This window comes from Cryptomeria japonica, chromosome 9, assembly GCF_030272615.1.
Source record: "Cryptomeria japonica chromosome 9, Sugi_1.0, whole genome shotgun sequence".
Lineage (NCBI taxonomy): Eukaryota > Viridiplantae > Streptophyta > Pinopsida > Cupressales > Cupressaceae > Cryptomeria > Cryptomeria japonica.
Genome location: NC_081413.1, coordinates 236,899,992 through 236,972,080, shown reverse-complemented (window position 1 = coordinate 236,972,080; position 72,089 = coordinate 236,899,992). Strand labels below are relative to the sequence as shown.

General features: G+C 36.9%; 1 protein-coding gene across 2 annotated transcripts; it reads left to right on the top strand.

Moving 5' to 3' along the window:
* The first annotated feature begins 39,344 nt into the window (after positions 1-39,344).
* On the top strand, positions 39,345-71,468 carry LOC131049171 (uncharacterized). Of its 2 annotated transcripts, none has more exons than XM_057983204.2 (3): positions 39,345-39,745; positions 39,839-39,963; positions 71,015-71,468. In XM_057983204.2, exons 1-3 carry the CDS (start codon positions 39,478-39,480, stop codon positions 71,171-71,173), a joined length of 552 nt encoding a protein of 183 aa, XP_057839187.2. In that variant the 5' UTR covers positions 39,345-39,477; the 3' UTR covers positions 71,174-71,468. The 2 variants fall into 2 exon arrangements, with proteins under 2 accessions (XP_057839187.2, XP_057839186.2); XM_057983203.2 differs by having other exon boundaries at positions 39,351-39,745; positions 71,065-71,468.
* The last annotated feature ends 621 nt before the right edge of the window (positions 71,469-72,089 follow it).

Genomic DNA, 72,089 nt, shown 5'->3' with positions numbered 1-72,089 from the left:
TCCCACCTGGACGCGCTTGCGATGTCGGTTTGTGCACATGAGGAACATAATCAATTCTAGCCAATCTTGCAACTTTTCCTTGCAAGCAACTGACGGTTTTTTGAGCAAGCGAAAAAATACTACTAATTGAAAATGGATCCGAGTCATCAAAAACCGAGATAGGACATTGTAGAGGAGCCTCACATGACCCAACGAGATCAAACAAATCGATCGTATGTGTCGTGGATTGGAAGAAACAATCCATCAAATTTTGACAATTTTTTGGACTCAGGGCACTTGAGAGATCGCACCGGTAGGGTATGACTCTCGATGTTCTGGTTCTTTGGGATGCATGAAAAGCCCATGCCTAGTGTAAACCTACCCACCCGAACGTGCTCGCAACGTCGGTTTGTGCACACGAGGAACAGAATCAATTCTAGCCAATCTTGCAACTATTCCTTGCAAGCAATTGACGGTTTTTTGAGCAGGCAAAAAAATGCTACTAATTGAAAATGGCTTCAAGTCATCGAAAACTGAGATAGGCCATTGTAGAGAAGCCTCACGTGACCCCACGAGATCAAATAGATCAACTGTATGTGTCGTGGATTGGAAGAAACAGTCCGTCAAAATTTGACAATTTTTTGGACTTAGGGCACTTGAGAGATCGCACCGGTAGGGTATGACTCTCAATGTTTTGGTGCTTTGGGATGCATGACAGGGCCATGCATAGTGTAAACTTGCCCATTCGTATGCGCTCATGACATCGGTTTGTGCACACGAGGAATAGAATCAATTCTAGCCAATCTTGCAACTTTTCCTTGCAAGCAACTGACAGTTTTTTGAGCAGGAGAAAAAATGCTACTAATAGAAAATGGCTTCGAGTCCTCGAAAACCAAGATATGCCATTGTAGAGGAGCCTCACATGACCCCACGAGATCAAATAGATCGATCGTATGTGTCATGGATTGGAAGAAATAGTCCGTCAAATTTTGACAATTTTTTGGACTTAGGGCACTTGAGAGATCGCACCGGTAGGGTATGACTCTCGACGTTCTGGTGCTTTGGGATGCATGACAAGGCCATGCCTAGCGTAAACCTATCCACCCGGATGTTCTCGCGACGTCTGTTTGTGCACACGAGGAACATAATCAATTCTAGTCAATCTTGCAACTTTTCCTTGCAAGCAATTGACAATTTTTTGAGCAGGCGAAAAAATGCTACTAATTGAAAATGGCTTCGAGTCGTCGAAAACCAAGATAGGCCATTGTAGAGGAGACTCACATGACCCCATGGGATCAAACAGATCGACCGTATGTGTCGTGGATTGGAAGAAAAAGTCCGTCAAATTTTGACAATTTTTTGGACTCGGGGCACTTGAGAGATCGCACCGGTAGAGTATGACTCTCGACGTTCTAGTGCTTTGGGATGCACAACAAGGCCATGCCTAGCATAAACCTTTCCACTCGGACGCGCTCGCAACATCGGTTTGTACACATGAGAAACATAATCAATTCTAGCCAATCTTGCAACTTTTCCTTGCAAGCAACTGACGGTTTTTTTAGCAGGAGAAAAAATACTACTAATTGAGAATGGCTCTGAGTCTTCGAAAACTGAGATAGACCATTGTAGAGAAGCCTCACAGGACCACACGGGATCAATTAGATTGACCGTATGTGTTGTGGATTGGAAGAAACAGTCCGTGAAATTTTGATAATTTTTTGGTCTCAGGGCACTTGAGAGATCGCACCGGTAGAGTATGACTCTCAACGTTGTGGTGCTTTGGGATGCGTGACAGGGCCATGCCTAGCATAAACCTTCCCACCTGAACGTGCTCGTGATGTCAGTTTGTGCACACGAGGAACATAATCAATTCTAACCAATCTTGCAACTTTTCCTTGCAAGCAACTGACGGTTTTTTGAGCAGGCGAAAAAATGCTACAAATTGAAAATGGCTCCAAGTCGTCAAAAACCGAGATAGGCCATTGTAGAGGAGCCTCATGTGACCCCATGAGATCAAACAGATCGACCGTATGTGTCGTGGATTGGAAGAAACAATCCATCAAATTTTGACAATTTTTTTGACTCAGGGCACTTGAGAGATTGCACCGGTAGGGTATGACTCTCGATGTTAAGATCCTTTGGCATGCATGACAAGGCCATGCCAAGTGTAAACCTACCCACCTGGACACGCTCGCGACGTCGGTTTGTGCACACGAGGAACATAATCAATTCTAACCAATCTTGCAACTATTCCTTGCAAGCAACTGACAGTTTTTTGAGCAGGCAAAAAAATGCTACTAATTGAAAATGGCTTCGAGTCATCAAAAACTGAGATAGGCCATTGTAGAGAAGCCTCACGTGACCCCACGAGATCAAATAGATCAACTGTATGTGTCGTGGATTGGAAGAAACAGTCTGTCAAATTTTGACAATTTTTTGGACTTAGGGCACTTGAGAGATCGCACCGGTAGGGTATGACTCTCAATGTTTTGGTGCTTTGGGATGCATGATAGGGCCATGCATAGCATAAACTTGCCCACTCGGATGCGCTCGTGACATCAGTTTGTGCACACGAGGAACAGAATCAATTCTACCCAATCTTGCAACTTTTTCTTGCAAGCAACTGACAGTTTTTTGAGCAGGAGAAAAAATGCTACTAATTGAAAATGGCTTCGAGTCCTCAAAAACTGAGATATGCCATTGTAGAGGAGCCTCACATGACCCCACGGGATCAAATAGATCGATCGTATGTGTCATGGATTGGAAGAAACAGTCCGTCAAATTTTGACAATTTTTTGGACTCAGGGCACTTGAGAGATCGCACCGGTAGGGTATGACTCTCAACGTTCTGGTGCTTTGGGATGCATGACAAGGCCATGCCTAGCGTAAACCTACCCACCTAGACGTTCTTACGACATCTATTTGTGCACACGAGGAACATAATCAATTCTAGTCAATCTTGCAACTCTTCCTTGCAAGCAATTGACAGTTTTTTGAGCACGCGAAAAAATGCTACTAATTGAAATGGCTTCGAGTCGTCAAAAAATGAGATAGGCCATTGTAGAGGAGACTCACATGACCCCATGGAATCAAACAAATCGACCGTATGTGTCATGCATTGGAAGAAACAGTCCGTCAAATTTTGACAATTTTTTGGACTCGGGGCACTTGAGAGATCGCACTGGTAGAGTATGACTCTCGACGTTCTGGTGCTTTGGGATGCACAACAAGGCCATGCCTAGCATAAACCTTCCCACTCAGATGCGCTCACAACATCAGTTTGTGCACATGAGAAACAGAATCAATTCTAGCCAATCTTGCAACTTTTCCTTGCAAGCAACTAACGGTTTTTTGAGTAGGCGAAAAAATGCTACTAATTGAGAATGGCTCCGAGTCTTCGAAAACTGAGATAGACCATTGTAGAGGAGCCTCATGCGACCACATGGGATCAAATAGATTGACCGTATGTGTCGTGGATTGGAAGAAACAGTCTGTGAAATTTTGATAATTTTTTGGACTCAGGGCACTTGAGAGATCGCACCGGTAGGGTATGACTCTCGACATTCTGGTGCTTTGGGATGCACGACAGGGCCATTCCTAGCATAAACCTTCCCACCTAGATGTGCTTGCGATGACAGTTTGTGCACACAAGGAACATAATCAATTCTAGCCAATCTTGCAACTTTTCCTTGCAAGCAACTGATGGTTTTTTGAACAGGCGAAAAAATGCTACTAATTGAAAATGGCTCCGAGTCATCAAAAACCAAGATAGGCCATTGTAGAGGAGCCTCACGTGACCCCACGAGACCAAAAATATCAACCGTATGTGTCGTGGATTGGAAGAAACAGTCCATCAAATTTTGATAATTTTTTGGACTCAGGGCACTTGAGAGATTGCACCGGTAGGGTATGACTCTCGATGTTTTGGTGCTTTGGGATGCACGACATGGCCATGCCTAGTGTAAACCTACCCACCCAGATGCGCTCACGATGTCGGTTTGTGCACATGAGGAACATAATCAATTCTAGCCAATCTTGCAACTATTCCTTGCAAGCAACTGACGGTTTTTTGAGCAGGCAAAAAAATGCTACTAATTGAAAATGGATTCGAGGCATCGAAAACCGAGATAGGGCATTGTAGAGAATCCTCGCGTGACCCCACGAGATCAAACAGATCGACTGTATGTGTCGTGGATTGGAAGAAACAGTCCGTCAAATTTTGACAATTTTTTGTACTTATGGCACTTGAGAGATCGCACCGGTAGGGTATGACTCTCAACATTCTAGTGCTTTGGGATGCACGACAGGGCCATGCATAGCATAAAATTGTCCACTCAGATGCGCTCGTGACGTCAGTTTGTGCACACGAGGAATAGAATCAATTCTAGCCAATCTTGCAACTTTTCCTTGCAAGCAATTGATAGTTTTTTGAGCAGGCGAAAAAATGCTACTAATTGAAAATGGCTTCGAGTCGTCGAAAAACAAGATAGGCCATTGTAGAGGAGCCTCACATGACCCCACGGGATTAGACAGATTGACCGTATGTGTCATGGATTGGAAGAAATAGTCCGTCAAATTTTGACAATTTTTTGGACTCAGGGCGCTTCAAAGATCGCACCGGTAGGGTGTGACTCTCGACATTATGGTGCTTTGGGATGCATGACAGGGCCATGCTAATAGTTCTGATACTAAATATTCTTAGTACAGATGCCAAGTTAACAATATGAGAGGGGGGGGTGAATCATTCAAGCTTAATCTTCAATAAAAACAACAAATTCAACCTCGGTAACCTTATTAGAAAAATAGTAATGCATGCAGACCCATAAATAGATAAGATCACAAACATATAACACCATATTTAATGTGGAAACCCAAATATTGAAAAACCATTGTGGGATTTCAGACCCACTAAGAAATATACTCTTCTAGAGTATGCTTGGTGAAAAGCAAATCCTGTTAAAGATTGCAAACACATTGCTAGATGTGACCCGGTTAAGGGATTTCCCTCAGATCTATTAGGATCTTCACCTTGTTAGAAGTGACCTTGTTAAAGGATTTCAAACACTCAATAAGAATGTCACCTTGCTAGAGGATTTTACAAATAAAACTGTTAAGTCCACTCGGTTAAGAGATTTTCTGCTACTTCTCAAAATAATAGTAATAAAAATATGTCTGCATCGTCACATCTAAAAATGTTGAAGCAAATTCTTATTTGCTCAATACAATCAATTCATAGGACTTATCTTGTCCCTCTGCTAGGCTCTATACTCTATTATCAAAATAGATCTTCAAGCTTCTATGCTCGGTAATCACTATGTAGCATCCCTGTGCATACACTTGCCCGCATACATTGTTTATCAACAGTTTCCTATTTATAAACAATCTTCCAACCGCTTAATCTCCTTGATCACATTTCCCATGATCAATCATAGCCATCAGATCTTCAATCTTGTCCAGGTTCAATGTATCCTTCAATTTGAAAATGTTTTACCCCGCCTTGGAACTTGCATTTTCACCTTGGAACTTGTGTTAGGGTATTGCGGTTCAATCTAAGCCGTAGATCTTCCTGTCAATCTTTCTTTACCATAGATTCTTTAACAATCTTCATACACGGCTTACCAATAATTTAATCCATTCTAGCTCATCAGCTTCCTTCATTAAATATCACATGTAAACATTTAATGCATTCTGTTATAGCTCGGTTGTAACTCGGTAAATACTAAACTTCACTCGGTAGACATTGCCTTCATTAACCGATAGCGATAACCTTAGGGTTTACCGACTAGGTTCCTTCGGGTTTACCGACTAGGTTCTTTGCTCGGTAACATAGTATAGTATTAACCTTTCATACAATAGCATATGTAGGATATCAAAACAATCTAAACATCATGATCTCATCATTGTCTAACTCGGTAATAGTTGCCCATTGAATAACTTATCCCCTTATTCATCATATTCTTTCTGTGTCTTTTACCGACATCTTTATACTCATCAAATCATACTTCTTAAGATATGGCAACATCATACTGAATTAGAAAATCAATTTCTTGACATCAATGATAAAATAATAATATTAAGACAGTAATCATCCTTAATCAGTTATATCCGTAGTCATCAACAACCTTCTCAATATCCTTATTGAAATGCCAACAATCTCTCATTGTAATTGGAATGCCAACCTTCTTCTTGTCTGTTATAATGCCAACAATCTCCCCCTTTAGCATTGATGGCAAAACCAATTGATTTGACTTTATTGATTCGGATTCAGATTGCTGTGAAATTCTGAAATGCTTTCCCTCTATCATTAGTCTTCTCCCCGGTTTTGAAATGTAGTCTTCTCCTTCGGTCAGTAGACTTCTCCCCCATACATAAGTCTTCTCCCCCTTTGACAACAATGTCAAAAATGAAAAGAACTAAAAACATAATTTCTTCCTCTAAGGAGTGAATTCCATGCTGTTATGTATCAATTCAGTCTCGGTCAGAGCATTTTGTCTTCAATTCCTGTTCCATGTTTATTGTTTCCTGCACACCTTTAGAAAACCTCCTAAAGTGTTTAAATCAGCATCAACTCCTAAAAGATATTATGTAGAGTCATCGAATTGATGCTTTCACCGAACTCGGACAGTGAATGGAAGATAGGGGTAAGACCCCTAACTGACTTCTGAGATACTCAAAAGTGTCATTTGGTAGTGGCTTGGTGAAGATGTCTGCAATTTGTTCCTTTGTGCTAACATACTCCAAAACCACTTTCTTCTCTTGAACTTCTTCTCTAAGATAATGATATTTGATAGAGATGTGCTTTGTCTTAGAGTGCATAACAGGATTCTTTGAAATGTTAATGGCACTAGTGTTATCATAGAATATAGTTATTGGCTCGGTAACTTGCTCATTTATACCTTCCAATAGTTGTTTGATCCATGCTATATTGGTGCAATTCAGTGCTGCAGCAACATATTCAGCTTCTGCTGTTGACTGAGAAACACATCCTTGTTTCTTGCTAAGCCAACTCACTAGTCTTTCTCCTAAAAAGAAAGCTCCTCCACTTGTGCTTTTCCTGTCATCAATGTTGCCTGCCCAATCAGCATCAGTATAAACTTTTAAATCAAAAACATTTCCTTTCCGATATACTAAGCCATAATCTTCAATGCCTTTTAAGTATCTGAAAATTCTTTTGATTGTCGTCATGTGTGTTTCCTTAGGATCTGCAGAAAATCTTGCAACTATACCTATTGCATGTGCTATGTCTGGTCTGCTGTGAACAACATATTGTAGTTTTCCAATCATGGATTGGTAGAGTGTCTCATCAATAGATGCAGATTCATCATTCTTTGATAATTTACAGTTGGTAGTCATAGGAGTACTTACTGGTTTTGAATCATCCATTCCAAATTTCTTCAAGATTTCCTTTATGTACTTGGATTGAGTAATGAAAATCTCATTTTTCATTTGCGATATTTGTAGACCTATAAAATACTTTATCTCACCGATTAGTGACATCTCAAATTCTTTACTCATTTCATTTCCAAAGTTCTTGCATAGAGAGTCATTTCCACTAAAGATAATATCATCAACAAATATGGCTGAGATCAGTATTCCATTTTCATCATTCTTCATGTACATATTGTTGTTTTCACTTGTTCTTATAAAACCAATTTTGATCAAATATGAGTGCAATCTCTCATACCATGCTCTAGGTGCTTGTTTCAGACCATATAAAGCTTTGTTCAATTTACATACCTGATCATTATTTTCTCCTTCAACAAATCCTTCAGGTTGTTCAATGAAAACTTCTTCTTCTAATATACCATTCAGAAATGCAGATTTGACATCCATTTGATATACCTTGAAATTCTTGTAAGCAACATATGCCAACAATGTTCTTACTCCTTCAAGTCTTGCCACAGGTGCAAAAGTCTCACCATAATCAATTCCTTCTTCTTGGGCATAACCTTTACAAACTAGTCTTGCTTTATTCCGAATGACCTCACCTTTTTCATTTAGCTTGTTTCTGAAGATCCACTTTGTACCGATTACATTTTTGTCCTTCGGTCTTGGGACCAGTGTCCATGTGTCATTCTTCTTGATTTGATCAATCTCTTCTGTCATAGCATTTATCCAATCTTCACTGTTAAAAGCCTCTTTCACTATTCTCGACTCAAATTCAGATATTAGACATGTGTTTTGTCTCAGTTTGTTCCTTGTCATCATTGGATCATTCTTATCTCCTATAATCTGACTTGGTGCATGATTCCTTCTGACATACTTGGCTAATACAGGCTCGGTAGGCTCTGTATGATCTTCTTCATCACTCGGTAACTGGATATTCTCTTCATTTTCTTCAGCAGTCTTCTCAGTAGGACTTCTCGATTGAACATAGACAAATCCTTCATAATCTTCTGGTTCTTTGGAGTTTCCTTCATCATTTCTTTCTACAAATTCATCAATTTTCACATTTGCACTTTCTACTATTTTGTTAGATGATTTGATCAGACATTTAAATGCTTTGCTTCTAGAAGAATAACCTACAAATGTTCCTTCTTCACTTTTCTGATCAAACTTACCATTTCTATCATCTTTGTGAACATAGCATCTACTTCCAAAGATTTTAAAATAACTTACATTAGGTTTCTTGTCATACCAGATTTCATAAGGTGTCTTCAAAGTTCCTTTCTTCAGTTGTACTCGGTTCAGGGTGTAAACTATTCTGCTTATTGCTTCTCTCCAAAATGTTTGTGGAACTTTCTTTTCAATCATCAAGGTTCTGGCACAATCCACAATAGATCTGTTCCTTCTCTCAGCTATCCCATTCTACTGTGGAGTTCTCAGTGCAGAGACTTGTCTTTTTATACTATGATCATTGCAAAATAAGTTGAACTCATCAGAAGTAAACTCTCCTCTATCTGATCTGAGACATTTCAGTTGCCTTCCTGTTTCATTTTCAACTCTAGCCTTGTACCATTTAAACATTTTAAAAGCTTCTGATTTTTCTTTTAAAAACAGTACCGACATCATCCTTGAGTAATCATCCACAAATAATATGAAATATTTATCACCATAATAACTCTGAACTTTAATAGGACCACAAAGATCAGTATGCACAAGATCTAAAATTCCCTTAGAAGTGTAAGACTTACTTGTAAAGCTTGATCTTGTCATCTTACCCATCTGGCATCCTCAGCACATAGCATTCTCAGGTTTTTCAAGACTCGGTAGACCTCTTACTCGATGCTTCTTACTTATTTTGATTACATTATCAAAATTAACATGACAAAACCTTTTATGCCATAACCAGGTATCATCTATCCTTGCATATAGACATTTATTTCGAGTTGAGTCAAGATGAAATGTATTACCTCTTGTTTGTGTCCCGGTAGCAGCTAACTTTCCATGCTTGTCATGAACTTTAACAATTCCTTTTTCAAACTCTATTCGGTAACCTGTGTTGTTTAGCTGTGCTACACTCAACAAATTGTATTTCAAACCTTCAACCCAATAAAAATCATTACATTTAGCATTGTCAAGAAGTGTTATGGATCCTTTACCTCTTACTGGACATGGTGCATCATTACCAAATCTTACATAGCCTCCATCATAATCATCTAACTCAATAAACTTGTGTTTATCACTTGTCATGTGATGTGAGCAACCACTATCTATGATCCAAGAACCATTAGTATTTATATGAGATATTAAAGTTTTTTCTTCATACCTTTCTTCATCTGATCCATCTTTGATAGCCACATAAACAACTTCCTTTGTATCAGTTTCATCTGATTTATCATCATTAGATTCCTCATCAGCTATTAGGCATGTCTTTTTATCTCTTCTCTTGAAGTCTCGGTGTCCTCTGTAATGATTATCTTTCTGTCTGTCATCTTGGTAATTTCTCTTTTCACTAGATTCTTTGTTAGGAAAGTTAGAAGCCATATGTCCTATCTTATCACAATTGAAACATTTTAAAGGTAGCTTTCCTTTATACTTACCTTTTCCTCTCAGTAGCCTTCTGGCTAATAGTGCTTCAAACTCTTCTTGCTTTCTGATTTCCTCATACAGTTTGTGTACCTCCTCCATGTTTTTGCGAAATATTTCACTTGCTCCACTGTGATTCCCTTTAGAGTGCTTATACTTTCTATCATTGTAATCATCGGTTTCATCAATATGAAAAGAACTGAATGCAGATTCAACTTTATTTACCGATGACCCACTGTTATCAAAGTTACTTAACTCAAATGCATGTAGCTTACCAATAGTAGCATCTAAAGAAACTGGCATATTGGGTACAGACCTCAATTCATTGATTGCAGAGACTCAGATTGCATAGGCAGGTAGAAGGGTTCTCAGCATCTTACTTGTTACATCCTTTTCTTCAATAGTTCCTCTTGCTCCTTTGATTTGATTTACAATCTCCTTTAGTCTTGTACTAGACTAGGTTATGTTCTCACCTTCATTCATCCTCATAGATTCAAGTTGTCCTCTTAGACTATCCACTTTTGCTCTTTGAACATGTTCATCTCCACCATACACAGATATGAGCTTAGTCCACATTGCCTTTGCATCATTACATCCTTCTAGATCATTAAACTCTGAGTCGGTCAATGCAGATGTTATTTCAATCATTGCTTGAATATGTTCTTGCTTTGCCTTTATCTCTTCCATTGTCAATGGATAGGTGCTCGGTGTGATGAAATCATTCTCCAGATAATAGACAACATATTCTCCAATTCCTGATAGATGCAGCTTCATCCTTTTCTGCCATGTAGAGAAACTTGACTTATTCAGCTTCGGTGCATCCCTCTTATACATCTTTTAGATCTTTAACTCAAGTGCCTTTAAACTTTTCTTCCAGAGTCCAAAGCTCTGATACCAAATGATAGTTATGATACTAAATATGATTAGTACAGATGCCAAGTTAACAATATGAGAGGGGGGGGGGGGGGGGGTGAATCATTCAAACTTAATCTTCAATAAAAACAATAGATTCAACCTCGGTAACCTTATCAGAAAAACAGTAATGCGTGCAGACCCATAAATAGATAAGATCACAAACATATAACACCAGATTTAATGTGGAAACCCAAATAGGGAAAAACCACTGTGGGATTTCGGACCCATTAAGAAATATACTCTTCTAGAGTATGCTTGGTTAAAAGCACATCCTGTTAAAGATTACAAACACATTGCTAGATGTGACCCGGTTAAGGGATTTCCCTCAGATCTGTTAGGATCTTCACCTTGTTAGAAGTGACCTTGTTAAAGGATTTCAAACACTCAATAAGAATGTCACCTTGCTAGAGGATTTTACAAATAAGACTATTAAGTCCACTCGGTTAAGAGATTTTCTACTACTTCTCAAAATAACAGTAATAAAAATATGTCTGCAACTTCACATCTAAAAATGTTGAAGCAGATTCTTATTTGCTCAATACAATCAATTCATAGGACTTATCTTGTCCCTCTGCTGGGCTCTATACTCTGTTATCAAAACAGATCTTCAAGCTTCTGTGCTCGGTAATCACTATGTAGCATCCCTGTGCATACACTTGCCCGCAGACATTGTTTATCAACAGTTTCCTATTTATAAACAATCTTCCAACCGCTTAATCTCCTTGATCACATTTCCCATGATCAATCATAGCCATCAAATCTTCAATCTTGTCCAGGTTCAATGTATCCTTCAATTTGAAAATGTTTTACCCCGCCTTGGAACTTGCATTTTCACCTTGGAACTTGTGTTAGGGTATTGCGGTTCAATCTAAGCCGTAGATCTTCCTGTCGATCTTTCTTTACCATAGATTCTTTAACAATCTTCATACATGACTTACCAATCATTTAATCCGCTCCAGCTCATCAGCTTCCTTCATTAAATATCACATGTAAACATTTAATGCATTCTGTTATAGCTCGGTTGTAACTCGGTAAATACTAAACTTCACTCGGTAGACATTCTACCTTCATTAACCGATAGCAATAACCTTAGGGTTTACCGACTAGGTTCCTTAGGGTTTACCGACTAGGTTCTTTGCTTGGTAACATAGTATAGTATTAACCTTTCAAACAATAGCATATGTAGGATATCAAAACAATCTAAGCATCATGGTCTCATCATTGTCTAACTCGGTAATAGTTGCCCATTGAATAACTTATCCCCTTATTCATCATATTCTTTCTGTGTCTTTTACCGACATCTTTATACTCATCAAATCATACTTCTTAAGATATGGCAACATCATACTGAATTAGAAAATCAATTTCTTGACATCAATGACAAAATAATAATATTAAGACAGTAATCATCCTTAATCAGTTATATCCATAGTCATCAACAACCTTCTCAATATCCTTACTGAAATGCCAACAATCTCTCATTGTAATTGGAATGCCAACCTTCTTCTTGTCTGTTATAATGCCAACACATGCCTAGCATAAACCTTCCCACCCAGACACGTTCGCGATGTCGGTTTGTGCACACGAGGAACAAAATTTGACCATTGCGACCGTGAGGGTGCTCTCGCACTAAACACATTGTTGATTATATTCATATTGTCGATTTTTGTTGTTTATATTCATATTGTTAATTAGATATGCAAATATTCATTTAAATTTATAAAAGGGCAGCCACCAAATACAGTGAATACACAATAATGAACTAAATACAAGGAGTTTTGTAGGGTTAATTCAACATTTTAGAAATTTTATCAAATCATATTCCACGATTGCAATGCTTTATATCATATATTTTTGTTGTTTATATTCATATTGTTGATTACATATGCAAATATTCATTTAAATTTATAAAAGGACAACCACAAAATACAACGAATATAAAATAATGAACTCATTACACATTTATTGGATCGAATATTGATATTTATATATATAAAAAATGGGCATGTCTGCCAAGTCAATACAAGTATTACAAAAATGTGGCATATGCCATGTCCAAATCGATATAAAATAAAAATGTAAAATATATCTACATGTATTGGTCATTCTATGACCAAAACTAACACTATATGATCCTAAACTTGTGGTGGATCATCAAAATCAAGCCTCTTCGGCGCAGTATGCAGTTCTGTAGATGGCTGCAAAACCACAATTCAAAAGCCAAGTTAGAATTCTTTTGTAGAAAATAGTTCACAATTAACATCATAACTATGCATTTAACTTTAATTCCTTTGCAATTGAAATGTAGATTACCTCATCGACTGATCCAGGAGCTAATGTCTTCGCTCTCCTCTCCTTGTCACTCTTAGGAGTTTTCTTGAAGACATACTTAAATTGATCCACATTATGGTCGTACCGCGAAGGAGTCTATTATAGATTAAATGTACAATTAATACAATGTACTAACATAAATATATCAAAAACACTTAAAAGCTATAATATAGAGAACAATGACGTACCTGTGCCTGAGATGCTTCTCCAATGGACTGAGGATGGCTCACCATCGATGTAGAAACTGACGCTATTACCTATACAAAAAATGTACAAAGATTAAATACAATTAATATAATGATAAGTATTGAAGGTTGAAAACAATTAATTTTACATATCAAACAAAAGTGTACCGGATCCTGAGATGCTTCTCCAATGCAAGGAGGAGGGTTCGCCATTGACGAAATAGGTATGGATATTTCCTGTATGAAAAAATTATAAGATTATAATAAATCACAAGTTCACATGTACGCATGCATATAATCATGAAATCAAGAAAATAAAGTAGAGATACATACATCCGCCCTCTCGTGATCCGCGGGCGAATCAGGTGCATTCAACATATCCACAAAGCTCAATGGCCGATGTACATGTAAAATAGAAAAAAAACACTAATCAATCTACAAACCCCAACTAATACTTGATTTCAACATTTTCAAACAATTGTACAACTAAAAATATGTTCAATTACCTTCTTCACATGTTTTTACATCTTCGAGGAATTCTTTTTCTTAGGACGAGCCCTAGACATGGAGGGGGTACCCTAAAAACACAAAATTAACATGAGATATTAGTACAGATAATAAATTAAACATAATTTTAAAAATCTAAAATGAAATGACTTGCAAATTCCATCAAAACAATACATAAAAGGAGTTGTACAAAATATGATACCGTATAGCCTTGTAGGCCAAAATCAATCGCGGAGAGCGTGATGTCATCAATTTGGGACATTTCGTCCCCTATCAACACCTACAAACTAGAAATTGGACCAAGCATTAAAGATAGTTAGTATATCTTGTATTTTTTTGAATTCAAAGTGTACTATTCTATTTTAACATGTTACAAAATTTATACCTCAGGCATCGAAGTTGCAGCTATGGTAATTGGGGGAGGTGTATGGGATACCGCTGCTGCATCCTGAAATGCATATTATTTGTCTCAATTTAAATCGATGTATAAATGAAAATTCATTTATGTAATTACAAATTTAAAGTGACTAATAAATAAAATGTTATGAATTCAAATCAACACACCTGTGTCTGTGGCTCATGGGCAAACACCATGTCCATCAACTAATCTCTCAGCGCGACATCCTCAACCATGTGAGCCTAACATCTACAACCGCAAATCATGCATAGATGATATGAGTATCCATCTGCACTGGCTGCATCATCTATCCCCGAGCATATCCACGAGCAACTAACACACATATGCTCAATGGGCTCTCTGTCGCCCTCTAATGGCTCACCATCCAATACAATAGGGTGTGCTAATGATGTCCCATGCTAGATGATGGCACCAGTCAATGTTGTGGCCACCTGAAGAGTCTGTAGCTCCATTGACTCTTTCAGCTCTAATGGGACAGCCTAATGCACCTTGGGTTTGGGTGCTAGGGGGCGGTGACTCTCCGCGGCTAATCGCCTACGGGCTCCAGGTCTATCTTGGGCAGAGCCACCACCTCTACCATGAAACTCTCTCATATCAAAATAGTTTGGTCGCACATTGAGCACAAACTCACAATATATTTTTCTCAAAAAATATAATGGCACCTCATAATTATTACAAGGTGGATCATCAAAGACCATCCACCACCTCTGCCAAAAAAGATTCTTCATCTGCACATTGGTACACCAATGTATGGGAAACCTCTTTGCATTAAGAGGTAATGACTGACCAGTTTTGGGATCAACAAAAAGGGCACATATTTGTTGTTTAGAAATATTTTTGTTTTTCACTCCATCGTATGATAGTCCATTGGCATAGAATTGACGACACCTATCCCTAAAGCTTCCCCATTTGGTAATTTATGTGGAACAGCTATGGCACCACTAGCTAATGTTTCTAAGCTAGTGGCGAGGGATTGATGATGGTCAAGTTCAGAAGTTTTCAATTTTACAATCAGTCTATTGATTTTAGACGTATTTTGTCCTAACTGATTAATTAATTCTTCCTGTGTTTTGGCTGTGCGGTCAAAAGGAGGAATTGGGGGTTGTTATTGTGTGTTTTCAGGAGGTGCATTTGGTTGTTCTTGTGGGTTTTAAGGAGGTACATTTGGTTGTTCTTGTTCTGGATTAGAAGAATCTGGTTTTTGAAACAAAAAATGAAAAAACCTAATCAAAATTAATGAAATTAAATTCAAAATGTAAAACAAATTGCATAAACCGGAAAGAAAGACAAAAATAAACAAAAACTAACCTTGATCCATAGCCTAGAAGACAAATAGCACCCTGTTCGCGGTTTAGGCTAGAAAATGAGAAAAAATGAAGTAAAAAATGTGCTTTACGGGTAAATGAGACCCAGTTTTTTTTTTTTAACTTTTTTTACCAAGCACCGCGTACACGGTATTATTTGGATTATTAGCGCGTACGTGCTCATTTTCCTATAAGCAGCGCGTACGCGCTAATTTTCCTAGGCATAGTGTGTACGTGCTCATTTTCCTAAAAGCAGCGCGTACGTGCTACCTTTTCTAGGCTCGGGAAGAACAAACCTAAGCGCGTATGCAGGAATTTGAAATTTTAAAACCGCGTACGCACTGCCTGTTTTTCCAAGTTTTTTTTGGGTGGTGTCCACTTTTTTGACCACCATCTTTGTGCACACGCCCTTGATACATTTGCTTAAACTTTTCCTCATTGTGTCTCAACTAGTGATGGCATTCTTACTCAATCCCATAAACCATCACAAGGTAACATCCTTCAGGGTTACTAGAAAAAGCTTCAATCTATGGGTACTAGTTGTATAATCATAGCTTTGGCATAATACATAAAACTCAAAGAAAACGGTATCAAGGTCCTCCATGATTAGACCATAGAAGTTTGGTAAGGCATATGGAGGTATGCTTCTAAAGGTAGTAATACACTCTTGGTCAATAATTGGGAAGTCAAAGGTTACTAGCTGAACAATATTCTCTACTTCTTTGTAAGACATTATATAGAGTGATTCTTCTATCATTGTGGATGCACTTGATGATTGTGATTCCTATGAGAATATTTAACTCTTTGTTGTATCAAGGATTTCTTCTGGATTCTGAGTGGATGGAAGGAATCTTCTTAAGGCATCCATTTGTTGTCGCATACAATGGAGGTTGATCTTAAGGGTTATCTTGTTGCATTTTGTTAGTGAATTGGTGTGAACTTTATCTCATAAACATAGTATTCCTAATGTTGTAAAATCAAAAGCTCGTAATTAATGAAAGTGAACAACATGTAAGGAAATTATTAGAAACTCAGAGGTCGTAAACCTTAGCATCATCCTCGACAATGGTCCTAAAAATGTTTGACTCATACAAGTATAATAGATTGATGCAAAAATTTCATGCATATGGGTCAATGGATGAACGAATCCCCTATCAAGTAACCTATTAAATTTAAGGGTTTCATGTAAATATTAATTAGGGACATATATTATTCGACGATGTTGTCATTCTATGTGCAACTAAGGGCTCTCTAAGTCATTTTATTAGTTGTGTATATAAATTAATTGAAAATAATGAATTGGAATAAAAACATAACAATGTTGAAAGTAAGTCTAACTACACAATAGTTGTTGCAAGTCATTGATAAATTGACTCAACAATGATTGTAGGTGATTATCTATTTGACTTTAAATTATGTTGAAACTTATGACATAAATTATTCTAATAATATTACCAAATGTTCATATCAATATAAATTAGACAAATGAATTTGAAAAATAAATCTACCAAATTAGATAACAATCTAACTATTACAAACAACAAAATTCTTTGCTAGAAAGAGCATTACAATACTTCGAGTGGTCCTCTCTTGGGTGTTGTAAACTGTGCTAGCAATGCTCAATTCTAACTCAAAACTTCATCATCAACATTCTTTAATTTAAATTCAAAAGAGATACATAAACTGGTAATAATCTTACCGATTGACAAGATACTACGACAAAATCTAGCAATTGACTAATTGATATATTCCTAGCAACTTCTAACTCTGACAAGATCAATTTATTCATCAAGCCTAAGAGTGGATTAATTTAGGACTCTAAACAACTCTCTTACAACTGTCAATCCTTCATGAAAATAAGGGATGACTTATTCTTTCCATAACTGGTAATACATACCTAGCTAAAAGAGCTCGGTGGTGTGATGATCCCACTCAAACTCAAATTATATTAAAGAACAACAAAAAAAGGAAACATGCAAGAATAGTTTAATGTCATTATGAGCCATATTCTTATTGTCCTACAAGTTTCTCCTTTCCTTATGAATGTATTTATTCTATATTTACAATAACAATAGAAACTAACAATCAATGACTTCCCACCCTTGATAGTTGCATCACAACTAACACCTCCATTGTTGCTGCCTTGTGAACAACAAGAAAGGGCATGTTGTGTAGTTGTCTTTGGTTGAAGGTTAGCAATTGAACTTCTTGTTGCAAGTTAGTTTCTTGAAAAGAATTCATTCACATTACTATCATTTCTAACATCATAAAATTATATCATCTCATAAATATCCACATAAATATCTTCATTCATCATATGAGATATAACATCCATTAAACTTTGTTGGTGTAATTAAGGTGTTTTTCCTTGGTTATTTCTCACCTAGGTCCTAATTACACATCACTTAAGCATACTTAGGGAAGCACATAATAGTTTGTTTGGGAATATCCACTTTAGGTGGACTTATCACATTATCATCTCCACTTTATGTGGTGTCTCCACCTTTAGTGCCTTTATCACATTATCATGTCCACCTTTTGTGGTTACACTTTTCCATTTTTGGTGGGTGATCCATCTTTAGTGGTGTTATCATGTGATCACTTTTCCACTTTAGGTGGGATGATAGGTTGTCACTTTTTATCTCATTTCATAAAATTACGAGGCTTGTCATAATCTTATGCACTCCTATGTTCTCACCTTGTCTATATAACCAAGGGATCTCCTATGTAGTTATTTATTTCTAATCTAGTTGATCATTTTGTATTACATAATTGATAGGAATATAGTTTTTTTTTTCATATTTATTCTCTCTTTTTAGTGTGCTTTCCATTAGGCATCTATATCTTGGGTGGCTACCTTCATAGCCAATTCTTACAAACTTAAATAGCTTGATAAGGTTCAAGCAATTATTTTAAAAGCATATGAAATGCCATGTAAAGTATGAGATAAAATAGGTAAAGAAAGGTCAACCCTAGAGCTCATTAGGTGGTAGCTCCAACTCACAATCCTCATTGTACCATTAACTCCTTTCCACTCTTCCACTTTGGCATGTATCGGTCACTATCCTCAAACTTCAACCTTTGACCACTCTTTGGCATGAGTCAAGAAGAAGCCCCAACTCCTAATCTCTTATGACACTTAAGCACATGTTTGGTAGCACCTCTAATCCTCAACCTTTGACAACTCTTTGATTCACATCAAACAATAACTTCAATCCCTAACCTTTGACAATAGTTGATTCCCTAATTTTTGAAATAGGGACATGTTACAAGGATATCAAGGCTCTAATTAAGATTACTATCATATAAGTCCAAAGTGATTAGTAGCTAATATAGTGTCAAGTAAGTGAAAAAAATTAAGTTAGAGAGTGGTTGTAAAATATTTTCCAACCACAAAAATAAACAAAGGAAAACAAAAGGGAAAAAAAATAGAGAAAGATGTGAACATGACTGCGGGGATGTCACCACCTAGGAAGAAGATGCATATGCTAGATGTATCATATTGAATAAATATGTCCCCAAATAAAATATTGTCAATGTCTCAACCAATAATGTAATAAATTCAAGGATAATGGATATCTAGAGTTCTAAATTGGATCAGATCAATGAAGCAACAAAAGAGAAGAATAAAGCAATTGAAGAGGTTAAAAAATTATCAACACAAAGAATTTTTTAACTAGTGATTAGCTGATGCATTTCATCCCTAATACTAATAATGTTGTAGTACCACTCTCCACTCCTTATGTACTTATCACCCAATTGGCATGGCTCAATCTTTCAGTCAATCAAAAGTTCAAGTGTTAGTCAGGTAGCTATTGAGGATTCCTAAACATAGGACGAGGACTTTACTTTATATGAATGCTCTTTTTATTAGCTGATAGGCTTTATTTGGTGGGAAATCCCTTTGGAATCATCTATTGTCTTATGTCGTCTTTTTTTTCCATGCCAAAAATTTCATCAAAAAACGTATACAAAAGCTCCTCTCGAAAAAGGGTGCACACCACCATTTAATGAATTGAGATTAGTGGTACACTAGGATGTCCATTGGTTTCAATTCTATCTTTTCCTTACCAACTTTTGAATACAACGATTGCATTCACTTCATCTTTTCCTTTCCCTATGATCTCAAAAGGGCAGCACACATAATCGTATTACTACTGTGCTATTTCTACTAGTACTATGGGATGTCACCCCATACATTTTTTTGGGAAAGGCATTTAGTTGGATGGTGAAAGAAAGCATTTTATTTTAGTGCTTAGACAAGGGTGTGCAAAACGAATTCTGTTTGAAGTTGTTGGATACGCAGGGGTGCTAAATTTGTTTTGGGTCCAATTACCAAGCTCAAATCCATTCATCTCTTTGCATATCTTGATTCCAATCATGAGGGCAACATAATCTCATACTTCTCCATTCTCTCACAGAGGGGAATCAACATTGTCTTCCGAGACTATAAGTGCTTTGACCATTTTATGAGAAATTTCCAAATTACGTTGTGCATATATTTATTTAATTTATAACATTAAAGAGTGTTGTACCCACACCACACATTGTTGTATAGAAGATTCATGTCAAAGAGCAAGCCCAGATGAAGGAATTTTTTAATAAAGCACTCTCAAAGTGTAGTCCAGGAAAGAAGGATATTCTTTAGCAAAATCCTATTTTTTGAAAGCAAGAAATTATTCCTATTTCACAATAGAATAAAATAAATGCATATTTCATATAGTTTTTAAATAAATAATTATATTTCATTGAACTTAAATATTATAATTTGGAGCAAAATAAATTTACTATATTACTTGAAAAAATTAAATAGATGTGTAGTGATAGAGTTAGACAATAAAAATATTAAAATAATGATCTATTTTTTTTAGAATTAAGTTCTTAACTCTAATTATCTTTTAAATTATAAAAATATATTGTTTACTTTAAATATTAGATTTTAAATTATATTAAATTTAATTAAACTTTTCTTAAAAAAATATTTTTAAACAAACTAAAATTCTATTTTCTTAATTAAATCATTTATTTTTTTCCTAATAATATTCAATATCATTGTGATCATAAATACGTCATGTCGTCTAGGGACTTTGAAAGTGAAAGATTCAACTAGTTATTTTGCTTAATATATATCATGTGTCAAAATAGATATTTGATTAATGATTTTTTTTTTCTTTTATTCTACTAAGTCTAAAGTTGTGCCTTATGTTAGCAGCTATTTTTTCATAAATCTAGTCACTGAGCATTAATTGGTTTGCTATATTATTTGATCTTTATATTGTGACACTCTACTAAGTTATTGTTTGTACTTCGTTAATGAAGTAATTATAATGTAGTTTTCACATTATGTAATTTTTTACCCTCCAATATATTATTTAAATTGTATTTTACTATCGACGTAACCCTTGCATCTTGTTTTGGAGCAAGTGTTATTTTTTTATCATCCAAATAAATCTGTAGTTGTTTTCAATGACAAGGCACATAAAGTCAATGTACAAAAAAACCCATGAGAATTAATTAGGCACTATATCTATAAGTAATAAATACATAGTTGATCCATTTTACACATATTTGCTAATCAATGGTCGGTACATAATTTTACGTTTGATTTTGGGGCACTCAATAATGTGATGCCATTAGAAGTCACGAATCAACTAGTCATGCAAGTTTCAAAGTCTTATGACAAGCACTTTGCCATGGATTCTCATGAAGTGAATATAATTGGGATAGTGAATGACATTGATGTACAACTTGCTATAACCTAGGTAAAAATAAATGGATATTATTATAGCTAATTGTCTAGCTAAGTGGGATATGCTATTATCTAGGAAGTGGGTAACATCAATTAGTGGTAATATTCATATGGATTTTCCATATACTGCTAACCACTACATTATAAAAAGTCCAATTACATAGAGAGAAGAAAATGTTTAATATTGTGAAGAATCTAAATTTAACAGAGAAATAAATTTATTACTTTGATGTTGAACTTGATTATTTTATGGGCTTGTGTGATTATGAATGTGAGAAGTAGATTGATCTTGATTTATTTTCCCCACCTTAGTATCTAAGAAATGATGGTATTTGGAACATGCATTTTGATGTTACATGTTTAGAAGAGGGTAATGGTGTAGGAGATGTGTTAGTGTCCCTCAAGGGAAAACAATACCAATTCACATTCAAATTGAACTTTGAATACACCAATAACGTAGCAAAGTATGAGGCTTTGCTACTTGGTTGGAATTTAGTTTCCAAAAATGAGATCAAAGTTATTATAATGCCTAGTGATTCAAAACTTGCAGTGTCTCAATTTAGGGGCACACATATTATAAAAGAAAAAAGATTGACAATGCATAGGAATGTTGTATGGGATACTATTAAGGTGTTTGATGCTTTCAACATCAAATGAGTTGAGATAGTAATGTAATAGTTGATGCCCCAAGTGTATTAGCTTCAAATTTTGATGCTTCCTTCACCTTATCTTAGTGTAGGTATGATGTCAAATTCTTACTAAGCCTAGTATTCCAGACAAGTTGACAAGTCTTCAATGATGATCAACACATATATGAGTTCTTGAATTGTATTGATTACTTTGAGAACAAAAATTGATTGGTATCCCATGGCGGAGAAAGATGAAAAGGTAAGGAGAATATTTTTGGAAATGAAATTATTCAACTTAAAACAAATACCATTCTGAGAGGTCTTGTTGCTTTAGAAATAATGTTTGATAATGTTGATTGTTATAAAACAACAAGTAAGCTTGTTAGTGAAGAAGATATAGAAGGTGTGCTAGGAATTGATTAGCTGTTGAAATGATCTACATTGGCAAAAGGTTAAAACCATAAAAAAGGGTAAATTTTGATAGCATTGTTAAGAGGGTATAAAAAATGTTGTGTTTGGTCTTATGATGAGCTAGAGGATTATATGGAAGAATTGTTCCAACAGACTATTCTATAAGAGCCTAGTACAAAGCCATTTAGATAAAAAAAAAATGACATATCAACTCTACTCTTGCACCTAAATGTAGAAATAATTATTAAAGCTAAAAGAGGTATGTATTATCAAACAAATTAGACTTTCATAATGGGTTCAAGCCTTGTTTCATTTAGGAAACAAGAATGGAGATATTAGGCAACTATGTGGATTTTAGGAAATTGAAAATAAAGTCCCTCAAGGATAACTATCCACTGCCCAATATGGACCATTTTTTGTAGTGGGTAACAAAGTTTGAGTTGATGTCAATGAAGGATGACTTGTTAGGTTACAATCAAGTTATAGTCAAATATTTTGAGCAACATAATACAACCTTCACCATATCATGGGGAACATTTGTGTATGTTTGAATGTATTTTGATTAAAATCATATTGGAGCCATGGATGTCACCTTTGTAGGCCTTATAGTTAAAATTGTGGCTTTTACCAAGATGTTTTTACTGTATAGTCCAAGGATTGGAATGAATAATGCAAACACTTGGAGTTAATATTCTATAGGTGCTTAGAATATGAGATATCTTTGAATCCCAAGGAATATATTTTTGGTTTGGAAGAAGGTACTTGATGGAGGGAACATGAGGATTGACCCAAAGCATTTCAGAATAACTGACCTTATCCCTCAACCCAAAAGAGTAAAGACAGTCTAGTCATTCTTTGGGAAAATAAATTTTGTTACTTAGAGGTTTGTTCCTAAATTTACATACAAGGCTAAGGCTATTTATAAGGTTTTTAAGTAAAGGCAATTATCAAACTGAGATAACAAATCAATTGACTCCTTAGAAATTAAAAATGCACTTAAGAAAGCACTAGTGGTGGAAAGCCCAAATTACTCACTAGGCTTTTAAAATTGTTTTCCTAATTTACTTTATTGTTATTGTTCCATTACAAAATAATGATGAGGGAAATGAACAAATAACACATTTATTAAGTTCTTATGTGATGTTGAACTAAAATACCCCATAATGGAAAAACATGCATATGCTCTTGTTAAAGATTTAAAAAAAATTAGATCTTATCTCGTAGGATCCAAGACCATAGATTTCATGCCACATATGACTATTGGAGATATCTTTATGTAGCAAGAGGCATCATACAAAATATGTAGATGGGTCAAAAATATCCAAGATTATGACATAGAGGTATAAACAACCAAGTTTGTCAAAGGTCAAGGTTTAGCAAAATTAATAGCTGGGGCAAATCTAGATGTTGTTGATGTTCATCAGGTGAGCTTTGATTCCTCTTTTATTTCATGTCAATTGAAGGATTGTCCTTGGTGTAAGGATGTTGAATTTTATTTAAAAAACTTAAATTATCTTAATTTGAAAGTTAAGGAATAAAGGGAGTTAAAACTTGAAGCTCAAATGCATGTTTTGTTCAATGGATAATTAATGTGGAGAAACCTTGATGGTGTGCTCCTAAGATGTGTGCATGAGGAGAAATATATAATACTTATTGAGGAATTTTTCCAAGGATTTGTGGTGTGGATTATATGTCAAAGACCACTCCTCATAAGATTATAAGAGTGGGTTATTGGTGGCCAACATTATTTAGGGATGCATCTGTGTTTATAAAAGAGTATGATGCTTGTTAGAATTTTTTTCATAAGTTAAGAGTTGCAAGTGCACTTATCCTTAATACCATTTCAACAAAGGCTCCATTATAGCAATGGGGTATAGATTATATAGAGTAAATAATAGTAAGGTCTAGCAATCGATACACATGGATATTGGTGACCACTAATTAATTTACAAAATGGATGAAGGCAATCATTACAAGGAATGAAACCTCAAAGGTATTGATCAAGGTTTTGCTCAATAACATAATTACCAAGTTTTATGTGCCATCAAGACTTGTCACTAACAATGCAAGGTGTTTTAGATCTCAAGAATTTATTAATGTGGTCTCACAATATGGGATCTCTTTAACATATTCATCCCCTTATCATCTTAAGGGGAATGGACAAGTTGAATCAAGAAATAAGTGCATCATGAACATCATTAGAAAAACTTTGGATTCAAACAAACAAAAAATCGAATGATAAGTAAAAGTTTATTGTTTGGGCTAACATGGTAACTTATAATAAGGCTATTGGGGAGAATCCATTTGAAATAGTATATGATATAGAGGTCAAATTGCCAATAGACCTTGAGTTACTAATCTACAAGTTGCTACAAAAGATTGAAGGAGAAGAAGAAAGTATTGTTTTCAAAAAATACATGATTTTTTCGAATTGGAGGAGACAAGGAGTGTTGCATACGAGAAGATTTTTTTGAGGAAATAAAAGATGAATTACCTATTCAATAAGAGGTCCATACAAAAGAAGTTTTATATTGGAGATATTGTTCTCAGGTGGAATTTTAGGTTAGAAGATAAAGAAGAAAAAATTCATCCCCTATGGGTTGGGCCTTGTCAAATCATTGAAGAATGTGGTCAAGAAATGTTGTACCTTAGGATCCTTGATGGAGAGTGTGTAGGGGAAAAAGTGAGACTAATCAAACAAGTCCTAATCCCACTCTCATGTACACACTGTGGAAAATGAAAGAGCTTAGCGAGGTAACACACTTCGGCTACTTCTTGTGAGGAAGAGAGAGCCAAGGATTATCTCTTAGGGTTTCTATTCCTTTGCTGCAAATGAGAGGAAGAAGTGATGAAAAAGTGCAGATTCAAGAATGATTTAACTTAGAATACAAGTATGCATAAACAACCCTAATTTGGAAATGCAGAACTGGGAATAACTGATATGTTGCTGAAAAGTACATATTAAGAGGCAAATTCAAAGGTGCACCTATATTAGAAATCTGAGCAAAAATGTTCGGGACCAGGGTGTTACGCCATTGTCCTGATTCTGCAGGCCTGAAGTTGTACTTGTCAAGCTGGTATATGAAGACTGAAACTTGCTGCTCTATCAAATCTTACTGAAAACAAGGAGGACAAAGGCGCCACGCCCCTATCCTGGGCAGGACCAGGGTGCCACGCCCCTGTCCCATGGGTTTCTGATGAATTTTGCCCTCCGGAATAGTCTATATGCACTCTATCGGTCCTGAAACTTGTAGCAATGCCTGGATCCGAATTTACACCTATAGCTGTGAAGTAGGGTTTGAGGTGGCTATGTAGGGTTTTGCCTTAGTCAAAACCCTATTTTGGTGATTTCCACCTCAACGAATAGTCAATTTGTAAAGTAAAATAGTGTGTGCGAGATCCTAGGATGAGAGAAAACAATCTAGAGCAACCCTAAAGAGTAAACCCTAATTGCTTGTAATTGACAAAAGAAATGATCTAAATCAATGATGCAAAGTGATCTAAAGCATGAATGTAAACCAAATTGATGTAAAGAAGCTCATACAAAGACATGGAAATAACATGAAACCATACCAAACCCTAAGGGAGAGGTAAAAGCCAATCTTCAGTCGGTGATCTCCTATTGCTTTCCTACATCTTCAAAAGCCCCCAAATGATGAAAGAATGCTTGATGTACACTTGAATGTTTTTGAAGACTCTAAAGATCTTCTCTTTCGCTACATATAAGGCTCCTTGTAATCGCTCCAAAATATTTTTTCTAGATTCAATTCCTTTAGGCCTTCAAATGAAGAAAGAGAGCTCTTATGTATGAAACCCTAGATCTTAATTTCATCTTTAGGCCGACCTAGGATTTGAATTTCATGCCAATATTTTGGGGTTAAGCATTATAATATCATAGAATTATGCCCCCAAAATTTTGGGAAAAATGTCGAGGACCGTGTGCAAAGTGCACATGGTCCGACCAACTTTTCAACAAATTTCCAAGGCCGTTAGATGTGATGATATTAGAGAGAATCCCAAAGTTACAATTGATTTCAAGATGTTTTGATATGCGAAATCGAGCCTTAAAGGTTGAAATTGGACATAATTAGGGTTTATGATTTAATGATTAATTGGAGGAATAAAATGAAAAGGGGCACGCTTAGGGTAAAGGGCCCAACTTTATAACATGTGAAGAGGTAAAATATGAATTTAGATTTAATTAAATTAATTAATTAAATACTTAAAGGAGATGAGAAATGCAAGATGCAAAACACACTAAGGCAGGTGCTAAACCAAGCGTGGAATTGTACCACCCTAGCAAGGGTGTACAATTTATGACGTTACAAAGAGTTCATGGAGTTACAAGTTGATGGTCAACACCTCAAATAATATATTTCCTAAGGATGATGTTACTGGATCCTTGACCCTTGTTTGTCATGATGTAGTATGGATCAAACCTGGTCATTGTCATTTCTCTTATATTTTGGTCTACTCTCACAGATCTAGATTCTTGCTATGCTTGTAAGAGACACACATCCCTAATTAGAGCCAATGTTGGCACCCCATTTTGTTGTGTCCCATTTTGCTTTATTTTGCCACATAAGCCTTCATATGGCCTTGTTACCCACTTTTTGATAACTAATCTAAGATATCTAATCTAGTTGGTTCCTTGCCAAATTTGTTAGCATAGTTTGGTAGAGCATGGAAAATTAGGCTTGATTGCTTTAAAAAATTTTACAAAATTATGTAACGCAAGAATGTTATGCTTTTGTGGGCTTTCTCCTTCCAATTGGCCCAAGTGCAATTGAGATGCCCTTTCCAACAAAATGTAATGTAATTAAGTTTTCTCAAAAATGATAGTTTAGTTATTGATCCCTACAAAAGGAAGAAAAAATAGAAGAAATAGCAAAGCAAATTTTTTATGAGAATTTGACTTCTTACTAAACTTCCTATTTTAAGCCCTTTAGTACTTTGTGGGTTTGAATCATCCATGTGAATTGAACCTTTAAGAGATCAAAATATTTGGTTCACATGGTCTTTTTTAGAAATGACTAGTTCACTTGCCTTTTTCTTGTATTTGGTTGTCCATTAAGCCAATGTAGTTGCTTGCAAAGGTTTGGCCTCCATTTGAGATTTCTTGTTCAAATTATTTTTGTTTGGTTCAAATAGATTTTTTTACATCTTATGTTAGGATAAGGTGACATCAACCTTGCAAATCCTAAGCCATTCACATGTCTCCATGTTCCTTAGAAAGTGTTCCCTAGGACATGAGAGAAAAATATTAAATATTTGTATTTTATGGCTATTGCAATTGCATTTTCAAGAGGTGAACATCAAGAGGTAATAAGGCTAAATTAAAATGGACAAATTACTTCCCTTTAGGCATCCATATTTGGAGTCATGCATTGGTCACCCAAGATTGGGAAGCGAAAAGATGTCTATTGGAAGATCCAAAGAGTCATCGAGAGTTACATAGCGTCCAGTATGGCAAAGGTCTAAGTGGATTTGTGTTTGGTGCCCAAGATGGAGTCACTTGAAGAGTTTTATTATTTTATTATGCCTATTAGTTGTTCATTCTCCAAAAGGCGTGGGTTTTTGCCATTGGTATTTTGCCTCTTGTTTTGGGAAACAACAATGGTTTTCCCTCTCCTAATTTGCTATAAAGCCATGGCATAATTGTTTCATCATAAGTTTCTTTGAGGTTTTTAGGTGGTTCTAGGTTTAGTTGGAGAAGTGTACTATTGTGGTTCTTTTTTAAAGAAAAATATTATACTTGCCCTAATTCTTTGGTGGAGTTTCTCCCGAAAGGGTTTCTCCATGTAAATCTAGTGTCACTTTTGGCATGTTGATTTTATATTTATGTTGGACATGTTTATTTCATATCTAGTTATCTAGTTTTATATTTGTAATCACATAAGAAAGTTATTATTGCAAGATTTCTTCACCTTGTTTCTCAATATTTGGTATCAAAGCTAATAGTTTTGTTGAGAGGGGCACACCTTTCTCTTTAAGTGATGATGGATTGTTTCTACAGTGGGAGATTTTTTGTGTGGTTTTGTAGATTTTATAAAAGAATTAAAGTCCATGGCTTCTACTTGCATGGATATTGATAAATTCAATGGCATTAACTACAAGATGTGGAAACTGAGGATGGAAGAACTTTTGGAAGAAAGACATTAGTGGTTGCTAATTTCACATGAAAAGAAACCAAAGAATGCTACTATGACATATGATGTTTGGAATAAACTAGACGAGAAGGCACGTGGAACTATTTGATTATGTCTGAATAATTTCATCCTCTTTAATGTCTCTTCAAAAGACTTTGCATGCAAGTTGTGGAAGAGGATAGGTGATATTTATGAAACTAGAAGTTTGTCCAATAAGTTATATATCAAGAGGAGGTTGTATTCTTTGAAAATGAAAGATGATGGTTCTATTACTGATCATTTAAATACATTTAATATGATTTTAAGTCAGCTTCTATCACTAGATGTTAAATTAGACGATGAAGATAAATGTATATTGTTTCTTTTCTCTTTGCTCGAATCTTGGGAAAATCTGATTGTTGCCATTAGTAGTGGTTATGGAGAGATAAAGATGGACAACTTGATTGTAATTCATCTTTGAAAATAGATGAGGATAAATTATATGAATTTTATCTCCCAAAGTGCCTTGCATGTATGGGGAAGGTCCAAAGAGAAAGGATCTAAAGGGGATAAAAAGAGGGATGAGTCCAAAGGATGTTCTAAGACCCCCCCAAAAAAGAAAAGTGTTGGAATTGTGGTAAAAGAGGGCATGTGAAGAAGAAATGCAAATTTAAGAAAAAGAATAAATTGATTCCTCCATAGAAAAGTCCTTCGATGATGATTTTGATACTTTGTTTATTTCAGCCTAATACTACTAGTGATGATTCCTGGCTTATTGATCCAGGTTGCTCCTACCACATGACTCCTCACAAGGAGTGGTTTTACTCTTACAAAGCATATGATGGGGGAGAGGATTACCTTATTGAAAACATCGCAAAGAATATTTTTGGTAAAGGAAAGATAAAGTTGTTTTTCAATGATGGAAGGTTTAAAACCCTTGATAATGTTTTGTATATTTCAGGACTTGTGAGAACTCTTCTTTTTGTATCCAAGTTGAATGATTATAGATTGCATGTGACATCTAACAAGTTTGGTTGTAGGTTGGTAAAATGGAGTTTGGTGATTTCTAAAGGATTTCATATAGGGACTTTGTTTAGGATTAATTCCTCCACTTTTATTAACTCTACCAATGTTGAAAATGCATGTATGTTGTGGCACCATATATTGGGTCACATAACTGAAAAAGGTCTTAATACTATTCTAAATAGATGTTGGTTGATGGTTTTTATGATCATTATATTGGTAATTAGAATAGACCATCATTTCGTAAAGGGTTTTGTAAAGAAAATAGACCATTATAAATTATTCATTCAAATGTATGTGGTCTAGTGAATGTTGATTCTTTGGGTAAGTCTTAGTATTATATTTCCTTCATTGATAATGTCTTAAGATACACTTGGATTTATTTTATGCATTCAAAGTCTAAAATTTTCAATAAGTTAAGGAATTTAAGGTCTTATTAGAGAAGTGATTAGATTATAAGATAAAAGTGTACAGATTTGACAATAGTGGTGAAAAATGTACTAGGGAATTTGATGAGTTTTGTAAGCATGTAGGCATCATTCAACATAAGACAACTCCTTGAACTCACCAACAAAATGTGGTGGTATAAATAATGAGCCAAACCTTAATGAAAAGAGTTAGGAGCATGTTAAGTGGTGCTAAGCCTGATAGATGCTTTTGGGAAGAAGATATTGGTGTTGCTTGTTATTTGATTAATAGATCTCCTTGTTCAACTCTTATTAACATAACTCCTTATGAAGAGTGGACAAGTAGAAAGCCTTTGGTTTCACACTTAAGGGTCTTTGGTTGTGAGGTAACACACTTCGGCTACTTCTTGTGAGGAAGAGAGAGCCAAGGATTATCTCTTAGGGTTTCTATTCCTTTGCTGCAAATGAGAGGAAGAAGTGATGAAAAAGTGCAGATTCAAGAATGATTTAACTTAGAATACAAGTATGCATAAACAACCCTAATTTGGAAATGCAGAATTGGGAATAACTGATATGTTGCTGAAAAGTGCATATTAAGAGGCAAATTCAAAGGTGCACCTATATTAGAAATCTGAGCAAAAATGTTCGGGACCAAGGTGTTGCGCCATTGTCTTGATTTTGCAGGCCTGAAGTTGTACTTGTCAAGCTGGTATCTGAAGACTGAAACTTGCTGCTTTGTCAAATCTTACTGAAAACAAGGAGGACCAAGGCGCCACGCCCCTATCCTGGGCAGGACCAGGGTGCCACGCCCCTGTCCCATGGGTTTCTAACGAATTTTGCCCTCTGAAACAGTCTCTATGCACTCTATCGGTCCTGAAACTTGTAGCAACGCTCGGATCCGAATTTGCACCTATAGCTATGAAGTAGGGTTTGAGGTGGCTATGTAGGGTTTTGCCTTAGGCAAACCCCTGTTTTGGTGATTTCCACCTCAACGAATAGTCGATTTGTAAAGTAAAATAGTGTGTGCGAGATCCTAGGATGAGAGAAAACAATCTAGAGCAACCCTAAAGAGTAAACCCTAATTGCTTGTAATTGACAAAAGAAATGATCTAAATCAATGATGCAAAGTGATCTAAAGCATGAATGTAAACCAAATTGATGTAAAGAAGCTCATACAAAGACATGGAAATAACATGAAACCATACCAAACCCTAAGGGAGAGGTACAAGCCAATCTTCAATCAGTGATCTCCTATTGCTTTCCTACATCTTCAAAAGCCCCCAAATGATGAAAGAATGCTTGATGTACACTTGAATGTTTTTGAAGACTCTAAAGATCTTCTCTTTCGCTACATATAAGGCTCCTTGTAATCGCTCCAAAATATTTTTTTCTAGATTCAATTCCTTTAGGCCTTCAAATGAAGAAAGAGAGCTCTTATGTATGAAACCCCAGATCTTAATTTCATCTTTAGGCCGACCTAGGATTTGAATTTCATGCCAATATTTTGGGGTTAAGCATTATAATATCATAGAATTATGCCCCCAAAATTTTGGGAAAAATGTCGAGGACCGTGTGCAAAGTGCACATGGTCCGACCAACTTTTCACCAAATTTCCAAGGTCGTTAGATGTGATGATATTAGAGAGAATCCCAAAGTTACAATTGATTTCAAGATGTTTTGATATGCAAAATTGGGCCTTAAAGGTTGAAATTGGACATAATTAGGGTTTATGATTTAATGATTAATTGGAGGAATAAAATGAAAAGGGGCATGCTTAGGGTAAAGGGCCCAACTTTATAACATGTGAAGAGGTAAAATATGAATTTAGATTTAATTAAATTAATTAATTAAATACTTAAAGGAGATGAGAAATGCAAGATGCAAAACACACTAAGGCGGGTGCTAAACCAAGCGTGGAATTGTACCACCCTAGCAAGGGTGTACAATTTATGACGTTACAAAGAGTTCATGGAGTTACAAGTTGATGGTCAACACCTCAAATAATATATTTCCTAAGGATGAAGTTATTGGATCCTTGACCCTTGTTTGTCATGATGTAGTATGGATCAAACCTGGTCCTTGTCATTTCTCTTATATTTTGGTCTACTCTCACAAATCTAGATTCTTGCTATGCTTGCAAGAGACACACATCCCTAATTAGAGCCAATGTTGGCACCCCATTTTGTTGTGTCCTATTTTGCTTTATTTTTGCCACATAAGCCTTCATATGGCCTTGTTACCCACTTTTTGATAACTAATCTAAGATATCTAATCTAGTTGGTTCCTTGCCAAATTTGTTAGCATAGTATGGTAGAGCATGAAAAATTAGGCTTGATTGCTTTAAAAAGTTTTACAAAATTATATAACGCAAGAATGTTATGCTTTTGTGGGCTTTCTCCTTCCAATTGGCCCAAGTGCAATTGAGATGCCCTTTCCAACAAAATGTAATGTAATTAAGTTTTCTCAAAAATGATAGTTTAGTTATTGATCCCTACAAAAGGAAGAAAAAATAGAAGAAATAGCAAAGCAAATTTTTTATGAGAATTTGACTTCTTACTAAACTTCCTATTTTAAGTGTAAATTTTCAATTTAGTTGTCCTTTTCTACATGTCCATTGGGTTTAATTTTTTCCCTTTAGTATTTTGTGGGTTTGAATCATCCATGTGAATTGAACCTTTAAGAGATCAAAATATTTGGTTCACATGGTCTTTTTTAGAAATGATTAGTTCACTTGCCTTTTTCTTGTATTTGGTTGTCCATTAAGCCAATGTAGTTGCTTGCAAATGTTTGGCCTCCATTTGAGATTTCTTGTTCAAATTATTTTCGTTTGGTTCAAATAGATTTTTTTACATCTTATGTTAGGATAAGGTGACATCAACCTTGCAAATCCTAAGCCATTCACATGTCTCCATGTTCCTTAGAAAGTGTTCCCTAGGACATGAGAGAAAAATATTAAATATTTGTATTTTATGGCTATTGCAATTGCATTTTCAAGAGGTGAAAATCAAGAGGTAATAAGGTTAAATTAAAATGGAAAAATTACTTCCCTTTAGGCATCCATATTTGGAGTCATGCATTGGTCACCCAAGATTGGGAAGCGAAAAGGTGTCTATTGGAAGATCCAAAGAGTCATCGAGAGTTACATAGCATCCAATATGGCAAAGGTCTAAGTGGATTTGTGTTTGGTGCCCAAGATGGAGTCACTTGAAGAGTTTTATTATTTTATTATGCCTATTAGTTGTTCATTCTCCAAAAGGCGTGGGTTTTTGCCATTGGTATTTTACCTCTTGTTTTGGGAAACAACAATGGTTTTTCCTCTCCTAATTTGCTATAAAGCCATGGCATAATTGTTTCATCATAAATTTCTTTGAGGTTTTTAGGTGGTTCTAGGTTTAGTTGGAGAAGTGTATTATTGTGGCTCTTTTTTAAAGAAAAATATTATACTTGCCCTAATTCTTTGGTGGAGTTTCTCCCGAAAGGGTTTCTCCATGTAAATCTAGTGTCACTTTTGGCATGTTGATTTTATATTTATATTGGACATGTTTATTTCATATTTGGTTATCTAGTTTTATATTTGTAATCACATAAGAAAGTTATTATTGCAAGATTTCTTCACCTTGTTTCTCAATATTTGGTATCAAAGCTAATAGTTCTGTTGAGAGGGGCACACCTTTCTCTTTAAGTGATGGAGGATTTTTTCTACAGTGGAAGATTTTTTGTGTGGTTTTGTAGATTTTATAAAAGAATTAAAGTCCATGGCTTCTACTTGCATGGATATTGATAAATTCAATGGCATTAACTACAAGATGTGGAAACTGAGGATGGAAGAACTTTTGGAAGAAAGAGATTAGTGGTTGCTAATTTCACATGAAAAGAAACCAAAGAATGCTACTATGACATATGATGTTTGGAATAAACTAGACGAGAAGGCACGTGGAACTATTTGATTATGTCTGACTAATTTCATCCTCTTTAATGTCTCTTCAAAAGACTTTGCATGCAAGTTGTGGAAGAGGATAGGTGATATTTATCAAACTAGAAGTTTGTCCAATAAGTTATATATCAAGAGGAGGTTGTATTCTTTGAAAATGAAAGATGATGATTCTATTACGGATCATTTAAATACATTTAATATGATTTTAAGTCAGCTTCTATCACTAGATGTTAAATTAGAGGATGAAGATAAATGTATATTGTTTCTTTTCTCTTTGCTTGAATCTTGGGAAAATCTGATTGTTGCCATTAGTAGTGGTTATGCAGAGATAAAGATGGACAACTTGATTGTAATTCATCTTTGAAAATAGATGAGGATAAATTATTCTCCCAAAGTGCCTTGCATGTATGGGGAAGGTCCAAAGAGAAAGGGTCTAAAGGGGATAAAAAGAGGGATGAGTCCAAAGGATGTTCTAAGACCCCCCCAAAAAAGAAAAGTGTTGGAATTGTGGTAAAAGAGGGCATGTGAAGAAGAAATACAAATTTAAGAAAAAGAATAAATTGATTTCTCCATAGAAAAGTCCTTCGATGATGATTTTGATACTTTGTTTATTTCAGCCTAATACTACTAGTGATGATTCCTGGCTTATTGATCCAAGTTGCTCCTACCACATGACTCCTCACAAGGAGTGGTTTTACTCTTACAAAGCATATGATGGGGGAGAGGATTACCTTATTGAAAACATCGCAAAGAATATTTTTGGTAAAGGAAAGCTAAAGTTGTGTTTCAATGATGGAAGGTTTAAAACCCTTGATAATGTTTTGTATATTTCAGGACTTGTGAGAACTCTTCTTTTTGTATCCAAGTTGAATGATTATAGATTGCATGTGACATCTAACAAGTTTGGTTGTAGGTTGGTAAAATGGAGTTTGGTGATTGCTAAAGGATTTCATATAGGGACTTTGTTTAGGATTAATTCTTCCACTTTTATTAACTCTACCAATGTAACTAGCAATGTTGAAAATGCATGTATGTTGTGGCACCATATATTGGGTCACATAAGTGAAAAAGGTCTTAATACTATTCTAAATAGATGTTGGTTGATGGTTTTTATGATCATTATATTGGTAATTAGAATAGACCATCATTTCATAAAGGGTTTTATAAAGAAAAGAGACCATTATAAATTATTCATTTAAATGTATGTGGTCTAGTGAATGTTGATTCTTTGGGTAAGTCTCAGTATTATATTTCCTTCATTGATAATGTCTTAAGATACACTTGGATTTATTTTATGCATTCAAAGTCTAAAATTTTCAATAAGTTAAGGAATTTAAGGCCTTATTAGAGAAGTGATTAGATTATAAGATAAAAGTGTTGAGATTTGACAATAGTGGTGAAAAATGTACTAGGGAATTTGATGAGTTTTGTAAGCATGTAGGCTTCATTCAACATAAGACAACTCCTTGAACTCACCAACAAAATGTGGTGGTATAAATAATGAGCCAAACCTTAATGAAAAGAGTTAGGAGCATGTTAAGTGGTGCTAAGCCTGATAGATGCTTTTGGGAAGAAGATATTGGTGTTGCTTGTTATTTGATTAATAGATCTCCTTGTTCAACTCTTATTAACATAACTCCTTATGAAGAGTGGACAAGTAGAAAGCCTTTGGTTTCACACTTAAGGGTCTTTGGTTGTGAGGTTTTTTCTCATGTACCTTAGGAGAATCGATCTAAATTGGATCTAAGAGATCATAAATGCAACTTTGTTGGTTACAGTGAGAATGTAAAAGGTTATAAGCTTTGGAATCCTCTAACTCATAAAATGATCTTGTCTAGAGATGTTATTTTGATAAAGTTTATATCTTACTCAAATGAAGAACAACCAAAGGAGAGGACAAAGACAATGCACTTTGAGACAAAGATTGAGAAGCAGAAAGATGTACAAGTGGAGGAACAATTAGATGGAACTAAGGATGGAGATGAAGAAAATGGTTTAGAGAGTTCATATGATGTGCAAAATGAGCACACAGAAGAATATGAACAAGTAGAGCCCATTACTCCTACCTTGAGGAATTTTACAAGGCAAAAAAATGAAGTTGATAGACATAACCCAACATATTTTCATTGTAAAGTTGCTTTTTTGAGCATTGGCGATGAACCATGATCTTACAGTAAGGTTCTCTATTAAGAAGAAAGTGAGTTTTGGATGTAGGAGGAGATGATGGCCTTGGACAACTGTGACACCTAAGATCTTGTCAGTTTTCCCAAAGGAAGGAAGCCCAATAAATGCAAGTGGGTATTTAAAAGGAAGTTTAGAGCAAAAGATTGGTTAGGGTAGTACAAGGCCAAACTAGTGGCCAATGACTACTCCCAAAGAAGGAAAGTTGGTGGAATTTTTTCTCCTATTGAAAAATTGACATATTAGATTCCTATTGTTTATTACCACTGCTTGTGATTTTGAAATAGATCAAATGGATGTTAAAAATGCTTTCTTGCTTGGGGATTTTGAGGAGGATATTTATATGCGACAACTTAATAGTTTTGTTGTGAAAGGGAAAGAACAATTGGTTTGCAGGTTAAACAGATCTTTGTATGGTCTACAACAATCACTAGGATGTGTACCAAAAATTTGATACGTTTGCATTGAAGTTGGGTTCAATGAGGAGTGAATAAGATCTTTGTGTTTATATTTATGTTATTGATTACTAGATACTAATTATGTCTCATGTGTTGATGACATGTTTATTGGTAACAACAAGGTGATGATTAGAGAACTTAAGGCTTAGCTTTCTAACACATTTAATATGAATGGCTTGGGAGCTAAAAAACATATCATTGGGATGTAGATCAATAAAGATTGGATTCACATAAATCTTTGGTTAAGTTAGAGAAATTATGTTGATGCTATTTTGTAGAGGTTTAATATGCACGAATGTAAGCTAGTTAGTATTCCATTTCCAGTTGGTACTAGGTTTAATTTAGACACGTGTTTAAGTTTTGATGATAATTTTGAGGATGTCTAAGGTTCCTTATGCAAGTATTATTGGGAGTTTGATGTATAAAATGGTTTGCACTAGACTAGATATAGCCCAAGCAGTGGTAGTTCTGAGTAGGTTTATGTCTTATCTTGGTAAAAAGCCTTGTACTTTTGTTAGGAAGGTGTTTAGATATTTGCAAGTTACTTCTAATTTTTGTTCGATTTATCATGGTATTGATGATATGGTTAAGTCATTGGACATATAGGGATTTGTTGATGTAGATTGAGTAGGTAACTTAGATAGTGAAAGGTCCATTAGTGGCTATGTATTTACTTTGTTTGGAGGAGTAGCAAGTTGGATGAGTAACATGAAGCTAATTGTTTCTTTTTCCACCACTGAAGTAGAGTATATGGTTGCAACACATGCCTCTAAGGAGCTGGTATGGTTACAAAGACTCGATATTAGCATTGATTTTGATTGTAGGACTATGCGGATTGGATGTGACAGTCGGAGTGTTATTTGGTTGGTTAATAATCCCATGTATCTTGCTCATACTATTCATGTTCAATATCTTTTTGTGAAAGAAATATTTGAGAATGGTAAGGTCTTGATAGAAAAGGTTGATACTTTGGATAACGTTGTAGATTCTCTTATGAAGCCACTAACCATAGAAAAGTTCTCTTGGTGTAGGAAGGCCACGGGCCTTGGTCACTATACTTGATTTTATTTTGTGTATCTCCCAGATGCAATTGAAATGTATAATTTCAAGTGGGAGAATGTTAGGATAAGGTGACATTAACCTTGCAAATTCTAAATTGTTCACATATCTCCATGTTTCTTGGAAAGTGTTCCCTAGGACATGAGAGAAAAATATTAAATATTTGTACTTTGTGGCTAATTGTAATTGCATTTTCAAGAGGTGAACATGAAGAGGTGATAAAGATAAATTAAAATGGACGAGTTAGTCCCCTTTAGTCACACACATTGGTAAATGAAGGTTCATACATTGGGCATCAAATATTGTGAAGAGAAAAGATGTCTGTTGGGGAAGAGAAAATGTGTTTCTTAGAATATTGGGAAGATAAAAGGTGTCTGTTGTTCATTCTCCAAGGCATGACTTTTTGAAAGTGGTATTATGCCTCTTGTTTTGGGAAACTATAGTGGTTTTTCCTCTCTCGATTTGCTACAAATTGGAGCCACACCATAGTTATTTCAACACAAGTTTATTTGAGGTTTCCAGGTGGTTACAGGTTTAGTTGGAGAACTACAATGAAGTGGTGTTCTCTCTTTTTAAGGATAATAATACACTTGCCCTCATTATTTGGTGCATAATTTTCCTAAAATGGTTTCTCCACACAAATTTGGTGTCTCTTTTGGTATGCTGATTTTATATTTGTGTTAATGATACAATCACATGTTTATTATAGATTTTTAATTACATAATAAAGTCAATATTGCACGCTTTGTTCACTTTGTTTCTTGACATCTTATATATGAAGAGTTACCATTTTGTCATCTTTTTCCTTTGTAGACTTTCCTTGGCCATTTGAATTGAACCCTTTTTAAAGCCTTCTTAAACTAGTTTAGATGAATTTTCCCCCAAGGTCTAATTCCATTGCTCTTTATCACATATGTACATTGGTAACGTCATATCGATGTCATCCTATCTTGTTGATGTCATAAAAAAGTACCTCATCCAAATCCCCCATTCCATTTTATGATGTCATGCTAATATTATCCTTGTTGATGTCATTGTTATAATTTTTCATCTAAACTGCACAATGGAACATTTTGAAGTTGGCTAGTTTAGTTCCACTAGTTTTTCCTAGTAGGTTCACTTGTGGGTATGATCTTTGCAAATGGTCCTAATGATAATAACATACCTTATATGCAAAATGATTTGAGTGAATTGGTTCATTGCTAAATAAGTGTTTTTCAATAGGAGGACAAGGTTACAATGTGTAATGGATGAAAAATTATGGTTTCACAATATAAGGGGTTATCATAAAACACATTCTTAGACACATGTATAACAAATCATTTATTAATAAGGTGTTAAAACTTGCATGTCTAAACTAGCGCGCGTGCGCACACACACACAATGACACCAATAGTGGGATATACTATGCAAAGGGTATAGTTTTCTATAAAGAAGTGTTCAATCATAGTTTCTATAATTAATCCAACACCTCAAGGAACCCCCTTGGCCTTAGAAAGCTAGAAGAGAAGGAGGTCTTACCCACCTCAACAATTTGTCTTAAGTTGCTCAATCTTATATAAATTTGCGATAATCTTCCTAAATTTGACACCTCTCACATTTGAGAGATTATAAAACTTAAAGAATTTTAGATCTACAACTCATTTTACCAACACCATATATACATGTAGACATACATATATGTACATGTATGTGTATATGTATTGGTTCTCCTTATTTACACCAATATCTATTTTTTTCTTTTTAATGTATATTTATTCTTTATATTATAATCCATAGACATATATAAAATACAAAAGTACCTGGGTATATTGGCAGAAACAGAAATTTGATCCGAGTGAATTCAGAAAGGGATTCCATGACACAGCAATTGATTGGATTTGAATTTCCATGCCAGTTGACAACCAAATGACCAAGCCTCACATAGCCTTGGGCCATGGTGTAATCCTATCACTATTGGTTACCTTACTCTTATTAGGCTGCTTTGTTCTTCGCTACCATGCTTCTACGCCGTCCCTCACTATATTCCTGCCACAACACCACAGCAAGAAGTTGGGACCTCTTAATGATTATGTAGCTTTCGTCTCATTAGCTTCCAATGACAGGAGGGGATGGATGTTGAATCCCGTCATAGCTGCTGTACGAGCGGGTCTCACAGGCATGTAGTTTATTTACTATTTTATTCATACTCAATAGAGTTTTTGAATGCTAGGTCGTTCTAGATAAACTTAATGTGGTGTGGGATGGGCAGGAGGGGTCAAATCATGCAAGTCTGTTCATGTGGGGGAGATAAAACCTGGTGGAATCAGGGGAAACCATCGGCATCTTATCTGCAACGAGACATTTATCATCTGGGGAGCGAAAACTATCTTTCGGGTATGCATTTTCTTTTTCCTCTGTACAGTTAGTCTCATTCCGTTTATGTAATTGTATAGAGTTCAATGACGAAGGCCTGTAGACTGCATACCATTGTTTAAAAATTAGGATTAGATAAAGAATAGTAAATAAAAAATTCTATAAATATGCAAAATAAATTTAAATAATGCAGTGAGTAATGAATTTAGAGAACACATAGTCTATTTTGTACATAATAGTATACTTAAAAAAGATTGATTAGACAAATCAAATTATAAATGGAATTCAATTACTGTGCATTTTATTAGGGGTCTAATAACCTTTAAAAATATCTTAAAAAAGGGAAAAATGTTGCTTTTGTTATTTTAAGCTAAATAAAGGAAAAAAATTGCATTTGCATCTGGGTAACTCAAAACAATTTTTATAGCTTTTTTAATCCAGACCGGGGCTTGGGGATAGCTGCTACTAACAGGATCAAGGGACAGTGCCCCTTATGGGGCTCGAGGGCAGCAGTAACCCTGTATCACATTCCTTGTCGTGATATAAGGTTGGGGTAGAGAAGTGGGCCTTCCACCTCAAGGCCTATATTAAGGCCTTCAAGGCCATAGGCATGCCATTTTTTGTGATTTTATTGCCTTTAAATCAAAATTCAATAGCCTTTCTATCACTCAACAATCAATGCATAACACTGAGTACCTAATCACTGAAGACGAAAATGGCAAGAAACATGAAAAATCAGGGTTCTATCAAGGGTTTACAATTCTTTCAGTAGCTGAGTTTGCCAAGAAAACTTGTGAGTTTCAAGCGAGTCTGCCAAGAAACTTGCAGAGTTTTTGCAGAACCTTGTTAGCATCTTAATTTGCACCTTTTGGTACAACACAAAATGCAATGGCATGACCTTTCTTTGAATTTCTAGGGGAAGCTTCCTTTTTAAAGAGTTCTTTACATTGAAAATTTAAAAAATAACTAAAACTAGCAGGAATTTCTTTGAGCATGCAGAACTACATACTAAAAGAAAACCTATCTTTTTATTTTGAGGTTAGAGCACAAGGCAATTGAGCACTTACGCACTAAACAAGAGGCTTCTTTGATATCTTTCTTATTGCGAAAAATAATCTAATCTAGATGATGCAAAGATATGGTCACTTCTTAAATCTAAAATCAGAGGATGAGTACACACGAGACCACAAAGCTTCTGAGTTAGAATCGGAACAGTCCTCAGGCACCTCTTTGGGGATAAAGTCAATCATTTGTTTCTTTGTAAACTGACTATGAGATCTCTTTCTTATCTCACATTCATCTCTAAAATTTGCCAAAAAGTTTTCCATGTTTGGCATGTGCTAAAAACGAGATCTCAACCTCTTGAATAGAATACGTTTAGGATAACAGGTATGCTTTTCATAGAAAAGTTTCAGGTTAAATTCAGAGAGATGTATACTTACATCTTTGGCATCAATTGCATTTTTGCATTAATAGAAGGCAATCTGAACAGGGAAGATTATTTCCTGCTTATGTCTTATGTCTCAACAGGAAATGTACTTCGGCCAACTGTCTACAAAACTCAGGTATAACCATATGATTGCTGGGGTACCTAGAAAGCATGTATGGAAAAGACAAGAAACCAAACACTTTGATGTAGCTAAAGTTGGAAACTGGATGACCAATTACCCCACTCTGAAATGATAGCCCTAGCCTGCTCTGGAAAGTGGATAGGTAGCTCCTAATCTATTCTTCTGATGGAATGCATTAAAAAGATGTCATTCACCCTCCTATAATGTCTCAAAGATTCACCATACTTTAAACGGAGGTAGTTGCCTATAGGTGTGCATAAGTTATATGTGATGAAACTGAATTGAAGGTGCTGGTCGGCCAGCCTTCCACAAGTGGTGTTAGCTAACACCCATTAGTTTGTGTTATTTTTTAAATAAGCAATGAGATTGAAATTATTATTTAATTTAATTTCTAGGTGAAACTGTTACCTGGGCTGACTTAATAAGTAAATTTATGTTTTTTTTCTTTTCCTGGCTGACTCAAGGTTGGTTTTTCTCTTGAGAGGCTGACTTCTTTGATGAGCTAGCACTTGCCTATTTAAGAAGGAGAGAGTTGTTGGGAAAGGCATGCTTGGAATGCCATTGAGCACGCAAAGAAACCTGGGACGACACCCTCAGGTAGCCAGCAAGGTAGGACACTCATTTTACCTTTGCACAACCGTTAGTAGGCCACCAGATCGCATAACTAATTTACAGTCTTATTCATTGTAGAGATTTACACTACAAAGGAGAAGATTGATGCTCATGCTTAGGAGGAGGACAAAAGAAAGTGTCATAATGATTTGGCGCCACTCCTAAGACGCCTAGTCGCTCTCATGCACTGCGAGCCCACACACAGAAAGCTACAATGCCGGAAGGCCCTAACTAAGTTAAGGTGAAGGTATTTTGTCAAAGCAAAATGAGAACAGGTCAACTGAAGCAGAGGATGACACATCCAAATTAGAGTCTTTTGGTGTTTGTCTCCAGCAGCAGCAAAACACATCCACAATCAAGGCACCAATAATACAATTTGCATCCAATTGGAGACAGTGCACTAAAGGTTGCAATTACAACATATCCAGAGCCAGAAGCTGGGGTGGTTGTAAGTAGTTTAATTAAGATCGAGCCCAAGGCTTTTCTGATGTAATATCTTCCATTTTGTTGGAATTGATAAACTGTGAATTACCTTAAGTATCGTCTTATATTCTGTTTTGACCTTCTCGAAAAGTTATTTTCAAGTCTGTGTAAAATGTGTTCAATTTATTGTTAGTAAATCAATTCAGAAATTATCAAGCTTATTTCAGTGGTATCAGAGCAGTGAACCTGCCAACCTGAGGGGAAATTGATAAGTGAAAGAAAGCAGCTTTATCAGCTGCATGAAAAGAAGGGAACTGCCATAGGAGATAAAGAAGACAATAATGCTGAAACATTCTTCAAAAGGATTGAGGAATTCCATAATAGCATGTCTGAAACAATGTGGGAAATGGTCCATCTACTGAGAGGTCTAAGTCAGGAATGGAGTGTCGCTAAACTTGCACATAATAGGACTGAAGGAAGCACTTCTGATGGGGAAAAGACTTCTGTTGAAGGGGAGAAAGTTTCAGTTTACACCAAGTCCTTTAGAGCCAAATTCTTACAAAAAGAAAGGTGTAGAAGAGGAGCAACCTGACCAAGTAAATGAAATATACAGATTTCATGATGAATACAATGCCCTGAGTGTACGTGTTTATAATAACATGACCTTCACAAAATTCTATGAGATGAAAAAAAAGGAGGGCATAGGAGGTGGAGGTATGAAGAAAGGAAAGATATTCATAACCGTTTGGGAAAGATTACAATCTCCAATTTTGATGGGACTGGTAGTACATCAGCAAGATCATGGTTATAGAAATTAGATACATACTTTTCATTGAACCCCATGTTTGAAGAAGAAGCTATAAAATTTGCCACCTTGCACCTTGAGGGCATAGCTCATGAATGGTGGTACCATGGCATAATAACTCAAGTGTTTGATTCTATAACTGCCATGGAGGACTTCAGCCAAAGGTTGATGGAAAGATTTGATAGAAGGATCCGAAAATTCACTTAAGGGACTTAGCAGAACTGAAGCAAGAGGGTAAAGTGGAAAGCTTTGTAGTAGAATTTCAAAAACTTGCAATAATGGTTCCTGATGTAACAGAGAGAAGACTCATAGTCTTATTTGTTGAGGGCCTAGCTGAACCTCTCAAGGGTTTAGTGAGGGCATTCAACCCAAGTACATTGCAAGAGGCCATCACAAGAGCCCTTAATTTGGAAGATTGGGTGACTAGGGACAGCTTTAATACCAAGAAGACATCACTTCCTATTCTGCCCAAGAAATCTTTTCAGAAGAACATTACATTTCCCAAGGCATCACAGTCCAGGCCAACTAATTTGTAGTCTTATTCATTGTAGAGCTTTGCATCACAAAGGATAAGATTGATGCTCACACTCAGGAGGACAAAAGCAAGGGTCATAATTTGGTGCCACTCCTAAGGCACCCAGTTGCTCTCATGCACAATCAGCCTGCACACAGAAAGCTATATTGCCGCTAGGCTTTAACTGATTTAAGGCGAAGGTAATTTGTCAAAGCAGAAGGAGAACTGGTCAACTAAAGTAGAGGATGGCACATCCAGATCAGAGTCTTTTGCTGTTTGTTGTTGGCAACAACAAAACACATTCGTAGTCAAGGCACGGATAATACGATTTGCATCCAATTGGAGACAGTGCACTAAAGTTGCGATTACAACATTTCCAGAGCTGAAAAGCTAGGGTGGTCGTAAGTAGTTTCAAGGCTGATTGATTATATTTTGATGTAAAAGGCTTTTCATTAAGATCAAACCGAGGGCTTTTCTGATGCTAAGTTGCCGGTTCGGGTTTGAGCACCGTTTCAGGTTCAAAGAACCGGTATGCCGGTACGACAAAATTTTGAAAAGGGTTTTGGGTTCGTTAGTACAAAAACATGTAAATTACATATATATTAATATTTATGCAGCCTATAAGCATGAATTAAGATTAGCATGTCACATAGCATCATATAAACAACAAAACCAACATAAACTTGTAATCATAGCATCATATACATCAAGTTTAATATCAAAATGACAAAATATTCAAGTATCATTGTTTCAACTTTTAACAATTTAAAGTTTAATCATCAAATGTATTGTCTAATTCATCATCCTCATTCTCCTCATCCTCCTCATCATTGACATTGACATTAAATGAACCAATGCCAATGCCGCTTGCACTTGCACTTGCACTATAAGTTTGCTCGCTATTCGAGTCATCAAGTGTTAATGCAACAAGCTGAGAAGCAGAAGCATCCAAATCAGTATGCTCTGGCTCTATATCCCACATCTTCGTTTCCCCTTGGTTGTAGTCATGTTTGTGTGAAAGAAGACGTAGGTTGGAATGCACATATACTAAATTCTCCGCTCTTTTTGATAGCAACCTATTGCGTTTTACTGAGTGGATGAAAGAGAATGTGCTCCAATTTCTTTCTGAAGCAGATGAACTAGCAACCTATGAAGACAAAGTAAACTATAAATAAACTTGTGATAAATTTTAATTAATTAAACTTGTGATAAAACTTTGACAGCGAGGGGTTGTAGGTTTTGGAAGCATGTGCCATGGAAGTACCACCAACTATGAGCATCCTTCTTGGATCTATGACGAAGAGCATCAACACTTAGACCATTTCCATTTGCAAATTCTATGAACCCATTTGTAACAATATCTCCCAAATCATCTTCAGGATAGAGTCTAAGGAATGCTGCCTCGTACCCATCATATACTTCTAGATCTCTCCATGGTGGAATCCTTCCTGGTTTATCAAGAAATTGATTGCTATAGTACTTTGGTGTCAGGGCACAGGCAAGGAGATGCGAAGGAGTGGTCATCTTATTCCACCTTTCTACAACAATTGCTTCCACTTCTTTGAAGAATTTCTCCTCGGGGTCATTCTCTCTTGCATTTATAGTGCACTTCATTTTTTCAAGCATTGAGTCAATGCCATCATAAATCTCACCAATGCAAGGCCTATCCATGTCGGTATAGCGAATCATGCTCATAATGGGCTTAGTGAAACTAAGGAGATATGTCACAAGATCCCACCATGACTCATTCAATATCCGGTCCCTAATTTTTGCTGCCCTCTCACTGCTACTCTGCTTCCATATAGTCCAGTTGGTGCTGATCACCATATTGCATAGTGCCACTCTAACTTTCACAAGTCGTCTCAAGACGATTGTGTTTGATGCAAAACAGGTTGCAGCAACCTATAACACAAATTAATGCCAAAATAGATTAAAAAATAAAGCCAAACTTTAAAGAAGAATACACAATATAGCTTACACAATGATATTATGAACATTGAAAATTTAAAAAATCAGAAAATGTAAAATTAAATTACTATTTCACTTACCTTTAATAGCTCCAAATTCGAAAAGGATCTAAAAGTCCCTTGAGACACGTGGTGGTTTGCGATGAACATCTGGATGTCCTCAACCTTTGCATACACATCTTTGATCCATTTAATTTTATTCCCAATCTTTTGTAGCATAAGATTGAGTGAATGGACCGCACAAGGTGTCCAAAAGATGTGATCATAGCATTCCTCAACCAACAAACCAACAACTCTACAATTTATTGCATTGTCCGTTATAACTTGGACAACATTGCAGGGTCCCACTGACTCAATGGTGGAGATCAAAATATCTGCGATAAATTGGCCATCTTTTACTTGGCCCTCACAATCCACAACTTTCAAAAACATTGCCCCTTTTGGGGACACCGCTATGACATTGATCAAGGGATGATTTTTAGAATCTTTCCACCCATCTGAAACAATTGATACACCTGTCTCAACCCATGAATCCCTTATGGGTTTCAATGAATCTTCAATCCCCTTCACCTCTTTTTCCAATAAGGTTCCATGTACCGTCTCATAACCTAGGCCCTTATACCCTCTTGGAGCTTCATTAACACTTCTCAACATTTGCTTCCAATATGGGGAGCAAACAACATTGAAAGCCAACCCATTTGCATATATGCACCTTGCTACATCTTGGTCAGCAATTTCTCGATTCTCATTTTGAAATGCGGTTTCTAAAGGCCCCTTTGTTCTCTTGCATGTCAAGGGTGCTTCACTTTGAGGTTCAGTTGTTGAAAAGAAGGGGTGGTTTTCTACTACAACATTGGGATTAGATGGGGCTTGCATTCCCTTTGTTTTTATTGGTGCGGTTTGATTCAATTTGCGGGCTTCTCTCTCTTCTGCTGCCTCATGCTCCCTAATATATTTCATCACCGTCTCATCTGGTATAGGTTTACCCTCTTTTCTAGGGCATTTTTTGATGCCTCTGCCTGGTATTCCACACAAATGGCCCACCACCCGATAATACGAACTATTACGTTCTATACCACATCCTTGGCATCTCCAATGAAATCCCCCATCTCCTGGAAGCGGTCTTATAATGTCAACATACTTCCATAGGGGAGAATTTGGATCATTTCTTTGTTTTGATTGTTCATTTGTGCCAATGGAGGAAGAGGTAGATGCCATTCTAGTTCCTATGGCAAGAAATAATATTAACATATTCAAAAACAAAAACAAAATAATGAAAAACAATTAAGGTTTCATGTTTGACAATTTGTGAAACAAAAATAGTTGAAAAAAATGTTCAAAAACTTACCTCTTGCAGCCAATGGGAGCTTGTAAATGTGTGGAAATGATGCTACAACACTTGTTGAAGCTTCAAAAATAAGTCTTCAACTCCTATTTGATTTTGGAAGCCAAACTTTGTTCACCCTTTCTTCAACTTGCTAGCAAAAAACTTTTGTTTGCAACACAAATGAGGAGAAATGAGCCAAGTTTATGTTTTAAAAGTTACTATTAGGGTTTTATTTTCATTTTTTAAGAGGTGGATTTTAAAAAAAACACGTTTTTTGGCTGCCGGCCACCCGGGTTTGACCTGGGTCCACTTTGGTCCGCCCGGGTTCGACTTGGGTCCGCCCGGGTCCATCCTGGCTCGAACCACGTCTGTGGAACACGGACCTTGTCCTGACCATAGGCGGACCGGACTAGGACCCCGGACTAGGACCAGGGTGTAGGGGGCCGAACCCGGTAACCTAGTTCTGATGTAATAATATTCCATTTTGTTGGAATTGATAAACTGTGAATAACCTAAAGTACTGTCTTATATGATGCTTTGACCTTCTGGTAAAGTTATTTTCAAGTTTGTGTTCAATGTGTTCAATTTATAGTTAGTAAATCAATTCAGAAATTATCAAGCATATTTCATTGTATGAAGATATATGTAACTCATGAGTGCACTCAAAATTAGTCAATTGCCTATGAATGTGTTCACTAATCAAGATGAACCAATCTAGGTAGATTTTTCCCTTGCAAAGGACAGTCGTGATGCAAAATATCCATGGCCTGAATGTTCTAGCACATTTGTCCACTCACTTGATTGAGAAGAGTGATCATCATAGCAAGTTCCTCTTTAAATTCATTGCTTTTAAACACCCTCGGAGCTTTCGTTTCTCTCTCTTTGAACCAATGCTTGTTCACATGTTTTTGACATTTGAGAGTTTTAGTATTCCATTCTTCTTCACACTTTAGCCAATTCAACCTTTTGAGTTTTTGTAGAAGGACTGATTGAAGATACTTTGAATGGAATCCAAATCAAGCTCCATACAATTTGGCCATTTAACTAGTCAATCTTGATCGACACCAAGGTGTAATAGTTAACATAAGGCACAGCAAACTCCTGACTTTGAACTGAAATTGGGAATTAAGCCTCCTCTATAAGCTCACTATCCTTCAATCTTTTTGCCACTTTGTTGCCTTTTTGGATGTGCTTCTTCAAGTCTATGTGTTGAATATTTGTGTCCCAAATCAGTATCCTTGCCATGTGGGTACTTGGCCATAAACTTGGAAGGTGCTTCTGGGCATTGAAAGTGATATTTGATGTTATACTCTGTTTTGAACCCTTGCTGTGCAGATTTTTATGATAAAAATCTTGTTTTTCTGACAATCACAACAACATTCCTAGTGACTGAAAATTGATGATTTTTATTAAAATTCTTACTGTTCTGATAAAAATCTTGTTTTTCTGACAATCACAACAACATTCCTAGTGACTGAAAATTGATGTTTTTTATTAAAATTCTTACTGTTCTTATAAAAATCTTGTTTTTCTGACAATCACAACAACATTCCTAGTGACTGAAAATTGATGTTTTTTATTAAAATTCTTACTGTTCTATTATTGTAAAGTTAAACTGCCACCTCAGGTAAAATCAGTCAATATGCATATATATTTGAGAGGTAGGAAAGCGATTTTGAAATCCCACTGTCTTATCCACTGTTTTCTAACCAAAGCCTCTACTATTTTGACTGAAATACTGCTGATTTGACTACATAAGCAGCTGTCAGGCTTTTGAAATCAGAAATGTTATGGAACTGCTATTTCGAGTGTCTGAAACCCATGGTTTTATTAATAGTGAGGTACATAGAAGGAGCTTAACCCTAGTCATGTTTCTACTTATCTGTTTTTTCAAAATCCTGCTTATTTTACTATACAAACAGCTATTTTAATTTGTATTTGCTGCTATTTCCAAAGGATAAAACCCTGCTATTTGGAGAGTAAAATCTAATTGTTGCAAGGACCAAAAGCTACTGTCATTTTTAGGCTAGAAACTGCTGTCTCATGCTTGAAACCTTCTGTTTTTGAGGACTGCAAACGACAGGAAAGTGCCTTGAAAAAGCACCAAAAAATGGAGTTTGAAACCCTAGGTATATGTTGACTGATTTATATCAAAACCCTGCTGTTCAGATGACTGAAAACTGCAGTGTTGTGCTTGAAACCCTAGGCGTGGAGATTGTTTTGGTTTGTATTGACAAAACATGAAAATTTTGCGATGGAGTCTGCTGCAAATCAATCCAAACAAATAGAAAACATTCCAAATCAGCAAGGTAAGGATGTGTATCTGTCAATAATGAAGAGGAGAAGTAAGATGCCTCATGGAAATGAAGAAATTGGGTCTTTTGATGCTTCAACCTGCTCTTTCAAGATTTAATGGCGTCGTCTTCTTTCTCAATGATCTTGACAAGTGAAGAGTGAATGAATGAAGGATAAGGGCACTTAATAACTTTTTGGAATTTTTTGTATTTTCAACTTGATTTTCCTTCTTCTCTTTCCCACTAAGGTGACCTTGTGCCTTTTTCTTATATATTGTATTGACAAACTAGCGCAAAATCTCTCATGGGCATGTCTCAGCAACTTCGAATACTTTTGTCATGTTTTTTATTTGACAATTTGTTACACATGTATAGGGGCATGCTTGTGAACAAGAAAGTCATTTTATATAATTTTCACTTGACACAAACCCTCTTGGGTGTGCACATGGGTGATTTGTTGCACTTTTGTTATATTTCTTACTTGACAATTTGACATAAGGAGGCTCATGGGTGTGCCAATATTACTTAGAGCACTTTTTGATTTAATAATTTGACAAATTGACCCAAATAAGTTTAGGGGTGTTCCAAGATAACTTATTGCACTTTCTGTAATGTCCCCACTTTGAAATAGGATTTAATAATAAATAATAATAATAAAATTAAAATACAAAAGAATAAAAATAACATATAAATTAAAATATAAAATTAAATATAATTAAAATTTAACTAAGTTATTGAATGGTCAAAAGGCATGAAATGAAAAGTTATGATTCCCTTGAATATGAGATGTAAAATGGAGAAGAGAACCTCATTTGAGAGGGGAGAGGGAGGAGAAAAGAAAGAAGTAAGAACTTACAATGTTTATGCACTTACAATGTTTTACTTTCTTGGAATAATCTAATATCCATACACTTCATATCTTTGCAAACATTCTCTATGTATATCGATAATAAAGATAATGCTCCATAATGTTTGTGTATTGTGATGCCTAATTTGTATGTTATTGATGTCTCCAATTGTGGTGGAGGGATAAGGGACACAATAGGGGGAATGGTGAAAGATTCCTGACTAAGTATGGTGCTTCGTTAAGTTGGTTAAGGATGAGGAGGCCACCTCTGATGATGGTTAATGACCATTGGTTAAGGACCACATGAGGCCAAGAACAATAAGGTCCTAACCTTGGGCCTAGGGTTGAGTCAAGGGCACCCTCTTGCAATATTCCCTCCAAACCCTATAGGGGTTAGTTATTGAGGTAGGCAAGAAAGGGGATCTTGAATCATAAGGGGAGAGAAGATTAGCATGATGGAGGGGAATGGTGTACGTGCTTTGCTAGATACACCACCTCATGAGCATGGTTAAGGACCACATGAGGCCAAGAAGGACCTGGTTTCCGCTCTTGGGCGTACGGTTGAAGATATTTAGGGCACTTCATTATGACCATCCTATCTCCATCCTTGTTATGGTTGAGCCTATGAGATCATTTGGATTTATGTGCAATAAGAGTGTTTCTCCTTTAACCCTAGAGATGGATATATTATATGTATTATGTCTACATTATTATCTAACTTGGTTGTAGGTTTCCAAGACAAACTTACCTCATTCTTTTATTAGGTAAGGATTATCTCTCTAACTAAGTTATGTTCCTTCTTTCATTTGGACTTTGTGAATTTAGGGCAAACTACATGGTAATCTAGGAAAGGGACATTACACTTTCCTTATGTTTTTGAGTCGATTGTAATGTCCCCACTTTAGCAGTTGACCAAGTGTACGTGCGTTAGCCTAGCTCTATATGGTCCCGAGGGCTAACGAAGGGTTTAAGGGGATCCTGGAGTGTTTTGGCCTAGTCATTTCCAGTTTGGGCTAAAACGGAGTTGATTTACTTAGTTTCAAGCATACTTACTATTTTTAGTAAGTCAGCAGGACACAACGGAGGCTAGCTTTGGTGATTGGATTCGATACTCCTCGGCGAGAGCTTTCCGACGAGCTATTACTCGTGCTATTCGGAGTCCGATTGCTAATATATTTTAATGCCTGAAGTGTTATTAAAGTAACATTTAATTTAATTGTAAAATATAAAAGTGTTACTTTAATATTTATTTTTATGGGGATGTGTGCAAATCAAAGGGGCACCCAAGGGAGACATAAGTGAATATTTTAATATGTTTTATATTGCACATCTTTTATCCCACATTGCTCAAGTGAGTTGGGTCAACCCTTGGAGAAAGAATAAAAGGAAGCTTTTGTGGCTTCATTCAGCATGTTGAATATGAGAAGAAATTGATGTGTGAGTTGCAGATCCGTTCTTGGCATTAGGGGACGTCTATCCTCTCTTGTGACATTCTAGACGTCATTCCTTTGGGGTTTGGCCTTTGGAATCCATTGCTATCAACTTCATTAGCAGGCAGATTGGGTGCATCTCCAGCTACAGGCAGATTTGGTGTTTGCTCATACCCTCTTCATTTCTTGTCCAAATGCTTATGCCATTTTGAAGGGATGATTTTATGAAGATATTGGACTGATTGAAGACTAATTAATACTGTAGCAGCACTATAGCGCAACACTATTCACGTTACTGTAGCACGACACTATTCACGCCACTGTAGTGCAACACTATTCATGTTACTGTAGCGTGGCACTATTCATGTTACTGTAGCAGCAAGATGGGAAGTCATTGTTGGAACATTATGTCAAAAATGCTGGAGTATTTAGTGAGTTGAAAAATCTGCTATGTATTTGATTTTATTAATTCTGGAAATAATATCATATCAGCAGTAGTTCAATCTTCATGTTGCATATTATTGTAATTTCCTTCTAGTTCATGTTATGTGATTTCAAATCTATGCAAAGACTTAAAAACAAACAAACATTTCATTTCCGAAGCCATAATGGGGTTTGAACATTAAACGGAGAAATAAGGAGTTGGATGCAAACTGTTTGACTAAATTTCTATCAGCGGTTGGTTTAGATTTTGGGCATCCGAGGGTGTCCATTACAGTGGTATCAGAGCTTGTTTTTCCTGCCATCCTGTGAGGGTTTTATGCGTCCAACACATCAGTATTACTTGAGGAGAAACAGGTCAAACCCAAACTTACAGAATTCACCAGAGATTGAAGAGGAGGGTGACCCTTTTTCAGCACCAGCCATGGGTGACAGAGATGGGGAAAGGGGAGAACCTAGCACTAGGGAGATGCTCAGTGATCTTGCTAGGGGTCAAAGGGAGCTCCAGGCTACATTGCAGCAGATGGCTATAACCATTACACAACATTTGACGAGAGCAGATCAAGGCAATAATGGCAACCAAGGTAATAATACCAATCTGGGTAATAATGCTAACCAGGGAAGTGGACAGGGTAATGGAGGTAATGGAGACGCATCGGTTAACAGGGGAACCGGGACATATGCTAGAGCAAGTTCTTCTACTACGAGACCACTCATGCCACAATTTCCTTCGAGACAGAATGACCAGAATAATGCCGGTCCTACACAGCAAGAGATTCAAGATATGATTATGGATGATTGGAGGGACTCTAGCCCTGAGTTACAGGTTGAGATGACATTCAGGGAATATATGGATGTTAGACTCAAGAATATGCCCATGAGAGGAAACCGACAACAGAATTATGAGATGAGGAAGAAGTTGGGAAAGTTGTCTATTCCATACTATGATGGGACAGGGAAGGCTTCAGCACGGACATGGGTCCAGAAATTAGATACTTTTTTCCAGCTTAATCCCATGCTTGAGGAGGATGTGATTAAGTATGCTGCATTGCACTTGGATGGGAGTGCACACGAGTGGTGGCACCACGATATGGTCACATTGGGCCATAACTAGATAGACACATACACAGAGTTCACTGAGAGGTTGATTGACAGGTTTGATACGAAGGATCCAGAACTCCATTTCAAGGAGTTAGCCTAGTTGAGACAGTGGGGTCCTATCGACAATTACATCTCAGATTTCCAGAGTCTATCAGTGTTGGTTACAGACATTTCGGAGGGGAGGTTGATTGTATTGTTTGTGGATGGATTGTTAGAACCTCTTTGTGGTTGGGTGAAGGGACATGATCCCCTCACATTGCAGGATGCCATTCGGAAGGCGAGAGATCTTGCACCTTCTGCTTCTAGGAGTAAGTTCACTCCTAAGGATCCACACTTCAAGAAGGATAAGGATAAGAAACCTCTACATAAGGATTCTTAACCTCAAAAAAAAGAATCAAAGAGGTTAGACGATGAGACACTGAACGAGTTGAGGCGGAAAAAACTATGTTTTCAGTGTAGGGAACCGTGGGATTTATCTCACAAGTGTCCTCTGAAGGCTAAGGCCAACCAGATGGAGTACTTCTCTGCTGAGGAGTCACAGTTAGAGGATGAGGAGCAGCAGTCAAAGTCTGATGGTGAGAGCAGTGCCACTGAGGAGGGTTCAGGGAATGAGAAGTCCCTAGCTAGATTGACAGGTGCTCAAAAGGCAATTACTTTTAAGGTGTGTGGCACCATACATGGACAGAAGGTGGTTGCTTTTTTGGACACTAGGGCCACACATAATTTCATAAATTCACAGTTAGTGGCTAGGAGAGGGTGGCAAACTGAAGAACATTCAGGATTTCGAGTCAGGTAGCTAGTGGTCACAAGTTACTATGCACACAAAAGATTACAAATCTTCGCATCAGATTGGGAGATGGTTATGAGCTCCAGGATGAGTTCTATGTTGTGGACATGGGTGATTATGACGTTATCTTAGGGATGACTTGGATGGCATTGTTGAGAGAGTTTACTCTCAACATGGAGAGAGTAGAGATGAGGTTCCAGCATGAGGGCATGATCGTGGTACTCAGAGGATTATTAGATGGCAGTTGTAGGGTAGTTTCTTTGAGGAGGATGGAGAGGTTCTTCAGACATGATGATATTGAGTGGGCAGCGGAGTGCTTGATTATGCCAGCATCACTAGAGCCACAGGTTAAGAGTCATCCGCCTGATATGCAGGACATCCTTGATAGACATGCCAAGGTATTTGGCAGTATTCCACATGGCATTCCTCTAGATAGGGAGATAGAGCACGTCATTGAGTTAGAAGAGGGGGCTAAGCCCATTATGATCACGCCCTATCGTCATCAAAAGAAACACAAGGATGAGATAGAGAAAGCCATCAAGGAGTTGTTGGAGATGGGACACATTAGGCCAAGCAAAAGCCCTTTTGCTTCAGCAGTTGTTTTGGTTAAGAAGAAGGATGGAACAATGCGCATGTGCATTGACTACAGGGCCTTGAACAAGAAAACCATTAAGAACAGGTACCCCATTCCAAGGATAGATGAGTTGATAGATGAGCTACATGGGGCATGCTTCTTCACAAAGATAGATTTGAGATCAGGGTATCATCAGATCAGTATGAGGGCAGAGGACATTGAGAAGATAGCTTTTCGGTGTTACTATGGTCATTTCGAGTTTTTGGTTATGCCATTTGGGCTAACCAATGCTCCTGCTACTTTTCAGAGTTGCATGAACCAGGTGTTCAGGGGGCATTTGAGGAGATTCGTTTTGATTTTCTTTGACGATATTTTGGTCTTTAGCAAGACATGGGAGGAGCATTTGCAGCATCTTGAGGAGGTGCTATCTATCTTGGAGAGAGAGTCCCTGTATGCCAAGGAGTCTAAGTGTGAGTTTGGGATGACAAAGATTTTGTACCTTGGTCATATTATCAGTGCAAAGGAAGTTCAGGTGGATCCTGAAAAGATTAGAGCTATTGTTGATTGGCCCATGCCTACGAACCTTACTCAGCTTAAGGGGTTCTTTGGCTTATGTGGTTTTTATAGGAGGTTTGTTAAGGGGTTTTCTCAGACAGCTGCTCCCTTGACAAATCTTACTAAGAAGGGGGCCTTCATGTGGATAGGGGCAGCACAAAGGTGTTTTGAGCATTTCAAGCAAGTGATGTCTTCATGTCTAGTCCTATCTCTACCAGACTTCACGAAGCCTTTTGAGCTTCATTGTGATGCATCAGGTGATGGGGTTGGAGCGGTATTGATGCAGGAGAAGCACCCCATCGCTTTTGAGAGTAGGAAGCTCCGAGGTGTGGAGAGGAGCTATTCTATTTATGATCGTGAGATGTTGGCCATCATACATGCCTTGGCAAAATTCCGATCCTATTTGGTTGGAGGGAAGTTTGTGATCAAGACGGATCACAACAACATAAAGTATTTCATGAGCCAACGAGACTTGAATGACAGGTAGCAGAAGTGGGTCACTAAATTGCAGGCTTATGACTTTGACATTGAGTTTGTCAAAGGGAAGAAGAATGTAGTAGCTGATGCCTTATCCAGAAGACCTCACATTTGTGCTTTTGCAGAGATTACGGGAGATTGGAGGGATAAGATTATAGCAAAATATGTCGGAGATACTTGGGCTTCTGGTTTGGTTTCAAGTACTATACAGGATGATCGCTATGAGGTGATAGATGGATTGATCAGATTTCAGGACAGGGTTTATTTGATTCCGTCATCACAGTTAAGAGAGGCGATACTGAGGGCATTTCATGATGCGCCTACAGCTGGGCATCCAGGGGTCTTCAAGACCTATAGGCAGATCCGAGAGCGGTTCTCATGGAGAGGGCTCAAGGATGATGTTCAGAGGTATGTCAATGAGTGTGCAGTTTCTCAGCAGAATAAGGGAGAGCACACGTTTCCTGTAGGTTTACTATAGCCCTTGCCCATTCCGGACAGGAAATGGGAAAGCATTTCTATGGACTTCATCACTGGTTTACCACGAGTGTAGGGAAGAGATGGCATTTATGTGGTGGTAGACAGATTGACGAAGTTTGCTCACTTCTTTGCTATTCCTTCTACTTACACAATAGCTCAGGTGGCAGATTTGTTCTTCAGAGAGATTTTTAGGTTGCATGGGCTACCAAGATTTATTGTTAGTGACAGGGATAGCAAGTTCATGAGCGCCTTTTGGCAGGAGTTGTTCAGGCTGTGCGGTACAGATCTTACACCTAGTACGAGCTGCCATCCTCAGACAGATGGGCAGACGGAGATAGTAAATAAATGGGTGGAAGGTTATTTATGGAACTATGTGACTGCACAACAGAGAGCTTGGGTCAGGTGGTTACACATGGGGGAGTATTGTTACAATACCACATATCACATGACCATCAGGATGACTCCATTTATGGCATTGTATGGGTATGAAGCACCAAGCTTCATGGATTTGGCTTTGGGGGACAACAGAGTGCCCAAAGCCAAGGATCTGTTGCAGGATAGTTAGGATATCCTGAGAGCGCTCAAGGAGAATATACAGTAGGCTCAAAATCAGCAGAAGTTGTATGCTGACCAACATAGGGTAGAGCGCAGTTTCGAGGTGGGGGACATGGTGTATTTGAGGCTACAGCCATATAGGCAGTCATCGCTCAAGAGGAACGGAGCAGAGAAGTTGAAGCCTAGATTTTATGGTCCCTACAGGGTGATTTGCAGAGTAGGCGAAGTTGCCTATGAGCTTGAGCTTCCAAAGGGCAGTTGGGTACACAATGTATTTCATGTGTCTAGGCTTAAGAAAGCCATTGGTCAGAGTGTAGTACCTTCTGCAGATTTACCCCCTTTGGATGAGGAGGGGAAGCTCATGTTAGTAGTTGAGGCTATTCTGGACACCAGAGATAGGAAACTCAGAAATAGGATAGTGAAGGAGTATTTGGTCAGATGGAGAGACTTGCCGGAGGAAGATGCTACATGGGAGAATGAGCAGGTGATACAGTAGGCACAAGTTGGACTGAGATTGCTTGAGGACAAACAATTTCAAGGGGGGCGGACTGTAATGTCCCCACTTTAGTAGTTGACCAAGTGTATGTGCGTTAGCCTAGCTCTACATGGTCTCGAGGGCTAACAAAGGGTTTAAGGGGATCCTGGAGTGTTTTGGCCTAGTCATTTCCAGTTTGGGCTAAAACGGAGTTGATTTACTTAGTTTCAGGCATACTTACTATTTTTAGTAAGTCAGCAGGACACAACGGTGGTGTCTTTGCTTTGGCATGTGTGGATATAATTTAGGTCTGGTGCTATCTAGGTTATAGACCGGTTTGCATGAAATGTGTTGGTGGATCCTCAGATGCGCTTCTCGGATGTTTCATTGATTGGATGTTGTTTGTTTGGCCTTAGGTCGACATGTGTTATAGTTTTATTTCAGGATTATGTAATGGATCTATTGTATTATCATTTTGGTGATTGGATTCGATACTCCTCGGTGAGAGCTTTTCGATGAGCTATTACTCGCGCTATTCGGAGTCCAATTGCTAATATATTTTAATGCTTGAAGTGTTATTAAAGTAACATTTAATTTAATTGTAAAATATTAAAGTGTTACTTTAATATTTATTTTTATGGGGATGTGTGCAAATCAAAGGGGCACCCAAGGGAGACATAAGTGAATATTTTAATATGTTTTATATTGCACATCTTTTATCCCACATTGCTCAAGTGAGTTGGGTCGACCCTTGGAGAAAGAATAAAAGGAAGCTTTTGTGGCTTCATTCGGCATGTTGAATATGAGAAGAAATTGATGTGTGAGTTGCAGATCCGTTCTTGGCATTAGGGGACGTCTATCCTCTCTTGTGACATTCTAGACGTCATTCCTTTGGGGTTTGGCCTTTGGAATCCATTGCTATCAGCTTCATTAGCAGGCAGATTGGGTGCATCTCCAGCTACAGGCAGATTTGGTGTTTGCTCATACCCTCTTCACTTCTTGTCCAAATGATTATGCCATTCTGAAGGGATGATTTTATGAAGATACTGGACTGATTGAAGACTAATTAATACTGTAGCAGCACTGTAGCGCAACACTATTCACGTTACTGTAGCACAACACTATTCACGCCACTGTAGCGCGGCACTATTCACGTTACTGTAGTGCGGCACTATTCATGTTACTGTAGCAGCAAGATGGGAAGTCATTGTTGGAACATTATGTCAAAAATGCTGGAGTATTTAGTGAGTTGAAAAATCTGCTATGTATTTGATTTTATTAATTTTGGAAATAATATCATATCAGCAGTAGTTCAATCTTCATGTTGCATATTATTGTAATTTCCTTATAGTTCATGTTATGTGATTTCAAATCTATGCAAAGACTTAAAAACAAACAAACATTTCATTTCTGAAGCTATAATGGGGTTTGAACATTAAACGAAAAAATAAGGAGTTGGATGCAAACTATTTGACTAAATTCCTACCAGCGGTTGGTTTAGTTTTTGGGCATTCAAGGGTGTCCATTACATCAACAACTTGACACAAACTCTCTCAAGGGAAAACCCAAGCTCTTTGGAACACCTTTTTAACTCAATTTTCACTTTGAGCTTAGTCACTTAAGTGAAAATTTTGTTTTCCATTTCTTTAGTGATATCATTGCTTAAATGACAAAGTGCTTTTGAATCACTTAAGTGATCTATTTCTTCGTTTATGTTGAAAAGTGCATGCATTTTATTTCTCAAGTGAAATTTGCATTCCAACTTGACACACAACCTCTCTTTGGCCTACCTAAGCTTCTAAGAGACCTTTCTTGATGATCTTAGTCCATCAAATGACTTTTTCTTTATTTAGCACATCCTAGACTACCCCACATGCCTTTTATTGACCTAAAACTGCCTAAGTACCTTCACTTTGTTTTAACAAGCTTCAAAAGCATTGACATTCACTTGCCTATCCCTATATCTCAATTGGCTCATCCTTCTCATTTGATATGCTTGAAAATTCTTTTCTCTTAAGTCCTACTTAAGTGTTAGCTTGAAATAATTTTAGCAACATTAAAAACTCCTTGCTACATAAGACTTAGAAACAACTTATAGGTGACAAATGACAAGTTTTCTACATAGAATTTATCTCATGAATGATGTCACGTTTCCAACCTCTTGAGGCTGACTTGCACATTTAATTTACCAAAAAGAAAAAGTGTTTTTAAACACCAACTTTTAATGAATAGATATTTAATGTAAAATATAAAATAAAAATCTAATTTTTGAATTTTAAAAGTTGGCGCCAAAGTTTGATTGTCAGCCTAGGCCTAAGCTGGTCACATGCCACATGTGGGAGCTAATATTTATTGATTTTTGTTGGTCGCTGGGGCATCATGGGTGAGTTTTGGCAAATCTTATCCTTGTGGCATTGGTAGGATGAAACCCTTGTCAAGCGTGGAAGAGGCTAGATGAAAACCTAACCCCTTTCAGTCACTTTCTTCATTCTGCAATCTGATCTGCTAAATTGGTATCATTATCCTGCACAAATCTGAAGTTGGCACACTACAGTTTTAGAAGCGCTGAGGTTGTAGGAGGGTGAACTTACCACATGGTTTGCCATAGCATGGACAGATTGAGTAGGGAGCAATAGAGGACTGAGTTCCAAGACTTCGGCATTAGTAGGGACCCCTGCAAGCAATATCCTGGTCACAACTCATAAATTTGAGAGCTGAACCCCAGCCGCCCGTACAAGGAGGTCAACAACAAAGGAGAATATACATAGCCAGCTAATTCCAGTTCAAGGAAGGGTCATGTTGATGTGTTTTTAGACACCTCTAACACAGAATAAAATACCAAAGGTATTCTATCCTCTCTTGATCAAAATCTTTTTGGATGCTGAATTATATGATCAACCAAGATGACTCCAAGGTTTCTATAGTTAGATCTTGACGTGTAGATAGCTCAATGGTTTTGATGTGATTTGTTGGAATCACAAGGTGGACTTATGTTGATACTTGAATTCTTGCTTGAATGCTGCTGGAACTTAGATTCTAACTACTTGCTTGGAAAATAAAAGGGCAAAAGACATAAGGTTTAGGGATTCTAATCTAATCCTAAGAATGTAGGAATCATGGACAATCTTTGGTGAAACTCAACTAAGCCTTGCTTCGACATGCAAAGCAACAACTCCACAAAGCTTAGTGAAATCTTCTAAGGAGAGCAAAATGATGTTCAAATCACCACCACGGACATAGATACCATCAAGACGATGCAATCAATGAGGCAAGTAGCAATTGAAGTTAAGTTCGAATAAGAGGGATCTAGTTAACTATGCAAGACACTTTACAATCAATAAAATGCTAGTAGTATGGATATACGAATTTCACCATTGATCATGCACAAAGTTCTTCCATTTATCGAAACAACATTAAAATAAATGATAAGTAGAGATCATGCAAATGTTGAATTAACACATAAAAGTTCACCATATCTTCAATGAAATTAACATGTTTCTTGCAACAAAGTCTTGACAACAATCTCCCTTTTCTCCTAATCTACTCTACTCCTAATGATCTAACTAATAACTATCTTCCATTCTTCTACTATTAACCTTTACAAATGAAGAATTGGAGACTTTTATAGTGCTCCCATTACAATGAATGGCTTAGATTGATTCACAATCAATGGCCGAGATTACAAGATGGAAACCCTAATTAGGGTTTGTTACAACAACTCTGTTTTGGCCAATGAGAAAATTACAATATTTGGAACACGTCCAACTTTGAATGTGAACCAATAAAATATGAGGCTAGGTATCTTGAAGTTTGTGCCATTATAGGATGAGTCAGATACATTGAATTCAAACACGTTGATGTGGAGCCCTTTGATTGGTCAGTGATGACAAGGATGCCATCTCAATTTGCTTGGTGGGCTTGATACCTCATCATAGGCAAGTTTGATTTAGAGCAACATCTTTTGATATTCAACATCCCCTAAGCTTGGTGTGATGACGATGAAGGCATCATCATGATCAAGCTTTTTAGCTTTGAATCCTTGAGGTTGTAGAATTATCTCCATTGGGTGATTATACCCTTGAGGCTACGACATGCAAGTCTCTATCTTGTCGTTGATCCCCCTTTATATGACTTAACTTCTTCACGATGTTGGAGTATTCTTCATGCTACGATGTCTTGATCTCTTTCTGTTGTTGTAGAGTTCATTATCTTGTTAAGTTCTTCATCTTTCTTGCCATCTCCCTTTATACATAACTTCTTGAATGAAGATTGTGAGCAGCATCTTCAATGATTTGTGAATCTGCCATTTGCTTCCTTCATTCTGCATGACTTGATCCTTGCAATCACCCCGTGCATGTCTTGATGAAGTGAAGGTCTTGGTGATGTAAGTCCTGATGTGATGCACCCTTGAACTTATCCTTCAAGTTGTGAAATTCCTCTTTCCATCCCTTGCACGATCTGAGCTTTATCTTTGGTCTTCTTATCATTTTGTAAAGCAATCCTAGAATTCTTCTTGATGTTGCAATGTTTGGTGGTGTGAACTGTAGATGTTGTTCCCCTCCCAGCTTATATAAGTGTTTGTCTTTCACACCTCAAACCTGCAAAATAGAAGGGTTTGAAATTATCACATAGTTTAAATATCAATAAAGACAAAACCTTGACAAATAAAGAATGTTAAGTCTGATTCTATGTCTTCCCAAGGTCCGATTTTTGGGTCCCTTATCTGATTTTCATGTTTTTAAGACCCGACTCCCTCATGGTCTGAGTCTTTATCCGATTTCCTCATGATTGCTGATCTGATCTGATGTTGGTTTGCACAAACTAAGGTGGGTGGCTTTTCATGCTTTGATTGCACTAATATGGCGGCATTTTCATGCTTGTATGCACAAAGAGATTAGGCTGAGTGGCTTTTCATGCTTTGATTGCACAAAGTTGTTTTGCTAGGTCAGTGTTTCCTTCATCATTTGCACAACATGAATTTTGGCTTTTGGAGGCTTGTTTGCACTAAGATGCCAGCTTAGGCAGCATTTCACCATGTGCTTGCACACAATATGGCGGCATCTAACCTCTCCTTTGTACAAATGACATCTTGCCAAATCGGTATTTTCAGCCTTACTTATACAATGTGGATTAGCAAAGTTGGCATTTGACCCTTTGCTTGCACAAGATGTCCTAGCAAGCTGGCATTTTGAGTCCCTCTTGCACAAGGTGGTGGCTTTGGACTCTACATTTGCACATCCTTGGCAGCATTTAGGTGCTTATTTCTACTAGATCAGGCGGCATATCAACCCTCATTTGCCCAAGTTAATATGCTTGGTCGGCTTTTAGGTCTTCATTTGCACAATGTTGGCAGGATTTTGTGCTTGGTTTGCACAACTTAACTTGCCAAGTCGACATTCATGCCTTCAGTTGCACAAGTTTGAGTGGCATTTAGTGCTTTAATTGCACAAGGTGGCGACATTTTGAGGCTTGTTTTAGACAAATCTTTCATTGAGATGATCAACTTGATGTTTCCTTCCCTCCAATCATCTCTAACTTAGGTGCAATTGTAAGGTTCATTTGCACAAATTTGCTTGATGAGCAAGCCAATACCAAGACCATGACTTGAGCAAGATTTTACCTTAAGACAAATTTTTAGCTCCAAAATTTTGGTAAGCCCACTATTTTCACACTTCATCATTTGGACATTCTTCATCATTGAAAGCGATTCTAACAACCATCCTTCAAACCTAGCAATTTGCCATACCTAAACCCTAGGACCTATTTGTAGATGGTGAAAAATTAGGGTTTTCACCATAGAAGGAAGAAACCACTAATTTTTACTTGGGGACCATTTACATTAGGCAAAGATGATAGATCTAAACATAAGAGGTCTAAATGCTGATTAGATTCTAGGGGTGTCAAATTAGCCTCTTCTTTCCCTTGAGTTGAATTGAATTATTGAATTTGCTGAAATTAGGGTAAAAGTGCTGGAAATTGATGTAAAAATGCATAAACAGTAAGCTACAGTCATTGGATTGAGCCAAGAACTTGGATCTGAGGATTATAAGAGGATTCGGATTCGTTCCTAGAAGGAGCTCCTGATTTGTCAGGACCGGTGTGATGGTCGCTCTGGTCCTTTGAACTTTTCGCACTCCAATGGGGGATTGATTCATCTCTGTAAATAAAGCTTATCTCGAAGATCACAACTCCATACCTGTTCCTATGCACACTAGAGAAGGGAAATAGGTTGGGAATAGGGGTTTTCCTTAGGTCAAATCCCGGTTTTGGAATTAACCATGAAAGAGAAATGAAATCTAATTGAATTGCAATAAAGGAAATGTTCTCCTTTTGAGGGAGATATTGAATAATGACTGAAACATAAATGCTATACCTCCTTGTGAAGTTTTGTTTGTCTCCACATAGAATTAGGGTTTCATGAAGTCTTCAATAACATAGAACATGAATGTCAATTCCAATGCTTGAATCTTGACTTTATCTCTGCTCTAATGCTTGAAGGAGGATTGATTGCTTGCTTGCTTGAACTTGAACGTTTGAATGCTTGAATATTTGATGTCGAATTGAATTTCATGTGTGTGGATGATGAAATGAGAGGGCAAACCTCTTTTTATACTCGCCCGTTGAAAAACAACTTAATTTTCTGACATGAGCCGACACAAAGCTGGAATTCCCACTCAAATCACTTGACTGTTAAGATGCCCAAATTTGGGTCCTAATTAGGAGGACCTGGGCGTTGGGCACTTTGGTCCTAAGGGGACTAGGGCGCTGTTGTGACCTTTTCACACATCGCCCCATTGCAAATGGGGACCCCCTACTTTTTAGGCCTTCTCGGTCTTTTGGCTTGCGTTTTTGGGTCTTTTCGTAGCAGTCTCGCCAATCTCTCTCTAAGTTTGCGAGTGTTTGGGGGTCATATTGGTCAAGTCTGCTTTTCATTTGGGTGAATTTGATGAAGTATAGGACTCGTTTTGTTAATTTTAGGGTTTCTGCCTTTAGTCCTAGATTTTAGGGGTTTCTTTTAGGGTTTTGGAAAAATTGAACTTAGAACTAGAATTGGGACCCTTCAAGGAACCTCCCAGTAAAATTTGAGTGAATTCTGAGCACTTACTATTTTTAGCAAGTCCATTTTTAGTAAGTTTCACTGCCTCTCGGATTGGTCTAATTTTGCCAGAAATCAAACTTACTATTTTTAGTAATTTCTATTTTTAGTAAGTGCTTTTCTGACCTATTTTGCCCAAACCTTGACATTTTGAAACACTTACTATTTGGGAAAATCTATTTTGGCAAGTTCATCCTTGAAGACACTGAAGATTGAACGTTCTTGAAGATCATTTCTAAATCTGGAAGAGTCGGAAGGCAGACAAGTTGGATCAAAAAAATGGTTCAAGTTTGGAACTCCTATTCCAGAAGAGGAAAGCATGCAAAATCATCCAAGTCTGGAAATTCACATCAATCCACCAATGTCATCCTGATCCGAAAATGGCTTGAAATTTGAGTAAGTCTGAAAATTTGAAAGATCTTCCAAAATCCAGAATTTGCATTATGATTCCTAGGGACCTGAAACCACTCTCAAACATCCTGACAATATATATGAAATATAACTTAAAGTATATGCCATTTATACTTAAATGTTATATTTCATATATATCCTGATGAAGAGAGTGAGGAAAAATCATGAAAATCCTTCCCCAAGTCAATTAAGTGCCCAAGTTTGGCCAAGGGCGCCAAACAAAGGAGTCCATGGAGAACGTGGAGAATGTGAAAATCCTTGCCTAGGTGGTTTTAGCGCCCATACTTCACCAAGGGCGCCAAAGTGAAGTTGACATGGAAAGCATGGAAAATTGTGAATTCCGCCACTTAGTGAAAATTCCGCCCTACTCCAAGGGAGGGTGCCAAAGTGGATGATGCATGGAAAAATGTTAAAGTTAAGAATTCCTTGCTTAGGGAGAATTGCGCCTAAGGAAGGTACCAGGGCGCCAAAACTTGATGGTCATGGAAAGCTTCAAAATCACAAAATTCCTTACGAATGCAGAATCATTGCCCAAGTTCAAAGGCAGGTGCCTAAGTCAAGGTATCAAGGAGAAGCATGAAAAGATGAAATTCCTCCTCCATAGTGAAATTCCGCCCAAACACTCAACAGGGCGCCAAAATGGAGGGGTCATGGAGGATTCAACATTTGATGAAACTCCTCCTCCACAATGAAATTCCGCCCAAACACTCAGCAGGGCGCCAAAATGGAGGGGTCATGGAGGATTCAATATTCAACGAAATTCCTTGCCTTCAGTGAAATTCCGCCCAATGCATGGTGAAGGCGCCAAAACAAGGAAGTGATGGAAGATTCCAAACAAAGTGTGAATTCCTCTGCACATGGAAATAGCGCCCTAGACTAATGGAAAGCGCCAAATTGAGGGGTGTCCTTGGAAAGCATCAAAAAAGTAAAAATCCTTGCCTTAAGGAAAATTCCGCCCTGAGCCTAGGAAGAGCGCTAAACTCACACCATCATGGAGGATTCACGAAAACATCAAAATTCCATGCCCTATGAAGAATTGCGCTAGGCATCAAGGAAGGGTGCCAAAGTAAGAGTGACCTTGGAATTCATTGAAATGCATTGAATCCTTGGCAAGCACAAAATTCCGCCCAACTCCTCAAGAGGGCGCCAAATAGAGGGAGTCAGGGAAGAATGGAAAAAGTTCAAAATTCCTCCTTCAATGAAGAATTGCGCCTATGAGTAATGGAGGGTGCCAAATAGAGGGAGTCAGGGAAGGTGAAGAAATTTAATGAATTCCTCCTCTGAGTCAAAATTACATCCATGCTAGAAGCAGGATTCCAAGAATCAAATTCTTCTGAGGCTTGGAAATGATGAATTCCACCATGAAGAGTGAATTCCACACCTAAGTTGGAAAATTGAAAATTTGTGTAAGGCATGAAAATCCAAAGGTCAAGGAGGAAGGAAAAGCAGAAATCCCCTTGGAATGTTTTTTGAAATTTCCATTTGCAGACACCAAATCTTAGTAGAATCCGAATTTTTTTGCAGATTTGGACTCGTGAGAGAATTCTCTCTGTCTTGGACCCGAGTCCTAAATTTTAGCAAAGTTCCTACAAAATAGGAATTGTGGAAAATTGATGGAAAAGCTCCCTGCGGACGTGATGAATTTAAAGAGGACAAAAAATTCCTTCTTCAAAGAACAAATTTCTAGAATTTCTTCTCCTGTTCCAAAATGTGCCCAAGGTTGGAAGCAAAACGTAAAAATCCAAGGTTCGGGAAGAAAGGTTCAAAATTCAAAAAATTTCCTTCCTTAGGGAAGAATTGCGCCCAAGAAGAAGAAATTCCAGGAAAGGTGAAAATTTGGCTAAGTGTCGGAAATTCCTTCCTTCAGGACATAATTCCAGGAAAGGTGAAAAATTGACTAAGTGTTTGAAATTTCTCCCTTTAGGACATAGTTCTTGGAAATCATGAAAATTGGCCAAGGCATGAAGAATTTCCTTCCTCAGGGGTAAGGAACAAATTTCTTTCCAAAGGAGAATTCCTTCACAACATGAATTCCACGCTGGGATGAATTGAAGGTGGAAAAAACAATTTCTAAGGCAAGGATGAAATCAAAGATGAATTGAACAAGAAATTTCCCCCCCCAGGGAAAAATTTGAAAACTCCATTCTCGAGCATCAAGAATCATCCGAATTTGAAAATGATGGTAGACTTGGAGTCATGAGGGAATTTTCTCTCTTTTGGACCGTGGAACCCTAATTTGTGGAAAATCCCTAAAAAATAGGTGATGGTGGAAAATCATCAAAAATCTCCTCCAGAGCAAGGAAAGTTCGAGAAACTTCAAGAAAATTCTTCATGGATCAAATTCTTCTCTCCTGAAGTTTTCTCTCTCCAGGGTTTTTTCTCGCCAAGTAGCAACCAATTCAACGGACGCTGAATTAATGAGACATCTTTGTGCATACAACCGTCACATTTATGGCATTATGGCAGATCCCTTCTGCATGCAGCCGTCACGTTTAGGAGATGATGGTGCATTTATGGCATCATGGGCGATTTTTGCATGAGGGTACATTCATTGCATAGTGGGCACTTTTTGGATGTAATGGTTAATTAATGCTTTATGGGTGCCATTTTTGGTAGGATTGGAATTGATTGTATATGGGCTATTTATTGCTGATTCCCACCTTGTTGCATCTTGAGTGGAGACTCTTTTGGGGAAACCCTAATTAGGGTTTGCATGTTATCATGGCCTGAGGCCTATATAAAAGGGTGACCCCCCTCATTTGTAACAGGAGGGAGACTTGTATGAAATTGTTGCAATAAGTTTTGAGATAATAACAGTGAAACATTGTTCTCTGATGGTGTCCACTTAAGTTATTTTTTCAAGACTTGTATGGTTTCACCTTCCTCACTTAGAGTAGAAGTAGTATAGTGCTTTGATTTCAATGGAGAATGTAATGATGTTTGATGAATTTCCATGGTTCATACTTTTTGCATCTTGCTGATTGTAAGTTGCAATGTAAAGTTAGCCTGAACCCCCTAAATTTGTGCTAAGTTCGATTGTGGATGGTCGTTTGGATTGCGCCGTTTTTGGGTATTCAAATGTACTTTCTTGATTTGAAAATCCTCTAGCATCCCTAGAAGATTGAACCGGTTCTTGCGGAGTTGTTGTTGATCTTGACGAAGCAGAGCTTGGTTTATTTGGAATTTGTCAACCGAAGCATTAACTGTTGATATCACTGCCCTTAAGAGTAGATTTAAATCCTTCTAATTCCTTTCCCTTTTACTTTCAGTTCATTTTAGTCCGTTTGAAGTAGTAGCATCGCATAATTGCCATATCTGATGATGGAGTTCCAGCCACAACAAAGAAGTGAAATAATCATTCAAACGTAAGGCCCCTTGGATTACCAGCAATCACATTAGCCAACCGAGTCACGTCCGTAGCATAAAGGAACCTTGGAGTCGATTGTCTGAACTTCTTGCAATCTTAGCATGCAATCGCACTTTGATCAAGAGAGAGTGAAGTGATCGTTAGGCAACTTTATTTTGTGTTCGACGTAGTCATAAAAAACACGTCAACAGGTGCCACGCCTTGGTCCTACCCAATCAGAGACCAATTTTGAGGGACAGGATGATGGTGCAAAGTGAAAATGATGATAGATATGCATAGCAAGAGCATAATTAGGTCCCATTTAGGCCTCAGAGCATGGACACCAAGGTGAGGGCCCAAATGCAGACAAAATTGTAAGGGAGTACAATTTAGGACGCAACACTATCTATGTTTGCAAATGAGATCTCGATGACCTGATCACCTCATACAACCTAATCATGCAAATCTCAATCCAACAGAACCAACCTCCTCTTCACAAGCAACGGATAACGACTAAGAGATTGACACTAAGCCAAGACAACAATGCTAAAACCTCAAGCCTAAAGCGAAAAAGTAGGCATCCCCATTTGCAATGGGGCGATGTGTAATTACGTCACAATAGGTTGTTGAACATCTACAGCAACAGATTGGAGTATATTCAGATCCAGGCCTGGCAGATTGGGGTGATTTGGGCAACCATTGGCTGAGGGTTTCAGACCTCAGCTCCCTGGGAATTGAAGGTAGACTTCTACCATTGCAATCAGACCTCCGAATTCTCCCAGTTGGGTCATCATGCCTTAGGACAGTCCTGGTAACCTGTGAGAGGGGCATGGAATTGTAGGATGACGAATTATCATTCCAGCCTGTGTGAATGCCCATCAGTGAATTTGTAAGCTTATGTAGAACCGAACATGTCCAGCTGGACTCTGATTTCAATATTGAACTGTACATTTTAAACTACGATTTCCATTTAAAGTTGAATTTTTCTGATCTGAATAGTTTGGAATACTAATGTTTATGGATTTATTGCTACTGTTGTGAGAATGATTTGCATGTGTTTAGTCTGAAATTTTTAACCATCTGGTTAAGGGAAAGAGGAAAATCCCAGGCTCGTTACAAATGAGAAATGATTAACCCATGGCTTGTAATTTGACACAACACAAAATATGTTGTATGGTTACAACAAAATTGATGTGCGAGTCTTTGATGAGTTACTTACCTTGTAAAAAAACTCGCGAGTTTCACAAGGACTTGCCAAGTTTGCAAAGTATGCTTCATAGAGTAGGTATTGACTGAAATCCTATTAGAATAGGCTATATATATCCAATATCAACAATACTTAAATTAAGTAGGAAAACAGTGCCCTTCTGAACTTTCACAAAGGTGGTCTCATACATTAAATTGGTGTTCCACTTAGCAATGAACTAAAAGGCTACCTTTACTTTTATATATATGCACAAATAGACAATGTGATGGTGATGATCTTAACATAAGATATTTGAGGCTTCTACACTCGATTATTTAGGAAAGTATGCTTGTAGAAAAGATTGATGTGAATTTGTTTTAACCTTCAATTTTTTGGATGACAGTTTGTGATCAATGATGACGATGATGAATTTTAACATCCTTTAAATGAATTTGGTTTCTAGGACCTATCAAAGTGTATAGGAAATGTATTTCATTTTCAGCCTTGCTGCAAACTATATATTTGGATTTGTCCTCACTGTTGCAAATCCTCAATATCTACTCATAAACATGTGGATACACATATACACCTGACAAGCAAATATGTGTCTATATATATATATATATATAATACATGCATTTAAGAGTACTAGAAAAATGACCATTCTATTAAGAGTAGTTTGTAAATGCAGAATCATATGATAGGATATGGTTTGGTAATAGAAAGTGACTATTCTTCCAAGAGTAGTTTGTGAATGTAGAAACATGTAGGCCTTCTTGGGATACAATTTGTGAAGGTCCTGCATTAACTTCGTCTCTGGCATCAAGTTCTCTTGGGGTTAATAGAACAAGGTTACTAAATGTCCGTGCAATTATATATATACACGTGTATAAAATTATAAATGTATAAATACATGTGTTATATATACTAATGTATATACATATTTGCTTATCAGGTGTATATGTGTATCCATATGTTTTAAGTATATATTGTATCGAAGCGCGCACACACACATCACTTATATATATCACTTGTATATATATATATATGTATATAACTTATATATATAATTCTACATATATATGTATATATCACTTATGTATATAAATTAGACATGTGTATATAACAATCTCTCTCTCTCTCTCTCTCTCTCTCTCTCTCTCTCTCTCTCTCTCTATATATATATATATATATATATATATATATATATCTTCACTTGTATGCACAAACATACATTATTGTATGCATGCTTTGTTATCATGTTTAGACGCATGTGTATACATGATATCAAAGCATCCATCAAACTGCTATCTATCATCTTAAAAGTTAAAATGCTCTGAATTGTGTAATCCATCTGTGGATGCCCTGATGAATAATAAGGGATGTCCCTATTTGGGGACATTCATTAGATGTGCTGAAAATTGGGGATGCAGCGTGGATGTTAGGTCCCTGTTCCCTCATGCGGGATGTCACTTGAACCCCAAGGTGCACCCCTGTGAACCCTGATGGATACAAATATGTATATATTTATACATACATGCCATGCCTGTATACGCAAACCCTCAAACACATATATGAATGTATATAGGCACATACACATAATATGTTGATGTAATTCCATAGACATGTATATGCGCACAGACATACACATGCACATCCAAGTTTGGTTATTTGAGTATATACATGTTCATATGAACATTAATACATTTATATGTTTGTATGTACACATATTATACTTGTATATATACATATAAATGTACTAATGTTTATATGCACATGGTGTGGTTTTTCTTCTTGTCAGGTTTTGGAGTATGAGGATGGTAATTTTGTTTTTTCTTGTTGGGTGTGCAGTTTGAAGATGGTGGGAGTGAGAAAGGTTATGGGGAGGTGTTGGTGGGTGCAGAGGATGTTCTGGTGGCAAATAGTCCCCAAGGAAGGGCTCATGCATTGGCAAATGTAGATCACATCCGCTCCACTTATTTTCTAGGATGCCAGGATGCCATTCTCAACTCCTCCAATCCTGACACAGAATACCGAGTTTGGAAAGATCTATGATATATATGCTAATTTTGTTTTTTGGTTGCTAAATATCACATAATCATCTTCTGTATATTTAATGGGAATTCTACTACCAAGTTTATGCTGTCCCTTTTCCATATTTTCACTGTAAATTGTTGTCATTGTTATAGCTTTCAAGTTTTTTCTTCTTGTAGATGCTTTATAAAGTTTTATGTGAGAATTCTTTCTTTCGATTATTTTGTATGTATTTCCTTTTTGCATCCTCCTCCTGACAATATATTTTTGTCATGTTTTATCTTATGCAATTGCATTAGTGGGTTGTAGACTCATCAGATCTGGCAAAAGTGATCATAAATTTGAAATTTATCAGAGAATTCATGCTCAATTCAGTGATAGGATTTAACTCCTATAGGTGTCATTTTTTTGGATTTTGTAATTTGTACGTGAAGGATTTCTTGAGCAATTCTATTTGATGTTTTAAAATAATCTATAGGTTTTGAAGAATTTTGGAAGAGAGGTTCTCAAATTGACACTCTAAATACAAAAAAAACTGGAGACAGATGAAACATAGAAAAAGGAATTGGTCTTATCATTGATTCTCCAAAGGAGAAAAACAGTAACAAATGCTAAGATAAAATTCAGAATGAGAATCCATTAATGATCAGACTTTTGATTTTGATTCTTGCAACTAAGTACAAAGCTAACTATATAAAATTGACTCTAGACTGGCCCAGAGGCTACAGCAATAGTTCGAGACACAACAAAAACCAACCTCAACAATACCCAGAAAAATCAAAGATATAGAAGAAGTATGTTCAGATTTGACCTAACCCCAGCATTTAGCACCATTTGAACCC

Excerpts from the sequence above, each read along its gene's own strand:
- LOC131049171 (XM_057983203.2), top strand. The coding sequence starts at position 39,478 with ATGCCAGTTGACAACCAAATGACCAAGCCTCACATAGCCTTGGGCCAT. Across the intron at positions 39,746-39,838 it reads TGTACGAGCGGGTCTCACAG|GAGGGGTCAAATCATGCAAG; the intron begins GCATGTAGTTTA and ends TGGGATGGGCAG. Across the intron at positions 39,964-71,064 it reads GAGCGAAAACTATCTTTCGG|TTTGAAGATGGTGGGAGTGA; the intron begins GTATGCATTTTC and ends TTGGGTGTGCAG.